The sequence below is a fragment of the Bactrocera tryoni genome, chromosome 1 (genome assembly GCF_016617805.1).
Source record: "Bactrocera tryoni isolate S06 chromosome 1, CSIRO_BtryS06_freeze2, whole genome shotgun sequence".
Classification (NCBI taxonomy): Eukaryota; Metazoa; Arthropoda; class Insecta; order Diptera; family Tephritidae; genus Bactrocera; species Bactrocera tryoni.
In genome coordinates this window covers 14708528-14780616 of record NC_052499.1, presented here as the reverse complement: position 1 = coordinate 14780616, position 72089 = coordinate 14708528, and the positions used below count along the sequence as shown (strand labels likewise).

Genomic DNA, 72089 nt, shown 5'->3' with positions numbered 1-72089 from the left:
GCAAATCAAAAACGCATCAAATCGAACAAAAGCCATAGCAATGGCTGCTACTGTGTGCATATCCAAGGTATGTGTGCATGTGTGTAAGCCTTTAGCAGCGAATATGCAAATTTGCATCAAACCAATTACAAATGTTGCATTTTCGTGGCGGCAAATATTTTGTCCGCTTGTAACTGAGCACGGAAAACGTCAACTGAAAACTCGCGCAACTGTCACAGACGAGGGCACAATGGCCATTGTATGTCGCTATTTTTATGCTGATTTCTGGCATTATTGCGATTTTGTAGCGCTGCATAATGGCGAAAATATACCGAGAACACGGGGAAATGAAATGATGGCTATGCAAGGAAGTTGGCAGGAAAATAAACTCAAAGTGGATATGCTAATATTATTAAACATGTGTGTAAATGTGTGTGCGTGTGTTTTGAACGGGCATACGTTAGTCTTTTGGTCTAGTGAAATCAATACTTATCCGCACGACTGTTGATGAGAAATAAACATTGATTTTGGGCTGAGTTGTATAAAGTCAAAAAGGCACACATTAGGGCAGTCCGTTGTATTTGTCTTTATATAACATTTCACATAGTTTTAAGAACGTGTAAATTTAGATAAAACATGCTATTCGAAAACTTTTTTGAAAAACTTGGGAGAACTCAATATATCGCAACCTCATTTTGCTCTGAGAAGCATTATTTGTATAAATCATAAACCAAACTTTATCTTACTTGAACTTTCAAAAAAAAAAAATGGATGAACAGCCTTATATCTGAGAGGAATGTTCTTGAAATGGGCACAGAAATTGCTCATTAAAACTCTTTAGGATGGAGCAAAGTACTTATTATTTTGGTACTACACTCTCTAAGTTGTTATTTTTGGAAGCACTATTAAGTTATGGGCCAGATATATGTAGCTTCCAGCTCACTCCGGTTACATTGACATGACTGCCATGCGAGTATGCTCTATAGCACTAGCTTTTAGCTCATTTTTTTCAATCAAAAATCCAACTTTCTTTGCGTTTACCACAATTAGTTCCTCGAAAAGTTTAAGTGGCGCTTTCATCCAACTATCTTTTTAAGCCTTGGGATCTTCTTTTACAGGACATTCAAGTTCAAACTTTTACAAGAATGATGTCACAACATTCAGTTTTTAATCTACTTGAACAGCTCACTACTATATTAAGTATCTATGTATGTATATTCGATAGCGAAGACCAGAGTCTGAAATGGACTAGGTTCTTTAGATGTTGAAAAAACCACCTTTCCGCTTGAACTCAGCTGGCTATTCAGAATTTTTCTGTACTCTACGAGACTATATGGAACAATTCAAGTTGTCTACTTGATCAGAATATTGATTTTATTTTTTTTATAAAGCCTTAAGACATCAGTCAGCGAAGTCTAAAAAAGTAAGATATACAAAAAATGTATATGCCTCTTCTCTATTTGTACTCTTTTCATTACTAATACCGACTACATGACCCCACTTTTCAACTGGGTAAGAAGGTTCAAAGTAAACATAGAAAAATATGGCTGGCATAAAGGTGTGTTAGCTACGCGCAACACTCTAAACGTCTTTGCAGATGGCTCGAAAACGGACGATGGAGTTGGTGCGGTAATAAACTGTCCAGAGTTAGGCATAAGGCAACCTTTTAAGTTGCCGGATCACTGTCGTATATTTCAAGCTTAGGTCTTTGCTATTGCGAAAGTCGCAGAACTGGCCTCTATTGCACCGGCAGGCAATTCCAGAGTGAATATCTCCGTAGACAGCCAAGTAGGAATCAAGGCAGTAACGTCGTATCGCATATCAGCCACAAATGTCTTGGGAAGCAGGACAGTAGTGGAAAGTGTTGCTAGAAGTAAGCATCACGCCTACTGGGTGCCAGTCCACAAAGGCATCGAAGGTAATACTGGGAAACCCATGCATTGTCTATACAACTATCTTGACAGAAGCATGGTAAAGAAAATCAAAAACCCGATGGAACGAGCTACCTGGGTGCAAAACTGTAAAAGTCACGTGCAAAACGGTAGATCGGAAGTGCACAAAATTCCGATTAGCTCTCGATAGAAGAGACTGTAGGAACATGATGGAAATCATTGTCAGGTGGCGATACATGCCCGTAGAACGGGGCTGACAGATCGAGAAGACTGCAGGAAATGTCAGAGAAATAATGGAGCATCTCTTGTGCACTTGTCCCTCATTGGCAAGACTAAGCTGTAAGCATCTGACGTCCCCACGGTATGATACACTGGAGGAGGTATCACTAGTGAGGTCACAGAGTCTGTTAAAACTCGCGTCAAGCGAAGGCATCCCAAAGGATGACTACTCCTCTTGCACCTAGCAACTGAACTTTATCAGGTATCGCAAAGAACCAAAACAGGTCTATGGGTGGCTTATTGGGCTACCAGATAAACCTAACTTAAACTAATACTCGATTTTTCGGTGAAAAGAGATACACCCTACTAAGCGCAGTATGTAGTTGAGCTTTTGCTCCAACTCTTTGACATCTTTTGTCTGCGGTGTTTTGCTTAATTAAGCCAACAATTGCAGAGTATATTTAACAATGCCGCCTTGAGCTGGGTTAAACTAAGCAATACACTCACTTGTTGTTGTTGTGCTTGCGATCGGCATTCCGTAAATATATACATATGTATGTGCGCTTTTCTAAACTCGAAATATTTGTTAAAGCATATATGTAAATATGCACATATGTATATGCTGGTAATAGACCCTGTATATAAGTTATATATACATAGATGTATGTATGTACACTTACCAAAATCAGAAATCAGCTCTGCTTGCAGAACGATTGCTTTAATAATATTAAAGTTGGGAGGGTGTCCTGTAGCCACAATAACGTTCCTACAAATCAAACTGCCGTATCGAACCGAATCGAATATATTGACTGCTCGCGCTTCATAATCTCTTACGCTCGATATACAAACCTATATAAATATGTATGTATATACATATAACCTTACATAGTTTACAGCTTGTACACATACTACTATTTCATTCATTTGTTAATTTGCATAAATTTCTATTAGTTTTGAAAAAAACGTAGCACACGTTCGCTGAAAATTGTGCGCATGCGCCATTCAATTGCTGGCACAGAGACACACATACATACATACATACATACAACAAACGATGTAGAGAAGACTTTTGCAATAGTGAATGGTGAAAGACTCTTCAATCGAACCGTTCGACAGGTCATTTGCATAACACTATGCGCATGCGCGCCCCGACCGAATTTCGTTCTGGTTGAAATGCGTAAGGTGAGCAGCGCGCTGGCTTCCGGCGCGATTGCCAAAATTATGCTACCCTTTGCACGCATATACAGCTACATATGTATGTGTATGTGTTTGTGCGTGCAAATCGACAGCGATCAGGTCCTTTGCAATAATTTATGCAAATGATATCGGCAACCGATCGGCAAGGCAACACTGCCGCGCTCGCACCGTCTCGCTCGTCCTACAACATCCTGGCTTCGGCGCTGTTTGCCTTTTAATCCTGCGCGCACACTTTTCCAATGTGTTTTCTCATCTTGTTGTTGTACTTCTTAATAGCTTTTTATGACAAACCTTTTTTGCCGCTGCCTCCCTCTGCTGGCAGCGCTCTTCAATGTTTGCGCCTCAATGAATTATGCAAATTCGTGTTTTTCCCTAAACCTCATTCACTTCATTTGCGTTAATATAATTTCGGTGCATATTTTTCGCAAATTCGTTTGCGCCATTTTTCCTCCACATTCACCGATTCTTTGTAATGCAGATTTTTTGTGCCGATTTCGCATTATTTGTAATTGTAAAGGAAATCATAATTTTGTTGTGCCATATTTTATGCGCGCATTCGGCGTTTTTCCCGAAATCAAGCGCGTTTTTTGCAGCTGCGCTCATTCAATTCGACTTAGTTTTCTCGCTCGACGCTTTTTTATTTTGCCATTTTCCGCGTGCGATTTGCCAGAAGGTGCGCCAAGTTTTCCAGATTAATGGAGCAAGGAAACTATTGTAAATAAAAATCTGCATTTGTAAATGTAAGCGGCATAAAAAGTGGCGCAATCGTAAAACTAAAATTACATATTCCCATTGGGAAGGACCAACGTAAAATCGTTGTTATTATTGCCATCTTGATTATCCTTTGAATACGAACATTAAATTTCAGAAAAACAGCAGAGCTCATTAATTCAGTAGGTCTCACATCACTGTTTCGCAATCAGACTTCAATACCTAGATCAGTTCTATAAGCCAAAAGTGGAATACTATATGTCATACCAAAAATTTTCTCTTCCTTAAATAAAACATCCTCGTTGAAACTCTATAAAAATATTAGTCAGACAAAAATTTTATACGTGTTTTAGAGCAATACTTAGAAGGTTAATAATAACTTTCATAAGTTAATGTTATTCTTTTTTGATGACTATATTGAGAAGACAGAATATAAAAGCATACAGGACATCATTTAAGCCCTCAGGCTTTAAATTTTATTGGAACTGAAGTAAAGAAACCAAAAATGCACTAATATTTTAACAAAGTATTGTGGGAAAGTGGTTATCCATCCATAGCTTAAGGACTCAGCTTCGAAGACTTTAGGCTTTATAGTAATTGGAGTAAAGAATCCGTAAAATAACCAATATTTTAACAAAGTCTTGTGAGGGTGTGGTTCTCTTTTGGATCTGGGGGTCTCTCATTGGAGGCTGTTTTCGACTGTTTATTGGGGGCGTTTTTTACGTGGTGGGTTCCAAAACCAGCGCACAACCCTATGGAGGAATGTTTCGCCTTCTCACTTTAGCTCGCCTTCAAGCGGGTGTTCTTAGGCTACCCAGAGGATACTTGGTCAAAGGCCGGAGGTCGTGAGCTGCTTGAGCCATATGTAAAAGAATCGTTTCTGGCCACTCCCAAGTGAATGGCGATCAGAGAACTTTCCTCACACAAGACTCTATTCTCTCAACTAAGTAATTAGACAAGAGTTTTTCCCGTCCGTTTCCAACCTATGCACATCAAAAAAGTTTGCTAAAAGCAGTCACTCCTCGGCGAAATTCCAAGTCTATTTCAGGAATTAAGAAATGTTTCAGTAAAGAATCTATAAAAAGTCCTGATTAAAAATATATCGGCTGTTAGCAGGTGGTTTATAACTTGTAGACTGTTCGATTTGTCCAAGATCGTCAAGGCAGACAGCAAATATTTGTGGAGAAGTACTATATGTTCAAGCATCTAGTAATAAGGTCCATGTTTACTCAGCCAATAACGTAACGTTTTATTTCTTTTCACAGTGTTCAGATTTTTGTAAAAAGGATTCCATATTCAATTTCGTTCAAAAATGTTTAAAATTAAAAACTAAAATGCCGATATTTTATTTTTTCGGGCTTAAATTGTTCACTAGAGTACTTACTGTTTAGGATATGCGAAAACTTTGTGGTCTAATTTATCTAGTCGCTTACAAGTATTATTTCTCATATCAAGAAACTTTGCTAAACCAGATATAATACCATTTCCGATTTTCAAATGATTGCACGGATGTGAGATTAATTCATATCGTTATAGATTAACTAGCCGATACTAAAGTATTTGAAGGTCCTGGATCTCTTTAGTCTTTGCAAAGTTCGAACTTATATTACTAAAACTACTGGTTCGAGAAAACGTTTTAGAAAATTAATGATCTTACTTATTATACATACACATATGTATAGTATGTATAATATGTAAGATCACACATAACATATTCATCGACCTCTCTCCGGTAGCTATTGCGCTAAAAATATTGAATTTGGATTAATTTTTCGAATTAATTTTTATAAATAAATAATTAAAAATCCCTAAAGTCTTATTGAAATATTTTAATTATTAAATTCAAAAATTATGTATTATTTACAAATGTATCTACGTACATATGTATATACACACCTATGTGTATCCGAAACATCCATATCCAGTCGCATTCGCTCGCCCATATGCCATTTTTTCGCACCAAAGGAATTTTTTGCACAGCTGTCCGAATCCAATAGAAAGCAACAATTACAACGTAGAAAAAACTCAAACAAGAGCGCAGCAGGAAAGAACGAATTCCTCGACTTGCCGTTGGTTGTTGGATTTTCATTTTTTATCTAAAAAACACCACTTTCCGCATGCGATTAGCATTTTGCTGGCATTTTATTGGTGGAAGAAATTGCAAAATTTGGGAAAAAACTTACGCAAAAACAACAACACCAAGTAAATGTAGCAGAGATTTTCAAAAAATGTTTTTTACCGAACAAAATCATTTTTCCCGAGCGTCAAAAGAGCACAATCAAGTAGTATAAGAGTTTGAGTGTGGCTGCGAATGAGAGAATATGTAGCTGAAACGCTAAAAAATAGCTGAGCTCAGCAACCCTTGGCTTAAAAAGTGAAAATTGGCTCTATTAAGCCGACTACTACATACAAATGTATGTGTGTTGGTGCAAATAATGAGCAGAGCAACGGATCGGAGCGGATTGCTATGGATTTATGGGTGTGCGCTTGTACATATGTGGAAGATATTTTTTAGCAGAGAATGCTAGGTGAGCACGTTATTTGCTGTTAATGCTAGAGTTGCTGATCACTTTTTACCGGCAAGGAGAGGGTTGAAAGTGTGGCGATGCTGCAATTTGGACTATTTTTGGTATTAGAAGAATTTTTTAAGGACAGTCACGTATATTAGACGCCTGCTGTGGAAGAGTTGAATCAGTTTGAGCCTTGATGCCAAGCTAGCGAGACAATTTATTAAATCTATCGCTACTATTTCTTTAAGACTTTATGCGAACGAAAGAGTTGTAGACGAAAACACAGCTACGTCGCTGCAAAGAAATAAATAACGAATTGATAATTGGAAGATTTCCAAATAAAAAAAAAAAAAAAAATAGTGTGGTTTTGTGAATTTTTTGCGAACTAAGAATTATTGTAGAAATATTGTGCTGTTCTTGGATGTTATTAAGTTGGAAAAATATTGAGAAATTATTTATTGAAAATATAATAATAAAATTAATGAAAAAAAAATTAAAAAATAAATGGTTAAACGATTAAAAATAATTAATTCAAAATTTTTGTTTATAATTTTTGTAAAATATATTGTGCAAGGAAAGAAGCTAAGAAATCAAAAAAATAAATAAATGAAATTATTGAAATTTAAATTAAATACTTAAAAGTACAATATTTTTACTTCAAAAGAATTATTGCTGTGAAAAGTGCCGCTGTTGACTGTGAATACCCTTATCGTCAGCTTGTGCGTGAGTGTGCTCGTAGATTTTAAAACAATTTTACAATAACAAAAACGTAAACAATAAAATCAACGTCAAAATGTCTACACAACTGGAGTTTATCATGCAACTGTATATGATGAATTTGTTGCAACAACAACAGCAACAACAACAACAGCAATTGCAGCAGCAGCAACAACAACAGCAGCAAATGCATAATCTTCCCTCACCCAGTAAGCGTGAAATGGAGATGGACATCAGCAGCAGCACAATGACAACAGCAACAACATTCGTCGATGCGACACAACAAACACAGCAACAGCAACAACACCAGCAGCAGCAGCAGCAGCAGCCGCACAATCCAAGAACGCATTCACGCAAAAATTCGCAAACCACAACCACCACCATCACCAACTGTAGTAGTAGCAGTAGTTGTACCACCCGTAGTCCTAATAGTAATTCCAACTCCTCAATAGCCATACAACAACAGCAACTACACAATACACAACACAACAAACTCTCCCCCCTACAACAGTTACTGTTCGGCCAATTGTCAGCACCACCGCCACCAATGCTAGCGACCACACCGCCCGCACTTACCGCGCCGTCGAATTTATTGTTAACACCAACAACACCGAATTCGGGCATGTCTGCGGCGGCGGCGCTATCATTGGCAGCGGCTGCTTACAATGTTTCTGCCGCCAGTCAATTTCCCGTTCAAACACACATTTTCCCCACAAACGATTTAGCTTCTGATGTAGGCCATATTACAGCTGCTAATTCTCTTCAATCTTCTACAGTGACATCTACGCCCACCGAAGATGAAGAGCGGGTGGAAGAAGGAGCTGAGGTGGCGGCGGCGTCAACGCAGCTGGACGAGGACGATTGCAGTCCATTGGACAATGCTTCGACCACATCCAACGACGTTGAAGATGTCAGTGACACCGTTACGGTGGAGGAGGAGAAGTATCGTGCACAAGCGCAGGATTTATCCGATAGACGGACAGATCGTTGGCATGAGTGTAGGCAAGCAGATGCAGAAGAATGTGGGATAAAGGCGCAGCAACAACACCAAAGCGATGATGTAGTCGAAGCTGTAGAGGTGCTTGATGACGATGAGGAGGACGAAAAGCCATTGGCTAGTCTGCGGCATAGCAGCGCTGAGACACGTTGCCTGAGGACAAGAAGTAATGTGGATGCGCGAAACTCTTCGAACTCTTTGGACGGTTCTACGAGTGTGGTAAGTTAAATCATGTTTGTGATCAATGTATTAACCGTTATATGAAGTTAAAGTTTTGACCCGTTTGAAGAAAGCGAGTTCCGTATGAAATTGCGAATTTAAATCCGACGCATTCTAATTAAACTGCGTTTCCTATGTTATATTTATAACCCGAACAGGGTATCTTAAGTGTATCACGTAGTTTGCATTCGAAAGGAAATAAAATATACATACATACATATATATAAATGATCACTGTGACGAGCTGAGTCGATTTAATTATGTCCGACTGTCTGCCTGTATATATGCGAACTAGTCCCTCAGTTATAGAGTTATCGAGCTGAAGTTTTGAACACGTCCTTTTCCCCCAAAGAAGCTGCTCACTTGTCGGAATATCTAGCGACAGAACTCTGACGCTACAACAACAAAAACCATTATAGAATTTATGTAGCTGTCATGCAAACTGAAGTCTTGAAATCAAGTTTTTATATAGAAAACTTTTATATTTGACAAGATGCCTTCCGGAAATTTGACATAGATTATTGTACAAGGGAAGATTTCAATTTCGACTTCGTCCTTTAGCTCGCCTTCAAACGGATGTTTTCTGGCTACCCAGAGGATACTTGGTTAAAGACCGGAAATCGTGAGCTGCTTAAGCCATATGTAAAAGAATCGTTTCTGGCCTCTCCCAAGTGAATGGCAATGGTGAAGAAAAAGAAGAAGGTCTCAATTTACCGAACGTATTATTCAAATCGGAACACTATAGCATATAGCTGCCATAAAATCTGATCGATCTAAATTAAGATCTTGGAAGGAAAACCTGAACGTGAGAATAATCTGGAAGGAAAACATGGAACTGGGAAGGGCTTCGATGCAATCGAATTGAACGTAGTGAAATATTTTAATTTTAAAGTCGGTTTTGGTATATAGAGTACCAAAGGAATAATTTCGATCTTCAGCTCAATCTTCAAATACATCGACCGAAGTATGAAATTCCACTTAATTCTGACTAAATATGATATACTACATACATACACACATATATAATTATTAAAAGGGTGTGGAGTAGACGCAGAGCAGATGTTGTTGTATCGGCAGAAAACATTACTGAAGTAATTTCGAGGAATGATGCCAATTAACAGCACTTGTTCGGATAAAAACCCGGATCTATTCCAGTTACTTAGGCCCGACGGTCGTGGAAACGACATAGCAGAGTTGTTGTTGTAGCGGCAGAAAACATTCCTAAAGTAATTTCAAGGACTGATGCCAGCGACAGTTCTTGGCCGGACAAAAATCCGGTTCAGTTCCGGTTACTGAGACCCAACTCTCGTGGGAACGAGTGCAGAGTCGCTGATCTTAACCGCTGGCTAGTCTTAAAATTGAATAAGACACTTAAACGGTTATTTTAGCTTAATTGCTAACAGTATTTACTTTTCTTTTGCGAACTGTCTTTTTGTTTATGTTATTTTGACATCACTGCCAATGATTACGGACTTTTATTCGGAATTCGAAAAATCAATGCAGATTTTGAAAGAATATCCCACTTAAGGTTAATTGAAAAAGCGGTACGTGTATACATACATATGTATGTACATATATATGTATTTATAAGTGGAAAAATATATACATATCTCAAAGTGATGTATGTACGTACAAATGTTCGAACGCTATGTTTATATGTACATGGTATCAATTACCAGTCTGCTGACTTACAGCTGGGCAAGATCAACAACAAATTCGGCAACAATGTTGCAGCCGATTTTAAATAACAAAAAAAAAAATGAAATAAGTAAACAAAAGTTAAACGACAACTTCATTTCTAATGAAAATACGAGCGTTTTGAGCAAATAAACTTTATAATGATGTGCAAAGATTTCCAAGAGGAGAGCTCGCGTGGGCTGATTGAACGTGCTCGCCTTCTCATATGTATATGTATGTATGCACATTATACATACATACATGTTTGTAGTTGGTAATTCACAGCACAATTTGTTTCTGATTGAGTAGTATGTCGCTGAAATGTCGAGTGATGAAAAAAATGCTGCTGATATCAATAAGAAAACTCTACAGGCGTTCCAGAAATCAGTAAACAGAAGATGTTGATTCGAATCTTAATTCCGAAAATGAAACCTACCACTACTAGATGAAACACTCTCCATAGATTAGTAATTTTCCGCAGACCGATTAGAATGCTACATCAACGTTATTGTTTTATTGTACAAAATTAAAATTTTAGTTTTATATAACCAAACTAAAACACAAATTTAAATCTCTTTTTAGCCTTACATAACACCCACGAAGCAACCGGCCGATTCCACGCATTACCTTTCACAACAGAGCACTACAGAGCTCGCTCAAGATGTAGCCGGGCCGTTTACACAACTCACAGAAAACGAGAGTGCCAACATGACACCAATGTCGCTTGCGAAAACCTTACTTACACCACCCTCTAGTGACCAGTTGCCCACAGCGATTCACAAAAAACATAGTCTACATCCAAGCACACAGACGCACAATACTGAGCTAATACAGCAAGCGGTTGGGGTAGCTGGTCTAACTGGCGCATCAGGCATAATGAGTCTGAACACCGTTAGCAGTTTAGATGCATTCCTGCAAAACGAAGAAAATCTCAAGAATCTGCGTAAAGTCTCGTCTTATTTGGAGTGTGAGAATGTGCTCTGTCGACAGGAGAATCTACGCGAACATTTCCATTGTTTCGATGAGCCTTGTCAGGGTAAGATATTGAGCAAGAAAGATGATATTATTCGACATTTGAAATGGCATAAGAAACGTAAGGAGAGTTTGTTGCTCGGTTTTGCACGTTTCTCTGCCTCGGATGACTGTGAGCCTGCTTATGGCGCCGGTTGCACGTATTGTTGGAAGCAAACGCATTATCATTGTGTCTACGAGGATTGCCCGAAGGTTTATGTGAGCACGAGCGATGTGCAGATGCATGCGAATTTCCATCGCAAGAACTCGGAAATCGTACAGGAAGGCTTCCGACGCTTTCGCGCACATGAAAATTGCAAAATCGAAGACTGTCCATTCTATGGCAAGAAGACGTCGCATTATCACTGCTGTCGTGAGGGTTGCAATCACACGTTCAAGAACAAGGCTGATATGGGTAAGTGTTGGACGGAGCGCAATAATTAGTTGGCGCTGTCTGTCAGATGTTTGAAGTCTAATTCTAATTATTTATGCAGATAAACACAAGTCATATCATCTGCGCGACTATCAGCTCACACAGGATGGTTTCAAGAAAATACTTAAGACCGAGGCTTGCCCTTTCGATGGTTGCAAGTTCTCCACCGTCTGCAATCACATCCATTGTGTGCGCGAGGGCTGTACTTACATTCTGCACTCAAGCAGTCAAATGATCAGCCATAAGCGCAAGCATGAACGCCTCGATGGCGAGCAGGCCTATCAGAATTTCAAGAAACAGAAGGACTCCAGCGGTGAGGATTCACCAGCATCGATTGCCACGACAACCGCAGCGGCCAGTACCGTTGTTGCTACTAATGTGACCACGCACACCACCACACCATTGTCTTCGCTCAGCGCTGATCGCTTTTTGGCGCGCAAACGTGGGCGTCCACCAAAGAAAATCGTAAGTGAAGTAATATAAAAAGTTTTGCGAATTTATTTTTAGTTGTTTTCTCTATTTATAGGAATTGCCCGCTAAGGCTGAGTCAGCCAAGCGCATTAAGTTGGAGCCCACCACTGACCAAGTGGCTGGCACTGCTGATGCTACCGCACAACTTGCCAACAGCGCACAAATACCCAGCGCTGCTGCGAGTCTCTTCCCACCACCCTTCCTGCCCAACTTCAATGCTGCCACTGCAGCCGCAGCTGCGGCAGCTGCTGCACAGAGCATGCAAATGCAGGATCCCAATACACCAAATATGCAGTTGACCCATCTGATGGCGCTCTTCCAGCTACAGAACCCACTTTTCTACCAAAATCTCTATCCGGGTGGTATGCCAGCGAATATGGCGAGCATGTTGGGTGCTGCGGCGGTAGCTGGTGTAATGCCACCCGCAACGGGTCTGTATGGTAACATGTCGACTTTTGGTGGCTCGGCGGGTGCGACCATCAAATCGGAATACGGTGAGAAGCAGCAACAGTACAAGGAGTGAATGTGAGCCGCTGACAAAGCAGTTTGTTGAATAGGTTATGGTGACAGGGGTCGCCAAGTAGTTTGAAATATTGCAATTAAATTTGCATGCCGTGGTTTGGACATCGCAGGTCCTCAAAGGGTTATCTGTTAGTTGTTTTGACAGTCTGAGGACTTTCACTGTACCGTTTGAGTTGACGGTTTAAAAGCTTCAGTGCAAATTATTGCAATAGCTTTAAGAGCACTTTGGTCCCTTAGGAGGGATAATAGGTCGGTGCGAGTTCTTCGACTCAACGCGTTTGTATCGGAACTTTATAACGGCATTCATAAGATAAAAGCTTAATGGAACATACCTGCATCGTTTTCTGAGTCTATAAAATTTGTTTCATCTTCTAACAAAATTTTATTGTAAATGGCTCTCTAGTGAAACCAGGAATATGTGAATACAAGTAGGAAGTAAAATATATATATTTTTTATTTGATAGCTTAAATTCATTTCGATCCCATAATACTTTAGTAAAAATTCTCTAGACCCCATATATTTCTAGATCTAACTCTCAAACAATTAATGCGCTTCATAACTTTACTTAGGAAAAAGCTTCTTTGGCAACTTTTCAAAAATTGTGCAAGCTCATTGTTTAAAGCTTTAAGCTTTTTTCAATGGTAGTTGTTACACAAGTAGGAAAGCTGGCAAAAAACCTTTTTGGGTGTCTTTAGTGTCTTCCGGAATAAAATTGACAGTATGTGAAAGTATAAACTTTTATATAGGATTTTGTTGTACCTTATATAATAAATGTTTAGCGGGTTGTGTGTCTTAAATTATTAAAAAAAAAATTATCATAATAAGGATAAATGAAATAAAAATATTCGCGGTTTATATATATTTTTTTTTCATTATTAATAAAAAAAATATTTTTAATAAAAAATTTAACGAACAAATTATAACTGTGATTTCCTTAAAATAATTGTAAATAAATGCGAATAATTTAAATTGTTAATTGATTGGTGTGTATTCATATGTAATTTATATTATTAAAAATAATTCAATGTGTTTCAAAATTAAACTTAAATACAGTTAAAAATAGTAGACAATAAATTTTAAATAAAATATTTCCATTAAAATCATTTTTTTTTTCTTACTTATTTAATGAGGTTTTTTGTAGAAAATATCTACCTTAACAGTAATATATAAGTTGAAATAAAGGTCATTGAACTTGCTGAGGGTCTTTGACAACGCAAAGGTCAGGCGACGATTCAAGAGCTTTCATGTGACCAGTGTTTACGTCGATAGCCAGGCGGCGAGTAAAGCAATAATCTCACATGGCATTGTAGTATAGTAGGTATAGTGGCAGCCGGAAAGCGGCGGCATACATATATAGTATACCGGATTCCAGGTGACAAAGGAATTGTAGTAGAAGAGATTGCCAAAAGTGTTATCCGTCTGGCTACCGAACCAGTACAGGAAATACGGAGTTACTAAAAACAATACACGAAGAAATTTCCGAAAAGGCTGACAGACGGATCAAGGAGAGATGGAATGACCTAAGGACATGCAAGGTCATCAAAATCATGTACATGAGCGCAGGCATTATCTAGAACTCGAATGAAATATCTATGACGATGGAGCGGACGTTCTGTTGCCCGACCATGAAGAAGCTCGAATAGCATATATCCGTTTGAAGAACAACAAAGCGACGGTGGCCGATGGATTGCCGGCCGAGTTATTCAAATACGGCAGCAAAGAACTGATAAGGAGGATGTAGAATATGGTTGGACGAAAGCATGTCCGACGATTGGAATTTAAGTGTGCTCTGCCCAATCCACAAAAAGGGAGATCCCACAATCTGCTTCAACTACCGTGGGACAAGTCTCCTCATCATGACATATAAGGTTCTATCGGGCGTCACCAACAAACTGATCGGACCTTATCAGTGTGGCTTTAGGCCTGGAAAATCAACAACTGATTATATATTTACCATATGCCAAATTTTGGAAAAGACCCTTGAAAAGAGAATCGACACATACCACCGCTTCGTCGGTTTCAAAGCTGCTTTTGACAGCACGAAAAGCAATTGCCTTTTTGTTTTTATGTCTGAGTTTGGCATCTCCGCAAAACTAATACGGCTGTGTAAATTGACGTTGTACAGCACCAAAAGCTCCAACAGGATCGGGAAGGACTTCCCTATCGTACGACTTTTTTCAACCTACTGGTGGAGAAAATAACTCGAGGTGCAGAACTGAATTGAGAAGGCAGAATCTTTTACAAGAGTGTACAGCTGCTGACGTACTTTGATGATATTGATATCATTGAGCTCAACAACCGCGCTGCTAGCTAAACTTTCTCCAGACTGGATAGAGTAGCGAAGCAAATGTGTCTGTTAGTGAACTAGGGCAAGACGAAATGTCTCCTGTCATCAAACAGACAGTAGTCGCACTTGCGTCTTGGCTCCCACGTCACTGTTTACAGTCATAAATTCAAAGTCATACAGAATTTCATCTATTTTGGAACCAACAACAATACAGCCTTTAAAATCCTACGCAGAATCGTTCTGGCCAACAGGTGCTACTTCGGACTGAGTAAGCAACTGAGAAGTAAAATCCTCTCTCGACGAACAAAAACTCTGTAAGTCACACATTATTCCCATCCTGTTATTTGATGCAGAGGCCTGGACGATGACCACATCAGATGAGTCGGCGTTACGAGTTTTTGAGTCAAAGGTTTTGCGGAAGTCCTTTGCGCAGCGCGAGTATCGCATTGGAACGATGAACTGTACAAGATATACAAGGACATAGTTCAGCGAATTAAGAGACAGCGGGTACGCTGGCTAGGTCATGTCGTCTGTATCGATGAAAACATTCCAGCTCTGAAAGTATTCGACGCAGTACACGCAAGGGGAAGCAGAGGAAGAGAAAAACCTCCACTCCATTGGAAAGGCCAGGTGGAGAAAGATACTTGGAATCTCCAATTGGCGTCAAACAGCGAAAAGAAATAACGACTGGCGCTCCGTTGTAATATCGGCTATAACAGCGGTGTTTACGGCAATAGAGAAGAAGAATAAGACTGAAATGTCTAGGAGCTACGCAGATCAGGGACTTGGGAAAATAAAGTATCGAAATTAGTTGTCAAGTTGCTCTTAAGATTCGCAAATTAAACTGCAACGCGAGGAATTAGAATGCGAAGCGACGAAAGCCAAGGCTATGCTAGAATGAGCGCTTTGCTTTCTCACTAAAAAAATGGCGACTGTTGCTTGGCAAGCGATTTGCTACGTTTGTGAATGAATAAATAAGTACACATCCATCCAACTTTTCGGTCAAACCAAATGTCTAACGCAAAGCGAAGCAGAAGTTCTATGTGGATCAGCCATTAATGTCTTTTTATGTCTAATTACAGATATTATATAATTTTGTGGCAAAACCAAACATTAATAAACCTCATTTATTAATGTTTTTTTTTTCAAATCTAAAAATCATATATCCCTTTTTTTTCAATAAAAGAGTTTGAAAATATTTTTTTTATACATTTTTATTTAATAGCTGCAATTGCTTTTAGTGAACTACATAATAAATTGTATTTATTTGTTTTTTGTTTTTGTTTTTGTATTTGTTTAATCAAATAAATATGCTGCTCCGCAATCAAAGACATATAGCAATTTAAATTTTACTGAGACATTTCCATAATATAACTGTTTATGTTTATGTATTTATGTATGTATATTTGTGTAAGCATATAAATTCAACAATTTGAAGCATTTTATAAAACCTTGAAAAGTAGGTTAGGTATTCGAAAGTCGGATACAAATATACGAGTACTAGCATCTATAAATACATATTTGCGAAGAATTGCAGCAGAGCGCATACTAGGGCACTACACTTCCACACCACTACACACTATGCAAGCATATACACACACATACATATATGTATATATATTTGTGGGTATGTGTGGTTACACTTATGTACATTTAAGTCACGGCTATGCTTTTGGTCCTTGCAAATTACATTACTAAGCTAGAAATTACAATATATTTTACTTTTGATTACATGTGTGATTACATTTGATTTTAATAAATTATAACACGCACTAGTAAATAACAAAAAAAATAGATATACTTAAACATATGCATGTGATTATACAAATTTATGCACCAGCTTATGCTAAGAGAGATTATACATAAACATTTTATGTACTTTTGTAGGTATTTGTAGGTAATTAAGCGAGTAATTTGCAACTAGCACTTTTTCAAATATAAGTTTTTAAATAGTTTCCTTTTTTGGTTTTCTTTTTTAATCACAACATAACACATATAGTACATATAAGCAAACATACATATTTATCTTTATTTTTTTTATGCTTTTAATTTTTACTTAAGTACTTATGTAAATATTTACTGTTTGTATAAACGAGTATATGAGTGGTATCAACGTTCGAACTATTTTTTCAAACAAAAACAAAGAAAAAATTGGAAATGGAAATGAAAAAAGAAAATTTTGTAAAATTTCGCAATATAATCACATATATGTACATAGACATAAATATGTTTTTAGCTTTGAATAAGAATCTATATAAGTATTTGTAACTTTCTAACAATCTACTTACACTTAAGTATTCTTATAAACTAAAAACAATGCTAAATGATTTACTTTCTTTATAAGAATTTAAACATTTTAAAATAATATTTTTAAATTTATTCGCCCAAAACTAATTACGAAAAATTATAACAAAGGTTAGCTTCCTCTTCATACATATTTACCAAAGCCTAGGCGCGAGATCTATCACTTTCAACTTGGTGAACTTCAATTCTGATGTTCTAGAGGCATAAAATGTACCCAAAATGAGTGCTGCCAGAGTAACAATTCACAATGAAAAATTTAAATAAAAAATAAAATAAAATAAAAAAATAAAAATGAAATTAAAAGAATAAAAAATATAATAAAAAAAAAAAATAAAATAAAAATTAAAATAAAAAAAAAAAAATAAAATAAAAAAATAAAATAAAAAAATAAAAAAATAAAAATAAAATAAAAAAAAAAAAAAATAAAATAAAATAAAAAATAAAATAAAATAATAAGTAAAAAAATAAAAAAAATTGTTTACTGATATAATATTGGTTTTAGAAAAATATTTAAATTTTTACTTCGTGTGCTGCAGTGTAACAATTCACAATAAAAAAAATTAAATAAAAAATAAAATAACATAAAAAAATAAAAATAATATAAAAAATATAAAAAATAAAACAAATGAAATTAAAAGAATAAAAAATATAATAATAAAAAACAAAATAAAAAATAAATCAAATAAAATAAAAAAATAAATCAAATAAAAAAAAAATAAAATTAAATTAAATGAAAAATTGTTTACTGATATAATATTGGTTTTAGAAAAATATTTAAATTTTTACTTCGTGTTTTTTATTTTTATTTTTGGCCTAAACTAACTAAGAGAATAATTAAAGTTAACTTTACCTGCATGAATTGGGATTTAGTGAAGCAAATTTTTAAATATTTTTAATTTTTTATTTACAAGTGCTTAAATTATATATAACTAGCATTTCAATTATATTATATTAAGCGATTTTGTTTGTAATAATTTTTTATATGAAACAAAATCAGAAAAAAAATTTTATAAAAAAAAAGAAAAAGAATATATAAACCATACAACAGTTGTAAGGAACTTATATCTTAATTTTATTCAAAACAGTAATTTATTTCCGTTATGCTTACACAGGGTCAATTGACTCGTGACTAGTCTCAAAAATATGTTAAAACATGCGAAATATAACAATATATAAATGTTCGTAAATATTTATAGCTTTCAGACTAAAATCTACATAAATTTGTTAGAATATATTAACAAATCAAACAAAAACAATTTTAATAATAATTAAGAGGAGAAAAATAAAAAACGATTTATAATGGTTTCTAAATTTCACTTAAAGTTAATAGTAATATGTATGTATTTATAATAACAGTTGACATTGCAAGGGCAACTTTTGCAAAATAATTATTAACTGAAATAATATATAATTATCACTATAATTATCATCAAGTGTTTAGCGGTTACATTTCAACGCTGACATTCATATACGTACATATATTTATCTAAATACATAATTCACCTTATAATTTTAGAGATATTGCATAGCGATCGTGTTGGCGTAGGTGCTCTTATTAAAGTTATCAATTCTGTTAGCGGCATTTGAAAGCAGTTCTTCATTCAGAAACTGTAGAATTTTTGCTAGATTTCTTTTAAGCGCATAAAGCTTAAAGATTTTTTTGGTTGCTCCAACTGCGATCAGTTTCAGTTCGAAAGCGAAATACATACATATATATTTATTGTAATTGGAAAAATTGCTGTAACATCCACAGCTTAGAAATCTTATGGAGGTCATAATTTTCTTGTATAATATCAAATTGTAAATAGAACTCAGATGTTCTCAGACTTTTAACTTTTTATTTCAGTAGAACCTTTATGTCAAGAAGGTATGAATTTATATAATTTTTAAGAAGCGGTATTTTTTATAAAACTTTGTCAATTGCGTTAACCACTTTATTTTGCAGCCCGCTTTCAAACTGGAAAATTATCGCAGTTTTCACTTTATTTTCTATTTTGCTCTATTTTTTTGTATCTTTCATGTGTTATATTGTTGCTTTAATAGAAGCTACGCAAAATTTTCGCTATGAATCAAAACCGTTAGCTGCGACCATTAGCCGCATCAGTATTTATTGCCTCATTGCTGCTGCTGATCTCGCTGGCCGTCTTTGACGGTTGCTCTTGCAGCGCCGTTGCAGCCGCTGCCGCGACACCCGCTGCCACAGTGGCCATCGGACGCATATGATGTACGGGTCGTATCGATTTGAGCTGTGTGGTACCGTTAAAACGCACATTCACCTCACCAACCATACTTAGCGGATGCATTTCTGCACCGGTTTGTGATTGCTCGGCGGGTGCAATAATCGCGACAGCTGGCACGACTTTGCCACCAGGTGTTGTTGTTGCCGGCACACTGCCGGCGCCATACAAAGTCTGCCGACTACTTAACGGTGACAGTGCCGTTGGTGTATTTCTGTAACCCATACGACTGAAGAGACTGCCACCACTGCTGGAGCCTGTACTGAGGCCGCTGCTACTACTGTTGCTGCTCGTGCTGGGCGGGCTAAGTGGTGTGCCCACGCCGCTGTCCACCTCAAGTGGGCTGCGAATGTTGGCGCTATCGAATGGCTGCTCCGACTGATCGGGCAACTTGAGTTCTGTGGGCTTCGTTTGTATGTCTGCTGAGTCAAGTAGGCGATTTGGCCGTTGCTGTTGCGTTTGTGTTTGGTATTGGTTGTCGTCCAGCGAATTGCTGGCGCTATTTAATAACTTTCGTGGCTGTTGTGTTGTTGGTGAAGTTTGAGCGTTTTGTTGCTGTTGTGCATAGCGTTGTTGTCGCAATTGTTCGTAGGTGTGCTCAAAAAAAGGTGTCTTCTCCTTCTTCTTTTGTGGCGAACCATGTTCTTCTCTTTCGTTCAACTCTTCTAACACTTTTAGTGGAAACCCCAAATGACTATTGACCGACACGGATTTGCCAATTTTGCGTTCAGTGAAGTGTGGTCGGCGCCGCTGACGCTCCAAATCGTCCAGCTGTTGCAGTATGCGTCGCACATCACCGGGCAATTCGAGCTCGACATTTTGTTCGGCCAATTGAGTGACAAAGTGACCCAGCGTTTGTATGGTCAACTCCAGCGATTGTACTTGTGTTTGCAGCGAGGTGATTTGCGTTTGCTGAGAGGAGCGTGTCTTCTCCAACTGGGCGATCGACGATTGAGCAAACTGTGTAGGGAAAATCCGAGGATTAGAAATAGGTTTTATACAGGAAAAATGTATTTGTTTTTATTCGAGAGTCGTCTCACCTGTAGTTGCTGTTCGAGATGCATATTACGTGTTTTCTCTCTGTTCAACATCTCCAAGTGGTGATTTGCTGTTGAGATCTCTTCTTGTAATACATTGTATTCCACATTATATTCGGTCAGCTGCTTGCTGACGTCCAAAGTGAATACCTGCAATGTTTGGAAATATAATGAAAGTTTCAGTTATTATAAAGATCTCCATCATAAAAAAAAAATGGCCACCACAGAATTTGATAGACCTTTGCCTAAATTTTGCACAAACTTACCAATTTCATTATTTTCTCCATTGTGTGAGCTTCCATTTTCGGCACAACCGTTTTTAGATAATCCATAATTTCCTCAAAGTTGTCGCGGGCCAGCAACTCGTCCTTGTGCACCGTCAGCAGAGCGATGGCGAATTTGAAAATCACCTCCGATGACTCGAGGAAAAGCAAATCGAAAACGCGTGCCACGAAACCCAGCGGAAATTGTGAGCTGAATACAGTTAGAATCCAGGGTGCGGCATACAGAGTGGGCGACACGTCATTCTGATCGAGCCAAATGTATAATTCAGGCAAGTGATCTTTGACGAGTCGTGATAGTTGATACAACTGCAACTGGAATTTCTTCATATCCGGCAAATATTTCGTGCGCATCTGACGACGAAACATGAGATGTTTGAGCAATTGAAAAGCGTCCGCCTCATCGCACTAAAGAAAATAAATTCTTTGAGTATTTTGTGAAATAACGGTAAATGCAATACTTACATGCAACAACAATATGCCGCATATGAAACCCAAACCTTGACAGTAGCCCAGCTCTGGATCGAGTATGGAGTAGGCTTTCAGCAAATTGAACAGCGACAATTGTCCTACACCTAATGGATCTTTGTAGAATTTATGATTAGGGAAGGTGCGTCCCAGATCAATAAAGATGGCATGCTGATGTTCGGTGAGATTTTTCAGCAAAGTATGATAGGGCGTATTGAAATTGGGGAATTTCTTTGTATCCACTGGTGCTGTATTCATGGAATGCTGATCGGCGAGGAAGGTCCAAACATCACCACGTTTCGAACGTGGCACACCACATTTAATGGCTTGTGCTAGCACTTTGGGATCCTTCTTATTGGCGATTTTCATGGAGTCACGTTCAATGATCTGCTCCCAACGCTCGATCAGCTGTTTGTCGCATGGCACGATTTCTTCATAGTCGAGTTTGATGCGTTTGAGCTCATTTTCATTTTGACGAGCCTGTAACATAGCATTCTCGGTTTCCATGCGATTCAACAGTATGGTCTGACGTATGGCGGTCTTCCAGAGATCGCGAAGCTCCTCACGCGACCGTTTGCCGCGTATGCGTTCTACGGATAAATTAATTATAATAAAATAAAATGCATTTTAAACGTGAAGACTCACTTGTAATTCTCATTGGTGACATAAATTCATTCTGCGCATCGCCATCCATACCCTTTGATGGTGTTACCACGCTGTTTAAAATGGCGTGACGCCATGAAGCTTTATGTGCTTCAGATTCCTTGGGACTGTTGCCAACTTTAATGAAACTGTACGAAAAAAATCGCACAATCAACAATAAATTTTATGACTAAAAAAATTAATATCTCTTACATATCCATCATGGGACTCTTCAAGTGCTCTGCATTGGGTTTGCTCGGACTTGCGCTACCAATCGTGTTCGAACGGGAGCGGAAACCCTCCGGTGGTGTCTCATTGCCACTACGACTAACCGGATGCGGCTCGGCCGATTTCTCACGTATCTGATGATCGCGCAAATCATGCGCTATGCCAATGTCATCCTTGGATGCTTTACGTTTCAACAGATGATCAAATGAATTGGTGAGCGAACGTTTGGCTTTCATGAAAATCGTACTACCACCCAAGTATTGATTCAAGAACTCTGAACGATTCTCAGCAGTGTCGTGCACATGCCTTTGCTGACGTGACTCACAATGCGCACGTAAGAGCATCATCAAGAATTGATTTTGCTCCGACAGCGGTGAGCTGGTCTTCTCCGAACCATAGTACTTGGCCCAAATCATGTCCTGCTCATCGTCGGTAAGCGACTCTATGCGACGGAATATCATCGCTTGTGTTTTCTTCTCACTCAAACCTTCAACGTCGCTACAGAGTTTGTGATACCACAACATGGGACAGTGTTCACACGAGAAGATCTGTGTGGCTTCCTTTTTCTTTTGTTCTGCGCAAGTGACGAAAGCTTGCGAAATGGCCGCCACTATATCGTCGCACACATGATCCGACTGACATTTAAAGACATAACCTATGTAGCCATCATTATGCACCTCACGACAGATGATGCCGAAATGATCGGGATTCTTTTGTCCCTGCGCGCAGCTGGCCACATCCTTGAAGTCCTTGTATAGCAACACTTGCTTGCGATCTGGCGAGATGAGCCGCAAATCAGACCGGCCCACCAGAAAGACCATGGTACGATTCTGCTCTACAAATGGAGGAATACAACCGTACGAGGCGGAGCGATCGCGTTGCTTGGGTATGCTGTTGGATGGGAGAGAATGTGGATAATTATTATGCGTGCAAATAAGTTGAGGGTTTGCGATTGTAATATTACTGAAAACCGAAAATTAAGGGTTTAACTCAAGCAACTAAAGAATCATGCAAGACAAAAGCTTTTGAAAAAAATACTATAAACGCTTCTAAGCAAATATACAACAAAAACATATAACTAAATACACATTTTCTTCAATCAGTTTGGAGCCTTGAACAGGCAACAAAATGCGTTTAGGTAGAATGCAACAAGAAGCTACAACTTTTCAAAGTACACGGTCGTTCTAAAGCATGCCGCTGGTGAAAAGCCAGAAAACGCTACAACATCCTACTCACGTGTCGAGCGTTGCGTAGGTTGGTTGTTGTGGTATCTTGAGCATTTGCTGTTGACTTTCATCAGATGCTGTTGTTGTTGTGGTCGTTTTTTCTTGTTGCTTCGCTTGCTGTTTGGAAGCCTCCTCCTCCTGCGCTTGACGTGGCGGTGATGGATGTTTGTTGATTATAACATTCGGTGCAAGTGACACATCTGCCCTTGGACCTGCTACTTTTTCTTCTTCTGTGGTTGCACTGTTATTCCGTTTTTGTTATTGTTATTATTTTAGAAAAAGAGGAATACGCGTTTTAAATTAGACACAATGCTTATGGAACCTTCAACTTTTTAATAATTGAAATAAATTTATTTTTTTTAGAAATTTTTCATTGCGGTCCTGTAATAATTCTCAAGTTCGTAACTGAAAATAAAAACTCAATGCGGATTCGAAAAACTTATTTGTATGTTGGAATTAAATTTATGCGCAGAGATGTATTGTAACTAAGAGCGTTTTCTTTTCTCGATGAAAATTGTGTCTCATTAAATAGCAACATTGTGCAAATGTTCCATGAGACCCTGCAAAAATTCTCAATTTTTTTAATGATAAAAGTACAAAAAAAAAAAATGGCACCCTATTATAAACCAGCTGTTGCATTGTTTGTTATTATAATAAACTTGTTGAACTGCAATTTGCGAAAATAATGAAAATAAGATTGGCATTTCACACTATTTTTTACCTCCGAGTCTGAGTAAGCATTCAGAACGAATTTTACGAATCCTTTTAGTGGGGTAGTGATTTTTTTTTTCAACAACTAACATCCTCATTTCCTTCTCTGAAGTTGATGAGGATAAATCGACCAACTCATTTGCAATTTCCAATAATGATTTTAATAAAACTGACCGAATCATGTCACTTTGTGCAAAAACTTGATTCAAATACTTTGCAATTTGAAAACATGTAGAGGCAAGAACATGCAATTTTGACAGTTCGAGCATAGAGCACTGAATATAAAATACAGTGAAGCCTTGATATAACGAACTGTGATATAATATAAAACAAAAATTAGGCCGACTTTCTTGTAAAAAGGGAATGTTTGTATATATTTAACTTGATTTTAATCGATCAGTTTCTACAGCAGCTATGTGTATATAGTGGACCGATTTGAACAATATGTTCGGAGATTGTAGCGCTGTTTTGGCCAGTTATTTATAACAAATTTCGAGAAGATACATACATATATGGTCAAATAACAAGTTTTCCATACAAGAACTTGATTTTGATCGGTCAGTTTGTATGGCAACTATATGCTACAGTAGTCCGATATCAGATCGATTCCGAGCAATGTGCAATTTCTTGCGGATAAAAGAACAAAGATAAAAAGCTGGTCACACTTATGATTTATATTCTTATGCAATCAACAGAAAAATTTAAATTTCTCACACCATTTCAATTTAACATTTTTGAATTCGTAGCGTATAAAATTTTGGTGTCTGTTTAAGCTTATATCCACATACACGCATACTACAAACATATGTCCTTAAAAAAATGTACTCATAGACACTTACTCTTTTTTCACAGGAAGTTCAGTCTGACTAATGCCGCGCAATAATCGCTTTGGTAATTTATTCGATTTATTTGATGTGTTCTGCTCATCCCCAACGATTTGTGTAACGCCTTCCTCTGCAATGCTTTCTCTCATCGACTTGCGTGGCATCGCATCCTGCTGCTCAGCTTCCGTTTCTGTCTCCGTCGATGTTTCGGCTTCTGTTTCTGCGCTCGCGCCCTCAACCATTTCTGCCGCTGACTCTTCAGCATCACTCTCTTTGAGCGAAATGGCTTTCAGATCGAACGTTACGGTACTACTATTGGCGTGCGCATTGACATTGCTGGACTCAACATTCAAGGAGAGTTTGCGATTAGACGCTGCTGCCGTTGTTGCAGCGCTGGCCGTGGCGGTGGCGGTCAACTGCATGAGACGTGTACGTTGCGCGTCGTACGCCTTGAACTTGGGCAGGGCGTCATCGATGAATGAGAAGGGCACGCGCTTGTGTGAGACGCGTATTTTGCCCACATACATGACTTCGAAGAAGTGTGTGTGATTGGGTGAGATATCGGCGAGCAATGACAGATTACTCTGCGCGGAGGTAGATGTCGGAATGTGCACCTGTGTATGAGTGTGGAAAGTTGGCTTAGTATGCGTGTTTATAGATATTAACGTTGAATTTGTAGTGAATAAGTAGTTGTACTTACGGTGCCCGCTGAGTTGCTCAAGCCATGCGTATACGATTTAGACGATTTCATCTTAGACGAAATAATATTGGGACTAGCATCGTGTTGAGCATTGCGTACGGCTTCGCTGAGCTTGAGATTGGTGGCCGGTGTGGCGTGTATGCCGTTGCCGGTGAGTGCGCGTTGCATGGACAAGTCATTGCTGGAGCCGTTGGCGACAAAGGTCTGCGGTATGCTGCCCACAGAGCCGCCAAGTGTGTGCGCAGGATCACGCATTTGATGCATGAGCTCGGCCATCTGCAAAACGTTTAACAAAAACAAAATAAAATAATTAGTGTAAAGAAATTACGGTAAATAATCTTGTTATTTTGTCAAAAAAGCGTCAAGTTGCGATTAATTGCAGTTAATATAAAGCAGTTGTTATTGAAATAATTAAATTTTTGTTAGACAACCTCCTACGAATTGTTACCGCTCGGCAGCGCTTCACTTTGATTAATAAAAACGGCAACGATTTCAAGAAAAAAGTGCATCATTAGCGTCACACGTGATTCAAACGTGATTCACACTTCGTCAAACGGTAATTTTAGTGTAGTTGTATAGAATTTGAATACAAAAGTGCATGCAAATCAAACATTTATTTGCTTTTCGGCAAAATGTTGCAACAGTCGGGGGTATATAGCGTCGCATTAGTATATTATTTACTGCAAATCGGTTTTAAGTATTTAGTAATGATGAGCGCCAAGTCCACTGCGTTCATGTCGCACGTCGCAGACGTTGACATTTTGCCAAAGCGCGCGTGTTTTTTTTTTTTACAAAAGAGTAATATACAAAATATTTAAAAATAGAAACAAAATAGCGACAAATTGTAATTAGTATACATACATTGTGACAAAAAAGCAGCCGGAAATTGTAATTAAATTCGCCAGGTAAATGGTATTTCAAAAAAATGTATTTTGCTAAGTTGGTAGGATTGTCATTAATTATTGTGCCAAATATGAGCGCGATCTGTCAAACAGTTTGCTTACAGCAGCTGCTTAAGTCGGTACACACCAGTAGTGCATTGCGATTTTTACAATGGATACAAATATCAAACAAAGAATTGGTCTCAAATTTTGTATTTCTAACCAAATTTTCGTGTGCGGAATCATTGCGAATGTTGGAAAAGGCTTATGGTGATTTAGTTTTACCAAAAACACAAGCCCACGAGTGGTATAAAGCCTTCAAAGATGAGAGATGGACGACCTTCGACCTCTTCAACTGTTGAAAACATTAAAAAAGTGAAGGTTATGGTGCTTGAAAATTGTCAGACAAGTACTAGAGAGATGGCAAAAGAGCTCTACATCTCTCGCGAATACATTGGAATGATTTTGTGGATATTTTGGGTATGCAACGTGTTCTTGCTTGACTCGTTCCGATAAGGCTGAATTATTTTCAAAAAGAAAAACAGGTCTCTTTGGACATGCTTGATCGTGCGAATTCCGATCCCACATTCATAGAATTATAATTGCCGATGAGGGCAATAATCATCGGAATGGAGGAAAAAAACGCCAAAGTTGATCAAAAATCCTGGTGATGCTCATTCTTTTTCGTTATTCGTTGTTTGGTGCATAATGAATTTGCTCCGGAGGTACAGACGGTTAATAAGGAGTTCTATTTGGCCGTATTGAGGCGTTTGCGTGAGAACATCCGTCGAAAACGGCAGAAATTGTGGAAGAATAACTTATAGATTTTACACGATGATAAAGCCAAAAACGTGTGATTTTTTCTTGTTCCCCAAACCGAAATTACCGCTCCGTGGAACTCGTTTTCAGTCGATCGAAGTGATAAAACGAAATTCGTGAAGGAGCTGAGGGCCATCACAAGAAGTGCTTATGAAAAGTGTTTGGAGGACTGGAGAAATCGATGACATAAGTGTATTACATCTGCTGGAGATTACTTTGAAGGCGACAAAACAAATATGGATTAATAATTAAAAATATTTTGCGTTTTATTTAGAACTTCTGGGTACTTTTTTGTCACAATTTCTATGTGTATAGGAAGCTTCTAAGTGTGGCAAAAGCATGCAAATAAATAAATATATCTTATACATACATATGTACATACGTATATTTGACTTAAGTTGGGCGCTTATGAGTCTACGTTGATCAAGACGAAATTTTACGAAAAATCCATTAGGGATTGCAAAGCATTAAACTTCAAACAGAAAATTGCATTGTGATATATGTATATATGTAGTACATACATACATACAATACAATATGCATATATGTAGATGTATAGCATATTTGTATGAAAAAAAACAAACATTTGCGGCTATATATGTATGTATGAAAATATACATATGTAGATAGAAGCGCAGCAACAAAGAAAATGTGCTGCCAAATACCATAAATCAACAAAAGAAAGTGTGATGAACTTGTGTACTTTTTTATATACATAAAATATATAAAAATGCTGTTACAATTTTTTTCTGAAATTATTATTATTTTCTTTTTCATTTTAAAAATTTCACCGCACACCTAAATTTCATACAAAACTTCATACACGCTTTCTATTAGCAGTGAAGAATTCACTTTTGGATTTATTGTGGGCTGTTTTTGATTTTTTCGAACATATACAAGCGCAAAAATATACATATGTATGTATGTATATGTCTACTTTTTTAAGCTTGTAGTTTTTGAAAACAACGAAAAATAGAATTATGTATGTATCTTTACAAACGATTTCAGCCTAGAGTGTGATCTACAAACTGACTGATAGACAGTAATAAATTATAAATAGATGTAGTTCTTTATGTATGTACATATGTATGTATGTACATATTTATCTACATATATATCTATGTTTTGGTATATATTAACAAAATAAATACTTTCAACCTTAGAAACTGGAAATGTTTTGATTTTTTGAAAAGCTTAACATTAAATGTCATTGTAGTCCTGAAATTATTTTTTCTGTTTTTCTTTCATGCGACAAAAAATGTATGCATATTTGTTAGTATTATCACCGAAAACTAAAATTGTTCTACTGAAACATACTGAAATGAAGACTTAAAAGTATTTAGGTTATAATCGCTCAGAGCACTACTTTTAAAAGTTTCAAGGCGAATAATGAAAAAATACTAAAATTTGTGTATTATTCTCATATTTTCTTCGAAAGCATTATAAAAATCGTAAAAAAATATATTCCTATGAGTCCCATATTCTTAAGCGCAATAACATTGAATCGAAAAAGTAAAAGAATTATAGAATTTATAGAATATTATTTATTTATTATTTATTTTTTTATAGAATTATATAATTTTAAAGATATTTAAGGCGGTAAATACAGGAACTTTAATTTTTCACACAATACGCTCGGTAGGAGCTTATATGGGATGTTGAGGAGGCTTGTACCACGGTAGTTGGTGCAGATTGTGGAGTCTTCCTTATTGTGGATTGGGCAGAACATATTCCGCTCATATTCTACAAAAAAGCTGATGATTCACGTACATATATATATTATAGTGTCTTCAACGTTTCCTTCTTGGTATTACAAGTTTTGTGGCAAACTTAATATACGCTGTTCAGGGAATAAAAAACATTACTAATCAAATCCGTATCAAATTCATAAAAATATTTAACAAAAACTTATCAAAAGCTTATAAAGCTACCACTTAACTAGTGAATAATCCAACAGGCAACTGTCATGCTCATTGTAATCATTTTGTATTGTATTAATTCGCATATATTGAACAAGAGGGCAGTGCTCAAGTAGTGCATAAGTAGCAGAAGTGGGGATTCGATATAATAAAAAAGCTGTTTAAGTGCTTTAAGTTTCAAACAAAAGATAACTTTATATACATATAGTATATACAATTATATGCATATTTAAGAAAAAATATATACATATATCCACATTGTAGTTTATCTAAATGCTTTAATTAATAATTCCCGGAATAGCCTAGCCACAAATCGTGTGAAAATCAAAATTCCGTGTGCGCTCTATGCTTGAGTGGAACAAGACAATGAGTATCTGTGCGCTTGAATGCATATACATACTAATACTAGTATGTACATATGTATATAATGTATGTAAGTAAATATATTTATTAAGTGCTTGTTTGTAATAATTCAAAAAGCACAGATGTCTCTTGTGTGTACGTATGTTTGTGTGGAAAACCGCAACCGAACGTGTTAACAGCCAAGTATTTGCATTTGAATTTGCCGTGAATTCCTTAAAACTGTTGTGCAAACTTCTATCTTTTCTGTCTAGTGAGAAGTGTTTGGTTAATTACATATTTAAATAAGCGCCAAGTCACGTAAATAATGAACTTCACTGTCTAACTGATTGTATGTACATATGTATATATGTAAATTGTGACAAAAATGAATTATTTAAAAACATTTAGCATAAATAAAAAAATGTGAAAAAGTTATTTTGTTGGCCTACTGTGCCACCGCTGTGCTTATTTCTACCGAAAATATGCATTACGAGCACTTTGCTGGTGGTGGACGCCATGGCGTATGAGCAATCTGCAATGACGTCGCACTGAGTGATCATGAAGACAGAACGCCGCTGATCACACATGGCTGGGATGATGTGCAACCATGTACTTGGTGCGCGACATATTACCTATATATAGGTACATAAATGTATATTTGTATGTAATTATGTCTACATACATATGTATATACAGACAGATTATATATTATAAATGCATGAGTAACAGAAGCCCACAAAAATGCATATGAAGAAGCAATTTTCTTTTTGATTATGGTGATGACCAAATATACAAGTATTTTTAATTACATACATATTTTAAGTATACTATACACATGTATATACATATATTTGTGCTTGTTTTAAATATATTTTAATATTTTAGGCAGATATACAAATATTTGTAGCACAATAATGCACCTCTTTTCGAAACAAAGCTGGGTTGTCGAAAATAATTTACATTAAAAATAAGAATTTAAATTTTACAACAATAAATGCAAAATAAATTCGCTTATATTGTACGTATGTATGTATATTACTTGTAAATTTAATTGAAATTTTATGACTTTATTTGTGTACTTTCTTTTGATGTTTCCAAACATAAATTTTATACAGCTAGTAGAACAATTGTATGCGATGTTATATAAGCAGGAATAAAAATAAAATGGCACTAACAACAATAACAAATTGTTTCCTTTATTTCTGTACCTTAGAGAACGCTGTGTGGGGGAGAATATTGTGTGGGCACAAACAAAAGCCAAAAATGGAAAAACTTTCTTTGAAAGGTATGAATTATTTTTGTAGCAGCGTTATATTTGAGCTTTACACAAAAAAAAACAAAAAAAAAAAACATTTGAATTATTTAAATGATTTTCAACGAAAGCAAAGAAGAATAGGGGCAAATGAAAATATGTGGATGTAATTAGTAATTTCAATTAATTCTGTGTGATAAACATAGTGTTTTATGTAAGCATATACATATTTACAAAAATTTTCCTTTTACAGATCTGTTAAAAACTACCTTTTTTGTAAGCTTTAACTATAACACCACGAGTTCTTAATACTAATTATAAGCATACAAACATATACATACATACATACATATATGTGTGTACATACATATGTACGATAAACAATGTACTCAACTGAAGCTAGACTTTGTGACCCCAATTATTAACTTACAAGTAACAAGCACAGTTGCATAAAGTATACATTGGGACAAAAAAGTACCCAGAAATTGTAATTGCATTCTTCGGGTAAATTATATTTCAAACAAAATTCGCTAAGTTGATAGGTCTGTCCTTAATTACTAAATAAGAGCGCAATCTGTCAACCAGTTTGTTCACAGCAGCTGCTTAAATCCGTACACTTCAGTGGTGCGTTGCGATTTTTACAATGGATAAAAATATCGAACAAAGAATTGGTCTCAAATTTTGTATTTCTAACCAAATTTCGTGTGCGGAAGCGTTGCGAATGTTGGTAAAGGCTTATGGTGATTCAATTTTAACAAAAACACAAACCTATGAGTGGTACAAAGCCTTTAAAGACGGTCGAGAGATCGTTGAAGACATATGTATCTCATATTTGACGACCTTCCAGCTCTTCAACTGATGAAAATATTACAAAATGAAGAAAATGGTACTTCAAAGTTATCAGGTAAGTGTTAGAGAGCTGGCAAGAGAGCTCGTCGACATCTTTCGCCAATCCATTCGAATGATTTTGGTGGATATTTTGGCTTTGAAACGCGTTCTTGTTCGACTCGTTCCGATAAAGCTGAATGTATTTCAAAAAGAGTACCGCAAACAGGTTCTTTGGGCACTCTTGATCGTGTGATATCCGATCCCACATTCATGGAAAGCAGTAAACTGCCGATGAGTCTTAGATTTATGAATTTGACATGCAAACAAGTCAACAATCATCGGAATGGAGGAGAAAAAAACGGCCCGTAACCAAAAAACCACGTCAAAGTCGCTCAAAAATCAAGGTGATGCTCATTGTGCTTTCGATATTCGTGGTTTGGTGCATCATGAATTTGTGCCGCAGGTACAGACGATCAATGAGGAGTTCTATTTGACCGTATTAAAGCGTTTGCGTGAGAACATCCGTCGAAAACGGCAGGAATTGCGAAAGAACAATTCATGCATTTTACACGATGATAATGCATCAACGCATCGAGCCACGATTGTGACCGAATTTAGAGTCAAAAATGCAATGAATGCCATCGATCAACCACTGTATTCACCAGATTTGGTTCCGTGTGATTTTTTCATGTTCCACAAACTGAAATTGCCGCTCCGTGGAGCCCGTTTTCAGTCAATCGAAGAGATAAAGCGATAGTCTCTGCAGGAGCTGAAGGCCATCCCAAGCGAAGTGCTTATGAAAAGGAGGACTGTTTCGAGGACTGAAAAATCGTTGGCATACGTGTATTACATCTGGTGGGGATTACTTTGAAGGAGACAGAAAAAATATTCATGAATAACAAAATATTTTCGTTTTATTTACAAATTCCGGGTACTCTTCCGTCACAATGTATGTATGTTTGTATGTACATATATGTATATGGACACATGTAAATATGCAAAACTATCTATTTGTAAATGTACATCGAGGAGTGCGTAATTATTCGCAATAAATTAAACAACTCTATAAATAGTCGAGGAAATATGTTTTTAACTGATCAGGTAATTAAGCTCATGTGTACGCAGATGTATACACACATATGAACATAAAAGCATACAGTAGATACATTTTATATACCATATGTATGTGTGTTTAAGATAAGGACCCTTGATCGTAGAATTCTATTTCTCTCAAGCAGCTCATACTTTAAGCAACGCGTTTCAAGAGTATAAAAAGAAAATAAATGACAGTTTGCTAATTTTCTACAAATTTTCCATCAGAAATTCAACTTTTCCTCAATTTGAAAAATAATTTGGTTCTTTTTTAATAATTTTCTTCTAAGTTTTAGAAATCGAATTTATATATTCTCCACTTATGCATTTTCTGCTAAAAATAAGAATCTGTGTAAATTGCGATAACGTGAACACAATCCAAAATATTTTTCGAAAAATTGCATTTTAACTACTCAATGTTGTAATGCCCAAACGAATCAATTTACACAAGTGAGTAAAAACACTTGTCGGCTAAGCATTAAACTAGTGTACATATGTATGTAATTAATAGTAAATATTTAAACTACTTATTTACATATTCGCATTAATGTTTGTATGTATGTAAACCAAGGCGACGTGACTGTTTATTTGACGGCGAAGGCAACTAAACAACAAACAAAAAGCAGAGAAAATATATTGAAATCGAAAAAGAAAAACAAAATAGTGGACTGATTGGCTGACCAATAAGTGAAGTACATACTTGTAAATAGCTCGCGGCTTCTACAGATAACTTGTGCTTAGTAAATCCACGAATATTTATATAACATGTTTGTAAATATTTATGGAATTTAGAAATATTTAATGAAAGAATGATTTAAATAAAATGAAACCGACTACATAACTTGCAAAGAAAAACAACTAAATCATGTTAAGATAATGATGAATGAATGATTATTTTATCAAATATATTCGAAGTCGACAGAGAAGTAAAGAGAAATATGTAGACTGAAAATTATAAAAAAATAATAATAATAATGAAATTATCTGTGAACTTTAAGTGTTTATTCTTCAAAGTTTTTGTTCTCATTTACATTTTTACCGTTTACACAGATCTAAAGAAGTTTGGTTGCCCTAGATATGAGACCGATTTTAGAAATAACTTGGGCGTGCATTTTTCCCCCTAGCTTTCCTTTCCATTGATATATTGTACCGATTTCTGATTTCCCTTTTTGAAACGCAAAGGAAGATATTTCATGAGTAAAACTGGGCATTTCAGTATGTGGGTCTGGTAGTGAACGAGGGCAAGATGGAATATCTCTTGTGATCAAACAAACAGGTGCGACTTGCTTCCCACGTCACTGTTGACAGTCATAACTTCAACCATACCGGATAGTATTCGACGCAGTACCCGCCGGAGGAAGCAGAGGTAGCGGAAGACCTCTACTCCGCAGGAAATACCTGGTTAAGAAGGACCTGTCTACACTTGAAATCTCCAATTGGTGCCAAACACCGAAAAGGAAAAACGACTGACGACGATATTGTAAACTCGGCTATAACCGTGTAAGCGGTGTCTACTCCAATAAAGAAGAAAAAGAAGAAAACTGGACATTTAGTAGACTGCAGACATCTCTAAGTTTATTTTTATTAAACTTTCCGTATATTTTACGCATATTTTCGGTAAAGAAAAGGTAAAAAAAAAGATGCGCAGAACCCTAATCATGACCGGAAAAATAAATTTTGTTACGTAGGCTTATAAGTCAAAATACATATAAAACATATCATAAAAGTAAGAGCACATTGAATACTTTGACGAATAAATTTATAATCTTGGTATTTGAAACCATCGAAATGTGCTAGATAAGTCCAATTTTTCACAACTTTTTCCATTATCTTCTTCTTTACTGGCGTTGACACCGCTTTCATGATTATAGCCTGGTTAACAATCGAGCGACAGTCGTTTCTTCTATTTGGCGCCAATTCGAAATACCAAGTTCAGCCGGGTCCTGCTCCACCTGATCTCTTCAACGGAGTGGAGGTCTTTCTCTTCCTCTGCAGTACGGGAATAATGAGTTGAGGGCTTTAATTTTTCCGAATATGATTTCTAATTGATCAGTTATTGCCTTCTCCAAACGCTGCTTGCCATGATTCGGATACCAAGCTGGAGCCACTTAAACGAATAATATTGGCATTGCCTAAAAGTTGCGAATCAATTGCCTGTTGTGCTCATTCCTGGCAGTAATTAATGAAGGACAGCCTGGAGATTCATTCCAGAATGTTTAGTGTTATTTACGTATCCTTAAAGTCAGAAATGGACCACATCTCCAAAGATGATGTCACAGCAAGAATGTAAATAATATGTACATAAGTAAGTCGCAAATAATTTTGAAAGATTTTTAAACTATTTTCGGAGCAAGATATGATTGCATGTTAGTTTACGAAAGTTACTGAGCATAAATGTCAAAATGTGTTTACTTTGACTGTTCTGACAGCTATGACCTATCACAAACATATTGTTATAGGTCTAATACCATGTTCAGACCGAGAATGAAAATCGGCTTGCCAAATGAAAAAATGCGTCCGTTATATGGAAAATATTTAAAATAAGACTGCTTATACTTCAAAACACTATATGACAATGTTTTCTTTTGATGAATTTTAAGTGATGTGAATTCTTGAATGGCAAAAACAGCTGTTTTTTCATCTTTCCAACGGCAGTGAGAGCGGACTGATTAGTGAGGGGCTTGAATGTAATCTAATCCCTTCAAGTTTTCGGTCTGAACATGGTATAAAAGCCAATATACATATGTAAGTACATACTCAGGTGTGCAAGTGCCTATGCTTAAATATGTAAATAGAATTATAGGTACATACAAACATATGTAGTATATACATATGTATCTGCATAAATGTGTTTTAACATAAATATTTTTTCATTGTTTTGTCAGCATTTTATGCTCAACTCAGACGCGTTCGTCCAAACGCCAATGAAAGCGATTTGTTTATTTTTATAAATTAATTTATGACGTTGTTTTTGTATGTGTGGATACGCATACATGCAATTGTACATGCATACATACATATGTAAACCAATTTAAAATGTGTTGTGGTTCCCTACCGAATTTCAATCAATTTATCTTTTTATTAAAATAACACAAACATTGTGGGGGAAAGAGATGATTTTGTCTACAATAAAGAAACGTGTTTGCGCGCATATTTATTTATCTTTAATTCTGTGCGTGTGTCTTTGCATACAATGTACATATGTATGTAGATATGCATACACAGGCATTTACGCACTTGCTTTTAATACAATTTTAATTGAATTAATATTAAGCTTTTTATACCAAAACAACCGTCAGCGACTGCTTATCACATGGTCGACCAGTTATGTGGGCAGTCGGTGGCCGAATGTTATTAACGGTACGCATACGCTGATTTCATTGTAAATATTTATTGCCAATTATTAACGTTTGCATTGTTTATAAATACTGCATAAAGCACATACATTTATACATACTATGTATGTACATACATACCTATACATAACTGTTTGAAAGTGCAATGAGCTTGTGAGAAACCGAGCGTCGCCGGTACGCTGTTAATTGAATATCATTGCACCTTATTATGCGGAAATTGACGGTAGCGCGTTGCAATCAGGCAGAAAAGACTTGTAACAATACTTACTATGTAAATGTTTTCAGGAAATTATGATAAACTTTTTATTTACTGATGGTTTAAACACACAGTTTTTGAGGTGCGGAGTTGTAATCTGTCAGTTCTCAAATCCAGCTATCAAGTTGAACAAATTGTTTTGAAATTTCATTTTCATCAACCATTATATTAAGGAGTTATATACAGTTAGAATTAAAAAAAAAATATTTTTTTATTTTATTTTCTTTATGTACATACTTATACATACATATTTAGGAATACACACAGAAAATTTCATACCGTTGCGGTTAATATTCTCGAAGTTACACGCAAATTTGACCTCACTATGAAATTCGGGTCTTTAATATTACCAATATCATTTGTACGATAGTGGAGGCTACGTAAGCGATATGTGACTGGATTTATATCCAATCGAGAACTTGCCAACATACGATTCAACATATGTACATACATATGTAAATTGGAAATCCCACTACAACAACGACAATGACTATACTACTACGTATAGCATGAATGGATGGTTGGAAAAAATAACGAGATGAGTTTTATTGTATGCGGCCCCACTTTGGATCCAGGCTAAGTGCTTTCCAAACCATATCAAGTGACCATGCTAAAATTTTAACTACTGTAAAGCCTACTTAAATGCTTCATGAAAAATTCCAGCTTTTTGAGATACTTAGGCGGCTTAAGTGCTTAAAAGACTTAAGTCCTTCGATACGAGGACTAAGCCAAAAATGTTTGTTATTTAAACGGGTTAGGTACTTAGCGAGCTTTACTGTAGTTCGGCGTCCATTGAAATCCAGGGAAACGAATTTCCGAATTCCCGTGTTTATTCCAGCTATGAGAGTCGCCTACATCAGCAAACAAAGAGAAGAGAATCTAAAGCATCACAATGTGACAAAACCTCATGCAAAGGACATTGGACTAACATATTGATACCAGAGATCTAAACGTGGATAGACAGACCTGGATTTCCACATGACCTAACATCATGTTCATGGATGCTTTCGAAGCAACCTTTAGTATGTCATCGCTAGAACCTTTGTCCGATCTGTGCGCAGTGTCTAAAAGACTCTGAACATGTATAATATCTTTGCCATCAGGTTTCAGGTTTAAGAGAAAAGCTGAAAACCACAGTTGACGATAATTTCACAGTGGAAAATTTTACAGCATCTATACAAGTAAGTGTGAGTCTTCTGTCAAATGGACAGCTGTCAGCGAAGCGTCACAACTAATAATGACAAGACTTAAATGTCTTCTTCTCTCCCATGAAGTAATACTTAGTGCAGTGGTTCTGTGCGAGAGATATGAAATTTGAGTAACGAATTAAATTCCGCACTCTGGCTTTCGATGCGATAAAAGAGAACGTTTATGGTCCTGAAAACATTAAACATTTGGTAGAATTCTGAAAAAAGATTACAGTCAAATTTCCTGTGATGTCAAATGCGATGTGGGTTAGTCAACAGACATTTCGGATACAAATTGTAATTATAGCTTTAAACTACTCGAAAGTAGGACTTCTTTATCTCTTAAAACTGCCAAAACTAACGAAAAGGAATCGCAATTAGTGGTCGGAATATTCCAAAGTTTGTTTATGGGCTCTTGAAAATTTCCAAGAAGATCCGACGTTTTCGAGACAAATTTCCTTCAGCGATGATTAAATATCACTTCAAACAAAGCAAAATTGCCGCATTTGGGACGAAAAGCAACCTGAAGAGATTCAAAAGTTGCCATTTTATCCAGAAAAACAACGGTTTGGTGTGGTTTGTGGTCGGGTGGAATCATCGGTCCATATTTCTTCAAACATGATGCCGGTGAGAACATAACTGTCCATGGCGACCGGCATGACAATTTGATGCTTGAAAATGAAACTCGCGATCTCGGCGACATTAGATTTCAACAAGACGGCGCCACTTCCCACACGTCGCATCAATCAAAGAATTTATTAAGAACACACTTGGCCACAAAGATCGTGTGACCGTTACACATTTTCCTGTGGGGATATGTAAATTCTAAAGTCTATGCGAACAATCTCGCTCCGATTCAGGCCTTGAGCGAAACATCATGCGTGTGATTCGCCAATTACCAGTAGAAATGGTTGAACAAGTCAACGAAAATTGGACTCAACGGTTGGATCATCTGAGACGTAGCCGTCATTTGAATAAGATAATCTTCAAAAAATAAATGAAAAAGCATTTTCTTTCGAATGATAATAAACATTCACCATAAAGTTAAAAGTTTCTGTGTTTTTTCAAAAAGTAGGGAACCTCGAAATGGATCAGCCTTTATTGACCAAAGCTTTTATCAAAAATATTCTCTTTTTAGGTTGTCAGAATTCGAAAGAGGCTGAGTGTAAAAAAGCGATCTATTGTTACTGAGATAGTATAAAGGTCACAAGGGCTTCGCACACTAAACAGAAAATCAAAATTTTCTGCTCAAATTTTATTTATTAGTAAAAGTAAATATTTTTGCTATAACTTGCAACCGCGAACATACAATTTTCAATCCATTAGCTCTGGCGCAAGTGCAGCATTCCGAAAAGTTAGCACATATGTATGTATGTATGTAAATAAATTCTCTTATATTGGAGATTTACTATTCAAAGAATAGTTGGAAATTCTATAATAAATCGAAGCAGATTAATTTGCATACAAGTTTAATTAGTACACACGATCAGCCGAAAGGCACATGCACATGCAAAGTTGTTTGTTTGTTTGTTAGAAAAAATACTGCCGTTTTGAGGAAGAAGAGGATATTTATTAGTGTTTTGCTTGCTTTCTTTACGCGGTAATGCTCAAACACAGACAACTTTCAATGTCATTCGCAAATGCGGTCAGCAACAAAGCAAAACAAATTTTAGTTATTTTAATTTTTTTTTAAATTTTTTTTAATTTGTTTTACATATACTCAATTTATTTACGTACTGTACGGCTCTTGTTCAATGTTGAGGCATCGCTAAGCGATGTGGTGAGAATCGTGTCACGATGAAATGGCACCGTGAACATTTTGTTTTCTGCAATTTCTTACACTTACTAGAGGAATTCAAGGGGGAAGCTCTGCGTCGATGAGCCGGAACAGCTATTAGGGGGCAATTTCTAGTTGTATAAATATTTATATATATATGTATATAGCACTTCCTATATTTTATGATAATATGGCAACCACTTGATTTCTAATTCAATTTACCATTGAATTTTCAAAACTGCAGCTGGGCACTTTCTCGGCAGATCGGCGTTTTTGGCACAGATTTTGTTAGCTTTTGCTACAGATGCTATATTTTTTTATTTTTATTTTTATTTTTTATTATAGGTTAATTGCTTGCGATTGACCCTAGCGGACACAGCTAAGGACAAATAGTGCTTTAATTTTTTTTAATTGCTTCCTTGATCACTTTTTGAGCGCATTTTTAACAAATTTCTTTGCATTTATTTAATTAATATCACAATAGTATAATCACAATTTTTGTGCGCTGCTTGAATGCTCAAAAGGCTTGCATTTTTCACATTGCTTTTATAATTAGTTTATTAATTTTAATGTAGATCGATCGTTTGTGCGATCAATGACGATCGATTGCATCACACACAGGGGCACAGCTGGGTTGCATGCCACAAGCACGACTATACTATATGCTTATATGTTCACTTATGGATATCGGTTTATTTTTTGTTGTTGTTTGAGACACATACAAACATATGTAGCGTTTTGGCGTTCAACCAAGATCACACCACCATTAATGAAGTGTGGCGTGCGATCCTTTAAATAAATCACCAAGTGGAATCTTTTTTGAATCAATTAATTCTTTGTGTTATTTGTAGGTCACTAGCATTTCAATGAACTATTTTTATTGGTTTATGCGGCGAATTGAAATTTTGCGAATTTTTATAAAATCATTATTATTTTCATTTCAAAATAAAATTATAAATTAATATTTATAATTGTTAGCAGATATTTTCTTAAAAAAACTTAGTATAAATCACATTTTCACAGCGGCTCATTTAAACTTTGTAACGCCCGTTAAACCGTCAAAACTGTTTTGCATAAGTAATCACTGTAAACATACGATCACCAAACGCACGGTGAGTTTTAACGTTGACACAAAAAATCACACATACGATATGCACTTTCAGGCGTTCAATAATATTTTATTCAAATTTAATTAATATTTTCTACTCCCTGCCTAATCATTATACACGAGGGAGCGTTCTGGACTAGCATGTTAACGGCAAATTGTTAATTTTTCAACTGACGAGAGACGTAAAATCGTGAATTGTTCGATGTGATCGCGGCGACGGCTGTTCAACAGCTGTTGGGCGGCGGACGATTGCTCCGCTTGGTGGCACGAACTTATTGTTTGCGAATACATAGATATATACAGCAAACGTATGTTCATTTGTATTCACTAGTGATGACAATAGAATCGGCAGTTATCAATCCCGGAGTCTACAGGTAATTACATTTGTAAACGAAAGCGAAGTATTTTTTAAGCGAAACTAAGATCAAAAAATATAAAATAAGATATGAAATATAAATATGACATAAATATCACTGCATGAACTGTCTCTAAAGATGACTCAGTCTACCAGAAACTTTACCGCGACGAAAAAGAAGCATTAACTCTGTTACAAACTCTTAATTCGATATATGTAAATGAATTCAAAATGTTTAGAAATATAAAAACATTATGGCATACTCGGATTCAATTAAGACTGAATCATTTTTAGCCGCATGTATTACTTTCTACTTAAAAAGCCACTGATTACTCAAAAACTCGCTGTTCACCTTTCGGGATTGCTGTGTGTAAAGCGCTCACTCTCTCAGTTTATTTACATATGTTCATGTTTAGCTATCTCTCATTTCACACACATACATATGTATGTAGTACAAACGCACTCGTTTAGACCAAGTGATCGTACCATTCAGTGGCTAGAAGTGACAAGATGAGTCGTCAATGACTTGTCCCCCGCAACAATGAGCAACAATGAGTGATTTGTTACCGTTGGTAAAACTAAAGCAACACGAATTTAATGCATGTTATGTAAACACAGCTGAGACATAAGGAATTCTAAACAAATTTAATACAAAAAAACAACTTTAAGGAAGTTTAAAAAGGCAAAATAAATAACAAATCCATAAATTAAAAGCATGGTGGCCAATGCATAATTCAAATTAATTAAAGGGATTGGAAACTAGTGGATATTGAAATCGATTTCTTTTGGAACATACAAGCATGATTTTGAATCAAGCATGCAGATGGCTTGTAATTCATTACTTTTTAAAGAAACCAGCGAGCGACATGTCCAGAGCAAGCGCAATGTGTTAATATCTCTCCCGCAAGTTAAGGGAGTTTAGACTCGAGTTAATATGACTTCAACCCATGGAACTTCTCATTTTTTGGTTTTCGGATTTCACTGCAAATAATTCCAAATTTTATCACCAAAATTTGTGTGACTTTGACACGTCGAATATAAATGAGGCGTTACTAAGTGGGTAGACCTTAGTCTACTCTCTAATTAATCACCCTTGTTTTAAAAGAAATGATGTTTTTAAAACCACTCCTTTCTGACTGAAATTCGTAGTTACAAAGTAAGCAATAATTTCCCTGATGGCCTTAATATTATCGTTTTCTTCCCTGTTGATGGCCAAAGTTCAGTTGGCACGACCACACGAAAACAATATTAAGGGAAGACATAAAATAGGTATCCACGTAAATCACTTATTTCGAATTGTACAATGTACATACTTATGTATGTATTCTGATCACAAAAAAGAGCAGAGACAGCAATGGACTTTGACTAAGGTCACTGAAAGTAAAATTCGATTTTTGGCAAATATTTTCACATTAATTTTCTTTTACAATGATACAAATGCAAGAGACAAACGGGACTGATCGTGCGGCTAACGCATGAACGTCAAAAAAGCTGAAGAAGAAAATAAATAAAATCTTAATAGAATTACATATATGCATTTGCATAAATATTATATTATACACATACTTAAGTATGTATGTATGTATGTGTACATATATACAATATCGTAATTGCCCGGAATTAGAAAATTGGTGAAGTAATGTTTGAAATTCTACTATGACTCCCGCCTGTCTGACTTTTCTGTAATATGTAAATATAAATATGTAGTATATAAATATATATATACATATATATATATATATATATATATATATGTTTATGTATATATGTATTATATATACATATGTATTTATATATATACACGATATATTATATACATGCATGATTTTATTAATTTGCATTTATAAACATACGTACATACATACATATATACTATGTAATTGCGCATATGTTTATACGCTGTTTGTATATTCTGAGTCTCAATTGAAGTGCATTGACGATCGCCAGCGTTTGAATTCAACTTTTCGTGATCGCAACCAATTTAAATTGAACAAATTGATTTGTTATGCACAATTTTCATTTTAATTTTCCTTTAAATTTGTAAACCAACTAAAATCTATAGTGTACTACACAAGCTATGAACTTACAATATTTATACATATACATACATACATACATACATACATATATGTATCATATATGTTTATAAAATATACATAGGTACATTAGTAAAACCTTGAATGCTGAGAGAAAAAAGAAGGTAGTTTCGATAGAAAACCGATGGCAGATAGAAATTTACTATAAGTATTCTATTTAGAAAATAAAAGTATTATTGCTTGATGCATTTCTAAGAAATATCTGAATATCATGATCTAAATACGGTTGACAATCCGCTAAAAATTTAATAGACTATATCGTCATTGCTGAATCATGATATGGAGCAACATGAATTCATTCAATTTTTTATATAGGAATATTCATTTTTTATGTCGATATGTAAATTTTTATAAGCGGGGAAACTACCAAGTATACTAAGTTCACAATGTCTGAAAGCGATAATAATAAAAATCACCATATTTGGCCGATAAGCAAATGGCTAAAGACGGTTTTCTCAATGTGTGTTTTAGTTATGATTAACTTAAACAAGATTCCTTCGTTCGGTAAAGAATCCTTTTTTTTAATCAGAACTTAACTGTCATATGGCTGCTAACCAAACATTGAGAAAAATTTGAAAAAAAAAGTTGCTGAAAGCATTGTTAAAGTACCATTTTAAATTCGGAGAAGTTGAAAAAAGTTACAGCTGTTCAAAAATGAGTGAACATAATGAAGACATTCGCTATATTTTGAAATTTTTGTATAAAACAGGGAAAAATGCCACGCAAGCCACCAATGAAAGTTATGAAGTTTACGAAGACGTTGCTGTATCAGTTCGTGTAGCACAACAATGGTTCGCTCGCTTCCGTTCTGGAAATTTCGATACGAAAGATGAACCTTGCTCTAGTCGACCTGTCGTTGAAAAAGTCGATGAAATTATGGAGAAGATTGATCAGGACTGTCACTTAAGCAGCCATGACATCGCTAAAGAACTTAACATTCATCATCAAACGGTTTAGAACCATTTAAAAAAGCCTGGCTATAAAAAGAAACTCCATTTTTGGGTATCACATAAATTGTTTGTGAAAAATTTAATGGACCAAATTAACATCTGCGATTCTTTGCTAAAAAGAAATAAAATCGAACCATTTCTGAAGCGAATGCTAACAGGAAACGAAAAATTTACCAAATACGACAATAATATGCAAAAAAGATAATTATCCAAACTTGGTGAAGCTCAACAAATGGTCGCAAAGACAGGATTGACGTCTCGAAAGGTTATGCTGACTATTTGGTGGGATTGGGAAGGAATCATTCATTATGAGCTGCTCGAAGGATTGATTTTACATTTTACTGGCAACAACAGATGAGATTGAAGCAAACAATCGAAAAAAACGGTAGAACTGTTTAACAGAAAGGGCTTCGGCTTCCATCAGGACAACGCTAGATCATACACATCTTTGATGACTCGGCAGAAACTAGGAGAGCTTGGCTGGGAAGGTTTGATGCATCCACAATATAGCCCAGACCTTGCACCATCGGACTACCATTTGTTTCGGTGAATGTAGAACTCCCTTAATGGAGTAAAGTTGGCTTTAAGAGAAGGCTGTAAAAATTAGTTGTCGCAGTTTTTCGCCGAGAAACTAGAAAAGTTTTACACTTATGGAATAATGTCTCTAGCGGAAAAATGGCAAAAAGTAGTAGACCAAAATGGTACATATTTGGTTCATTATAAATATAAAAAATAAGTTAAAGTTTGATTAGAAATACGAAAACAGCGTTTCGACAAAAAGTTTTGCGAGCCGATTACACTAGTAACAAAATATTATTACATCTACGTACTTACGCTCCTATCTCCGAAACTATTTGCTAGATCAAGTTCAGTTTTTCTGAGAATATTTTCAAATATACATAGTATGTACATACGTATGTACATTCGATCCATAAGAAAAACAAAATCGATTGTTTGAAATTCACTAGAGGTTATCCCTTCAACGAAAAAATCTTTATTTAAACATCATGTAAATTTCGGCATAAATATGCCCATTCTGCTGGGTTCGCCAAAAATTAGTATATCTTCATAGTCCTAGGATTGATGTAGACTGGCTAGAATCAGGAGATCACAAGCATAGCGAAACGTAAACTATTGCAATTGGATGAGCTTTGGAAACGCAATGAACGGTAGTCTCAATAAATCTTAAGGATGCTCATCCAATCAAAAATGCCATTCCCCACTAACTTATGAAATATTTTTTTGCCACACAATTTTCATTAAAAGCTTAAGCCATGGTATGGTTGGAACAGGCGCCAATGGATATCCAAAGACTAGGAGAGAAAAGTTGCTAACAGCAGCGTAAATTTTGTACTAAAGTTTCATTTCAAACTTTTTTAAGTTAATTCGGAAATTGACTTTTTAGAGTATCGAACGAAAAAGGATACACACAAACGCATATAAAAGTTTTTATTATGTACATACATATGTTGTTTTTATTGTTGCACGAGCAAACTGTAAACTGAATTTCCCACCACCCAGCAGACATGGTCGGGTGTTTACAACTTGATTTCGAGGGCGTTAACGAGCCTGGCGCCACTGCAAGCAGTTCGCAGCAGTTTTTTTTGCTTATGCAAATATAACTGTTGCCAACGGTGCATAAAGGATTTGCATAGCGTTTTGTGTCGGGTCACAGAAAAAGTGACACATACATACATATACTGTTATTTGCATACATATGTATATTTATATATGCAAATTACAGTGAATACCTGTCTAACCATGGTTGTGTGGCTCTATGAAAATTGGTTTGGATATTTATTCCTCATAAAATAGTGATTATAGCTGGTATCGCTGTCGTAAGCTCCTGCCTTACAAATGTAAATTCACAAAAAAATTTGATGAATATTGTACATTTAACCTTTGGTCACTTGAGTGATTTTTATTAACAACATACATACATAAATACTAATGTATTTTACTCTAAACTTGACAATTTTGTTAAAAGTAAAATTTTAAAAATTGTTGACCGATGTATATAAACAAATAGGAATATGTATAAGTGGTGATCCAAGTAGAGGTACTTTTTTCAATAGCATTTTTGACAGGCCACGTGTGAGTCCTGTCAAGCTGACATGTTACTTTTTGTTCGAGCGCTTCACTCAACTTTTGGTCAATATAATCGGCCTACTAAAAGTACTATTTTTAACACCATCGCCCATCTTGAGACCCAGCATTCATTATTGAGCAACATTCAACTGAATAGACTACGTCCAGCACGCAGTGAAGAAAATATAGGAGCCGTAGCCGAGAGTGTACACGAAGACATCGCTTCGCTCTATGGGCTCTTGAAAAGATCCGACGACTTTGAAATAAATTTTGTTCAGCGATGAAATTCCTTTCTGAATCCATGGGTATATAAAAAAGCAAAATTGCCACATTTGGGACGAAGTGCAACCTGAAGATATTCAAAAGCTGTGAGTTGATAAAAAAAAAACATCGGTTTGCTGTGGTTTGTGGCCGGTGGAGTAATCGGTCCATATTTTTTCAAAAACGATGCCGGTGATAACGTTATCATCAGTGGCGACCACTATCGCGCCATGATAACCGACATTTGATGCCTGAAATTGAAGCTCGTGATCTCGACGACATTTGGTTTCAACAAGACGGCGCCAGTTCCCACACATCGCATCAATGGATTTATTGAGAGAGCACTTCGGTGAGTAGATAATTTTGGGCCGGTCGATTGGCCGCCAAGACCGTGTGATATCACACCGTTAGACTTTTCCTGTGAGGTTTTGTGAAGTCTAAAGTCTATGCGGACAATCCCGCTTTGACTCAGGACTTGGATCAAAAGATCACGCGTGTCATTCGCCAGTTAGCAGTCGACATGCTCGAACCAGTCATAGAAAATTGGCTTCAATGGATTGACTGTGACCAACATTTGAAAGAGATAATCTTCAAAAAATAAATTACAAAGAATTTTTTTTTCGAATGATAATAAACATTTCCCATTAAATATGAAGTTTCTGTGTTTTTTCTTTAAGAAAGTAGGGAACCTCGAAATGGATCATCCTTTCTATCGTCACTTAAAATGCAAAATAACGTAATATCACTTTCATAAGTTTACAGGCGGAAGAAAAATAATGTAACAGAAGCATCTCATATTGAAACAAAATATAGGTTTTGGTTATAAAATGGTTATATCTAAAAGCGGAAGCTCGAAATTTCACGATATGACACATACAATATGATGTAGTGAATCGTAACCAACAAAAACATATTTTCGATATTTTGATGATACGTTGATTTGCATTTCAGGTGACGATATGTGCATATGTCGACTCTGATATTATTACATTTCTCATACTTACAAACATGGATACAAATTATAACAAAAGCATGTGATTTACGCCAGTTGTTTATTCGATTCGCCATTGAAAGTAAGATTATATTCCATACGGAGAGAATGAATGGAAGAATAAATATACGTGAATGTGAGGCTAAGCCGTCTGCGACTCATCACTTCCCAGCTAACCTAATATAAGCACTTCTCTCTTGGCAAAAACTTTCATGCGAAAGGGACAATCAAATTAGAGAGTTACGTGTGATACAGCTTTCTTACTTTTGTGAATGGCTCAATTGGCGAATGGCGTAAGATTTCATTGTAAGCTCTGTGTGTATTTTCAAAAGGTTGACATAATTTGTACGAATCATTGCTATCTAACATTTGGAAGCTTGTATTTCTATTTGACCAGTCTATCGCATTTTGGCTAGTTGTTCATTGGCGATTTGCCACTCTTCAAGGTCTGGTGGTACGGATACGGAAATTCACTCATATTCGCTTCACTTAAAATATTTTTTTCACTTGCATTTCAAATTCACACGACAAATTTGTATGTATGTATATAAAACTACAAACATTCATATGTATTTGCTGAAAAGAGGTCATTTCAAATAGAACTAACAACCGCTTTTCGAATACCATTAAATACTATAATTCAAGCAATTTTCATTTATTTCATATGGATTTGCATTTCTACACTCGCATGCAAATATTTGCATGTCCTTTTAATGGGTTAAATTGCTTTTTAAATACGGGGTCGTAGTCCCTTTCTTCCACTAGGCACATTTGACCTCTCTGCAGTAAATATGGGCATATATTCCTTTTTTATAGTAATGAAAAGTAGACTGATCGAGTAATGCAACATTATTTTGGACCGAACGAAAACAAATTTGAAAAAAAGGTCGAATAAAGAGAGAGGATTAGGCAAAATTGTATAAGAGGGGCATCTTTTGGAGTCATTATAATACAAATACAAGAACCAAAATGTATGTAGTTATATATAATGCAGGCTAAAGCGTTTGTAATAATTTAGATTTGAATTTAAAAGTCATTAAGGGAGGGAATATTTGATTCTTCTAGCTTAAGAAACTTTGAAACGTCAAACCTTTTAGTTTTTTGTAAAATCGTAAATCAAAATATGAAGATCACTTGTCAAAGTCATCATTAAAAAACAAGACAATACAAAAGAGTAAAACAAAATATCGACTTCAAAATTAAAAAAAAAACTCCCAAAATAAAAGCTTTTGAGAGCTTTATTTGATTATACGAAAAAGAAAAGAAATGTAGTGTGACATTAATTTTGGAGCTTTAGTAGTAAAGAGAAGAAATATCAATAATTTAAACCAATTTTATGGCAAATCACTTGACACAAAAAGTTTGAGTAACGTTCTCTACCATGCAATTTAAGTGACTTAATGCCTCTTTGAATATTTCATATTTTTCTTAGTATTAATAATGTTGACTACTTAATGGTTCATAAGAAATTCTTTCACTTACCTCCTCAACCGCTTCACATTCGAATAGATAAATATGCAATAACGGGTCACGCGGATCCTTCATCAAGTACACGAGGCCTGTGATGGGACCGAGAAATTCCATGAAATTATTCGCATTTCCGCCATTAACTGGCTCATTAGCACCACCATCCACGCCATTTGCAGCGGCCAATGCCGCCTGTTCACGTTCACGCTCGCGCTCCCGTTCGCGCAGTGCTGCGCTCGAGGACAGCGAACCATACGAAGTGGAGGTGGTTAAGGCACCACCTGTGCCGTTCGATTTCAAACCATTCGCATTACTACCTGCGCTGCCGCTGCTGGTGAAGGCTTTCAACTGGAGGAAACCGTTGCCGGCGCTTTTCGTGTTGCTCTGCTTGTGTACGATGCGGCACATGCCGACAATATGCTTGAGCGGATGACTGAATTGTAATTCGAAATCGGAATTATATGACTCGAGCACACCATTTTCGATGCCAACGGATAGCTGGAAGAACGAAAAAGTTGTTTAGATGCTTGAAAATAAGCGTGGGTGGCAATAGCAAGAACAAATTTAAATTCAAATGCGAATTTAAAGAAAATTATGCGCGGTGATGTTGAGTGAGTTGTCAGTGCAGTGTGTTGGAAAATATTTTCATAACACGCACGCGTCGGCATTGCAGCCATTTACCTATGCGATTTCCACATCGCTTACCGCATTGCTGCAAGCCGAGTGCATATTATGTTGGCTTAGCGAACTATAAAATAATAAAAAGCGCAGGAATGAGTAAGTATATAAGAAAGCAGTGAGCCATGCGGCACACACCGTTACGCACGGTGCCATTGTAACAACAAGTCCCTAAATGGCCTCTGCCTAGTTAAGACACAGGCTGTGGCCTCCTTCCTGCCGTCAGCCTGTCTCCTCTCTCCAAAATGGCTGTCAGACAACCCCATTTCTCATGGAATATACATACATATATACACATACAGTTAGATAGCATCACAACAACCCATTTTGTTGTTTGCCTTTGAGAGGCAAAACTTTTCCATTGTCGCATTATTCAATAATCTCATTTTCTTGTGAAAAATAATTTTTACCCCTTCGTCCTTCGTGCTGTCATAATTTAATGCGTCTTTGCTTTTAAAGTTTTTTTCTTAAATTAATTGAAACAAAAGTCCTGCGGAAAAAGTAGGAAAAACTTTCATAATCAGTAAAGTGCAAGTCTGCCACGAAATTGCGCGCAATTAACAAGCGGAAATACGCTGCCAGTGTTGGGTAGTATGAGTGGCTTTCCGCTTAATAAGTTGCTGAATTTTTTGTGCCAACGCGTTGTTTGCCAACTTTTTTCCAGGATATGTGCCAGTGCTTAATTTCCTTGCTCGCTTTTACAGCTTTTAAGTTTTTTCCTTTCATTTCGATTCGTTAAATGTCAATTTAGCATCAATTAGTATTGAACGGCAGTTTGCTTTTTTACAAACTAAATTGGCAAAGATATGCTTGTTAAAGTTTTATGATGCAGGCGTTACTTTTCGCACAACTTTTTGAATTGAGAAACTCAAAATATAAAAAAAAAATTGATAGCGTCGAGCGTATAAACAATGAAATGTTAAAGAAAACAAGAAAAAACGTTTACTTCGGCTGCACCGAAGCTAATATAACCTTCACAGGTGCATTTCTTTTAGCAACTATGTGTCCAGTTTGTATGGAAGCTATATGCTATAGTAATCCGATCTGAACAGTTTTTTCGAAGATTATGTTATTACCTTAAGCAGTAATCCATGTCAAATTTCGTGAAGATACCAACTCAAATGCGAAAATTTTGCATACAAGTCCTTGATTCCGATCGTTCGGTTTGTATGGCAGCTATATGCTATAGTGAGCCGATCTGAATAATTTCTTCGGAGATTATATTGTTGCTTTAGGAAATAATATATACCAAATTTCGTGAATATATCTTTTCAAATGTGAAAGTTTTCCATACAAGCCCTTGATTCCGATCGTTCGGTTTGTATGGCAGCTATATGCTATAGTAAGCCGATCTGAATAATTTCTTCCGATATTACATTATTTCTATGAACATTAACTCATACCAAATTTCGTGAATATATCTTTTAAAATGTGAAAGTTTTCCATACAAGAACTTGATTCCGATCGTTTAGTTTGTATGTCAGCCATATGCTATAGTAAGCCGATCTGAACAATTTCTTCGCATATTACGCTATTATCTTAGAAAATAACAGGTGCCAACTTTTGTGAAGATACATTGTCAAATGTGAAAGTTTTCCATACAAGAACGTCAAGAAGTATCGACGGTTTAAACTTTAGTAAGTAAGATGTAAAGTTAAACTTCAGCACCAATATTTATTGAATTTAAAATCAGGATTAAGTCATATACAGGGTTTGTCCGGAAAGTAATAGGACTGTGTCGATTTAAAAAAATTTATTGGACCAATCGTTACGATTCTTTAAAGACTTTTCAAATAGGCTCCTTTTGTCTCGATGCAGCGCTGCCAGCGCGATTTACAAGCATTGAAGGCGTCACGCAAGGCATTCTCCGGAAGAGCCTTGAGAGCCGAGGTTCATACTGCTTGTATCCCTCCCTGTCATCTCAAAATGCTTGCCGTTCATCGGCCTTTTCAGGTAAGGAAACAAAAAAAGTCTAGGGGGTCACATCTGGGCTGTAGGGCGGCTGTGGAAGCGTTGAGATGCCGGTTTTGGTTAGATAGCTGTTCACATGAAAGGCGGTGTTAGCCGAGGCGTTGTCGTGGTGCCACTTCGTATCTGTCGCAGATTTGCCGAGTTTCACACAGAATTTAATTACGTACCTCTGCTCTAGCGAACGCTTCATTTTCGTCTTGCACCACTCACAGAAACAAGTCGCGAGAAAATGTTTATCCTGACTCTCCAGGTGCTCGGAGCCAACTGACCAGCCGTTCATACGTCAGCTAAATACGCCCTCTACCGAATCCAGTTGGCGCGCTTATGAAAGAAAATCAGTCATATTACTCTCCGGACAATCCCTGTAAGTACAGGGATAGCTCTAGTTACATACTTGTTGTTTAACTCACAGTACTCCCTTTAAAACATACGATTTTCTATCAATAAAATATGAGTAGTCAAACAATTTTTATATATTACTCATAAGAGTAATAATATCGATACCTTTCTGCAAAGTGGCCCTTTTCGATTACCTGACGATCCCAACATAAAAGCATAAGCATCTCGACCACGTGAAAAACTCTAACAAATCATTAATAAAGGTTGATCCATTTCGATGTTCCCTACTTTTTAAAAGAAAAAACTCGGAAGCTTTAAATTTAATGGGTAACGTTTATTATCATCCCAAATAAAATTCTTTGGAACTTATTTTTTGAAGATTATCTTATTCAAATGTTGGCCGCGGCTACGTTTTAGATGGTCCATCCATTGAGTCCAATTTGCGATGACTCGTTCAAGCATTTTGAGTGGTTGCTGGCGAATGACACCCGTGATGTTGTGCTACAAGGCCCAAGTCGAAGTGGGATTGTTCGCATAGACTTTAGACTTTCCATATCCCTACAGGAAAAAGTTTAACGGTGTGATATCACACGATCTTTGTGGGCAATCGAACAAACCAAAACGCGAAATTATCTGCTCACCAAAGTGTTCTCTCAATAAGTCCATTGATTGATGCGATGTGTGGGAAGTGGCGATGTCTTGTTGAAACCAAACGGTCGTCATTGACAGTTACGTTCTCACCGTCATATGTGTATTTTGAAGAAATATGGACCGATGATTACATCGGCCCACAACCCACATCAAACCGTTGTTTTTTCTGGATGAAATGACAGCTCTTGAATTTCTTCAGTTTGCTCTTCGCCCCAAATGCGGCAACTTTGTTTACATAGCCATTGAGCCACAAATGGACCTCATCGCTGAACAAAATTTGGCTCGAAAACGTCGGATCTTCTTGGAACTTTTCAAGAGCCCAGCGAAGTGATGTCGCATGGGAAGGTCGAGTGACTTCAGTTCTTGCACAAGCGGTATTTTGTACGCTTTTAATTTAAGATCTCGACGTAAAATGCGCCAAGTCGTTCCACACGTCAGTCCGCGTTGCAGTGAGTCGCACCGAATCCACTCTCCACGGTCTTCTGATCTATAAACATTGTTCAGGCGTAAGTCTTTCCATGATGACTTGCCCAGTAATACTGAACAAAAATAACATGGCGGCTTGACACGGCTCGCACGTGATATGTCAAAAAAAAGACTATTGAAAAAAGTTCGTCTACTTGGATCACACGTGATTATAAAAAATATTTAAAATAAAAAAAAAATATTTAAAATAAAAAAAAATATTTAAAATAAAAAAAAATATTTAAAATAAAAAAAATATTTAAAAAAAAAAAAAAATATTTAAAATAAAAAAAAATATTTAAAATAAAAAAAAATATTTAAAATAAAAAAAATATTTAAAAAAAATATTTAGAAAACAGGGCAATTAAGTTCGGAGACCCTATAAAATATGTATATATCAATTTAGCCATCTCCGTCTGTTCGGCTGTCCGTCCTTCTGTCTGTATATACGCCAACGAGCCGGTTTTTGAGATATCGATTTGAAATTTTATACAGTCTCTTTTTCTCCAGGAAGCTGCTCATTTGTCAGAACCGTTTATATCGGATCATTATAGCAAAGAGCTGCCATACAAACTGAACGATCAAAACCATGACCCGGTATAAGTTTTCCATATTCATTAGTTTACGAGATATCTTCACAAAATTTGGCTGGATTATTGTCCAAGGCTACGGGACAGTTCTCGAACAAATATGTCAGATTGGACAACATATAGCTGTCATATGAACTGACTCCAATTCTTACAGGAACCTTTGTGTTTGTGGCGGAACCGTCAACTGAAGTTTTGTTTGTTTCATTTCTTTTTTTATAATGTAAGCGATATGTTTATAGAAGTGGGCGATATAAGTACATCGAATTTTATCGAAATCAGCTAGTCAAATAGATTTTCATAAAATTTAGAGGTTTCAAAAATATTGTTAGAATTGATCTTTACGAAATGTACCGCTATTTGCGAGGTTGAATCTATACCAACCGTCGGATATGCACTTTAAGGGGGTATTCTACGCTAGAAGCATGAATTTCAGGTAATTTTTAAAGTGTCGTAAAAAAAGGCAATTAATATTTTTACTATCCATTTTTTATGGTGTTTTTATTGATATCTTAAGAATACAGAAAAAAAATTTACAAAAAAATATTAGAAATTAAAATAATTAGAGGGGGGAGAGACAGGTGTAAAAAAAATGGCGCATCCTGGTGACATTGATCCTGACTCTCCTGTATCAAAAGAAATTCTTAATCAGTAAGGATGCTGCTATAGTCCCTATTTCAGGGAGCACGAAAAAAATTTTTTTTTTTGAAAAATGGCGACTGCCTGAAAATAAAAATCATTTTTTATGCTTTTTAAATATTAAAAACAAAAAATTTGACACGATGCTGGTAGGAACGATAAAGTATTATATAAAGAAGGTTCACACAAAATTTCAAGTAAATCGGTTGTATAGAACTTGAGATAATGCCGGTACCGTGTGGAAAAAAGTAGTTTCGAGAAAAACGCGTTTAAAAAATTCGATACGGCCGAGCCGGGCTAGGTACTGCGTCACTAAAGTAACTGTAGCTCTTAAAATAATTTTAATTTTTAAAAATCCTTTGGAGGATATGTTCTTAAGGATCTAAACTTTAAATATAAAAATCTATTTTTTCAAAATTCTAGAGTAGAATACCCCCCTTAACTTGAGTGATAGGGAATGTTGCAACAGATGTTGACTGAGACAACTCTGTAGTATTAGTATAGGTACATTTTCAAATGAGTGACGCTAACTTCTTGAATTTTATATGCCATAAATAGCTGATATATGTAATATTATATAACAATTTTAAATCAATAATATTACAAAAATCAATAAAATACTTTATTACAGCAACAACTCAAGCTACACACCATTTAAATAGATATCCTCACAATTTTTACACAGTAAATTCATAAATATATCTACAATGTACATACATTTACCTATTATACATACATATGGTAAATAGGTAAAATGATATATATGTATGTATGTATGTTTATTGTTATATAAAAGTATTATATTTATGCATGTAAATTGAACTCGCTATCATAGTATAAAGTAATTTAGTTAATTATTTGAAAAGTGTAGTCTTGTATTAGAGAAAAAATGATAGCCACGACAAATTGTGACGCAAATTGCTAATGAGAAATGGGATGTTGCCACAACAGTGTTGAATGCGATTATAACGAGCACAACAAATACGTACAATAAAAGGCAATAATTACGGCTGGAACAATACGAGAAGAAAAACCTTCACGTAAAGTACAGTTATTGTGCAATCGACAATCATTATTAGACCACCGGTTGTATGGAACATGCAAAAAAATGTGTGAGTATGTATGTACATATGACAATAAATATGTGTGATATAAACCGGTACGAGCTTAGATTTCTTTTGAAATTATATGTATATGTATATTTGTTTCTAAAAGGTTTGGGGTCAAATATGCAGCTCGTAAAGGCAGTGCCGGAAGATTACTACACTGATTAGTCGTATTAAATGATGAAAGTTGAAAAATTATTCTACGCATGAGGCGCATTATTTAATGGACTTTAATTATCGACAATTCATTGTGACAAATTTTGGTTTCCATTGATCCCCTAGCCGATCTCCAGGAAGACCTCCGAAATATACACATGTCTGTCGGAGAAAAATATTTATTCACTTAAAATCTCAAAACCAAACAAGTAGGAAAGAAGCATCCAAGGGATCGGAATCCAAGCAATTTTATATATACATATATGATATACATATAACACTGACCGACATATTCGGCATACAATTTGTTAGAAAAACGAAAATCATTATATGTATGTAGTACAGGGCTTGTTTGGAATGTAATAGGACTGAGTTGACTTAAAAAAATTTATTGAACCAATGGTTACAATTCTTTAAAAACTTTCAAAATAGGCTCCTTCTGCGTCGATGCAGTGCAGCCAGCGCGATTTCCAAGCATTGAAGGCGTCACGGAAAGCATTCTCTAGAATAGCCTTGAGAGCCGAGGTGTATGCAGCTTGGATCCCTTCTGTCGTCTCAAAATGCTGTATTTGTCTCGGGATCATACTCAAAGATCCACCTGTGATTACGTTATTCAAAAATTGGGGGTCACTCTCACACATGTTCAAATTACCTTGGCACACTTTCACTCGCCGCAATTTCTGGACGTCAGTGAACACTTTTGGGACCATCTTCGCGCACACCTTGCGTATGTTCAAGTGCTCCGTCACAATGTCATGAACCACATACATATTTTGATAAATTTAACATCTGGGCAATTACACGAATACTTAGTCGACGGTCTGAGCTCAAAACTTTGCGCAAACGAGTCACATTGTCGGTGTTTGTCGAAGTCACAGGTCTCCCGGTCTTAACCAGCGACTTCTTTCCGGTCCTCCAAGGAGGACTGGTGCCACCGAAACACAACACTTCTTGCTAAAGTAATATTTGGATAAGCCTGCTTGATCATATCCAACATCTCTGTCGCAGATTAAACTAGTTTCACACAGAATTTAATCGCGAAACTCTGCTCCAACGAACGCTGCATTTTCGCCTTGCACCACTCACAGAAACACGTCGCGCGAAAATGTTTGTCCTGACTCTCCAGGTGCTCGAAGACATGTGACCAGCCGCTCGGTCATTAGCTAGGAACGCCCTCTACCGAATCCAGTCGGTGCGCGCACGCTCCGAAGTACAGTCGCGGCGGAAGAAAATCAGTCCTATTACTTTCCGGACAAACCCTGTAACTTTGAAGTCCTAGATAATTTCGTCCGTCTTGGAATATGTATTAATACCAACTACAATGTAAGCTTCGAAATCCAACGCAGAATAACTCTTGCCGACAGGTGCTACTTTGGATTGAGTAGGCAATTGAGACGTAAAGTCCTTTCTCGAAGAACAAAGACCAAACTTCATAAGACACTCATCATCCCCGTCCTGTAATATAGTGCAGAGGCATGCACGACGACAACATCTGATGAGTCGGCCTTAGGAGTGTTCGAGAGAAAGGTTTTGTCGAGGATTTATAGTCCTTTGCGCATTGGCTACGTCGAATATCGCATTCGATGGAACGATGAGATATATGACGACATTGACATAGTTTAGCATATTAAAAGACAGCGGCTACGTATGGATGAAAACACCCCAGCTCTGAAAGTATTCGACGCAGTACCCACTGGGGGAAGCAGAGAAAGAGAAAGACCTTCACTCCTGGACCTGGATGCACTTGGTATCCTGAATTGGCACTAAATTGCGAGAAGAAGAAACGACTGGCACGCTGTTGTTAACTCGACTATAACCGTGTAAGCGGTGTCTACGTCAGTAATGAAGACGAAGCACAGGTAGCACCATGGTTGCGGGATAGTTGTTACAGAAAAACTCCAATTAAAAATTATTAATTAATCAATTTGTGTGTTTGTCGATAATTATCGGGTCAAGGGTCACTTTAGTTGGCAAACTACCAATTTTATAACAAACATTATAATAACAAATAATAACTGGTGAATGAATATAGTAAAACAGGTTCAGAGCTACCTTTGCCTGCAATGTGTAACATAAAAGTACTTCCAATTGTTTTCACACGGTTCAATCGCATTACATTTTATTTATTTTTAATTTGAATCTAACTCCACAAGAGTAGGACTTTATATTCTGAACTGGCTGAAAAGTAAAAGTTTAATGAAAAGTATCACACTGAACTTCGGACCACTTCTTGTAAACCGACAATTGGGTGTCCTAAAACCTTTTTGTAGCGCTCCCCAAAAACTTCTGAATTTTATGAGAGATTTTTTGTGTATAAAATACTCTGAGAGGAGCAAGTGTCAACTCTCTCTATGCTTTTGGATTTTATTTTAGCTGGATTTTCGTAATTAATGAGACATTGATTCATACTGTTTCGAAAGCAGCACTGTTAGAATAGTCGCTTGCAACAAATAAACAGCGATACAGAATTTATATACCATACTTTTTTCTCCTTGCTATTTTGTAAGGAATTCTTTCCTGAATACTTTATATGTGCTTACTTACATCGGCATTAAATTAATTTGTGCAACCGTAATTGATTGTGGAGAGAAGAATTTAAATATTTTTATTATCAACTAATGAATAAGTGAGCTATAAAAGTTGCGACATTAAAAAGCACTTCAATCAATTTTATTACAAAAGAGGGCAACTACGGTGTTACTATGTAAGGCAAATAAATCCAATTTACGATGTCTGCGTAATGAAATTACGAAGATCTGTGGTTTTCACATGCACTCACACATATTTAATTAAAGTTCTATAGTTAGTACTTTTTTTTGGTTTGAGACAATGTATTAACTGTAAATCCGAACGGAATGTGATGTAAAATGTGCGATAGTTAGGATTCGGCGAGTGGTCGGAGATGAACAGCGGAGCGAGGATGCTGTAACTGGAAAAAGAATAATGTATTTGTGTACAGTTATTGTATTGAACAACAACACAAAAGTTGGCTTTCATTTCGAGATGAGTTTTGTTCCACTTTTTTTGTTTTTGATTTTCCATCAATGCCAATGCGGTAAAATGTCCTGCATGGAACACATAGATATCTGTAGCTGTGGTGACAATGTTTTAATGAGAGAATGGAGACACATCCATGTACATACATATGTATGCATGTATGTGAACTATGGATGTTTTGAAACAAAGGCAATGAGCAATGGAAAAGTTTACGTACTCTTATTGCAACAACGTTGTCATTCATAACGGCAGCGAGCGCATGAGAAACAAGCCACAAACCAGTAGAGTCGGCGAAAGGACACAATTTCTATTCTTGTTTCGTTATTTTTGTTGTAGCCACTGTTTGCTCAAATAATTCATCGCGCGCTGATGATGTGCAGACAGACTTTTCCTGAACACAAATGTCGGCGCGTCTGAAAGGCATCAGCAAATGAAAAGCGAGTGGTCCGCTGATATCTATGAAAGCTGGAGAATACGTTGAAGATGTGCCTGTGCCTCTGCATGATAATGAAAATGTCACAACTATGTATTATGTGGTCACACAATGAAGTCTTAGTTAGGTAAACAAAATCATTCAAACTGTAATAGAGAGCATAGCAATAAGTCCGTACTTGGTAGACCGCTATAGTCTTTGTAATGTTTTTTGAATAACGAATTTTGACTTTTCTCTTTTAAAATAAAATTATCTGTGCAATAAAATAATAAGTCCAAAAACAGTGTTGAACATCGCCATAACGGTTTATTGAAATAAAATTTAGTCCCTTATATTAAATATTTTCAGATATATTTATGCGCTGAACAGTGTTGCCATGAAGCTTGTAACACCTAAAAGGAAACTTCGGAAACCCCAAAGTTTACCATGTAGATAATTGATCAGTGTGACTTGCTGAGTCGATTTAGCCATGTTCGTCTGTGTGTCTGTCTGTCTGTATATATACGAACTAGTGCTTCAGTGTTTGAGATATCGTCTAGAAATTTTGCACATGGTTCTTTTCTCACCAAAATTTATCTACTCTTAACAAGTAACATTTAATAATTATAAACTTTAATCTAATTCTTAATTTCGGCTGTTGAAATTTGTGTTTCTGTAGCTGAGCAGCTTAAGATCGCAACGCTTAAAACTCTCTTGCCTTTTATGACTCGGCTAATTCCGCTCGTTCGCGGATTGCGCCCCTCGCGTCGGTTGGGCGGGAGGAGGGTAATCGTTGGGTATTATTATTAAAAAAAAAACGCTCTTGATTTGTTGAAACTGCCGATATCGGACCACTACAGCATATAGCTGCCATATACATATGTAGTAAACGGAATCGCACGACCGAGATGGCCAATTGCCCGAATCACTTCTTGAGATAACACGTTCAACAAACTTGGTTTTCAATAAATCGATTGTGACATTCGCTGTGTGGCTTATGGCGAAGTCCTGTTGAAACCACATATTGTCCTAGCCCATATCATCCAATTCGGACCAAAAAAATTCGGTTATCGATGAGCGGTAACGCCGCCGGCCCATTAACCGTAAGAAACCGTATTTTTTCGGGATGCAATGTTGTCTCACGGAGTACGTGTGGATTGCTGTCTGACCAATAACGCATATTTTGCTTATTGACGAAGCCATTCAGCCAGAAAGGACGAGGACTTCTTCGTCTCACTGGCACAAGACAATTTTGTACTGTATCAGTGGATTAATATTTTTAAGACGCTCAATTGTTGATCTGACAGAACGATTTTGACGACCATAAATTGGACGCTCTTTAACTTGAGGCTACTGATTTCGGTAGTATATACATATACATATGTATATGTATATATATATATATATGTTGTATATATACTCTAGGTGTTCACTGGATTTACATTTCATTTTAATATTTTCTCTACAATTCATAAAACAAAAACAACTGAGAAGCACGTGCCCAAAAGTGACATTATTTTGAATGCCCATGTAAACGGGCCAAAGCAGGGAGACAGAAATGATACGTTCAGGAACGTTGACTAAACACACCCACACGCCAACCGGCAGCCTAAACGTAGCATTCAATTCACCTGCCGCCATCCACCCACTCACAAACACTGGCCACCCAACCAATCAACCGAAAACAAATAAACCACCAGCCATACAAACAATTCATCTGCTGCCACCGGAGTAATGCTGCGCATTTTAATGAAATCCAACAACAGTAAATGCGGCAAAAATGCAAGCCAAGCGCTTTGAGCGGCTCATAGTCCCAATGGCAGTTATATTCGTTATTTACACTCGTTCGTCCGCACAGCTGTGCTCTGTGACAGCAGCGGCGAGGACGGACGGATGACGTTGCAAATGTATTGAATTCATGACGCGTTGCAATGGAATAATTGCTGGGAACCGCTGGGAACTGAATGGTGGAGTTCAGATTTTTAGTTGAAATTGAAATTGAGCTGCCATATTTAATGAAAGAAAACAAACACAAAGATAAAAAGTTTAAAGTTTACAGTTTCTGTTGAAGTAATTTCTGAATTTTATTAAACTTTTAAAAGTATTCAAAATTAAAAGTTTTTTTTTAGTATTTCACCATAAAAATTTAATAAAACAAATTTAATATTAAGTTATGCGCCGAAATGTAGGCCACATTTTTATTTCATTATTTCTCAAAGTATACATTTAGGCTAAGCATATTAGCTAAAACCTGTGTGAATTTTTATTTATATCACTTCATTAGAACTACTACATATATAATTAAAATACTCCTTACTACTGTGGGCAAAAAATAGTACGACTTTCTAATTTAAATTTCGCCTGAAAACCGATTCGTCGAAGTATTTATTTCTATGTTGGTATAACTGTCAGTGATAAATGTGCCAAATATCACATCAATATAATTATTAGTGTATGTTATACGCTTGTCTTTCTGAAGTACATAAAGTTCATTTGGCGATCAACAAAGAAGTTCCGTTAAATTTCGAGTGCGGAATCAAATTTCTGCTGCCGAAATGTTCAGAATGTTCGAAAAAGCTTTCGGTGATAATTGTTTGTCACGAATACGTTTTTTTGATTGGTACAAATTATTCAAAGAGAGTTGAGAACGCGTATGACGACGAACCACGTGCCGGACGGCCATCAATGTAAACTGATGATCAACACGTCAATAAAGTAAAGGAATTGGTGCTTTATAATCGATGATTAACAGTCAGAGATCTTACTTGCATCGTAGACATATCGATGGGATCATTGAAAACCATATTTAAAGATCGTTTGGGCCTAAAAAAATTTAAATCACGATTAGTTCCGAAATCACTAAATTTTTTCGAAAAACAGTCTGTGAAACAATGCTTTCCGACTACCAGGATGCCATGAAACGTATTATTACTGGCGACGTGTCTTGAATCCATGCTTACGACACAGAAACAAATGATCAATCGGAATATCGAATATCGTGACAAAGGTGAGTTGCAGCCGAAAAAGGCACGTCAAAGCAAGTCAAAAATCAAAGCTTTGTTGACAGTTTTCTTCAATTATCGAAGTGTGGTGCAATCCGAATGCCTTCCAACCGGCCAAACTGTCAACAAAGAATACGATTTGAGTGTTATGCGTCGTTTGTGCGAAGAAATTCGTAAAAATATGCCGGAGTTATGGGCCGATAACTCTTGGTTTTTGCACCACGATAATGCTCCGTCGCCTACTGCATTGCTTCTTCGTGAGTTTTTCAACCAATATCGTGTCGTAACCACCGTATTCGCCTGGCTTAGCTCTGTGTAACTTCTGGCTATTCAGTAAACTCAAACGAACCCTCCGGGGAAACCGTTTTAAGTCCATTGAAGACATTCAACGTGAATCCCTAACGCGCATTTAAGCCTATTCCGGAAAATGACTTTAACAACTGTTTTGATGATTGGAAAAAATGTTGGCACAAGTGTATTGGGGCCAAGGGGGATTACTTTAAGGAGGTGGACTTAGACTTTGATGAATAAATTAAGAAAATTTAAAACTATGAACAAAGTCTTACTATTTTTTGCTCACAGTAGTGTATAGCAAGCTGTTGAAAGAGATTTGTCCATTTTTATATACATACATATGTATATATTTTTCTATAAAGCACACAACTTGTTCGAGTGATATAAGGGTGTATGTACTACACCACCGAAAAGGAGAAATCACTGTTTACATAAATGTATGGTTATAGCAAAATTTTTCTAATTCCACTTCCTTTAAATCCCCCAAACGACATTGAAATGACAGCAAAAAAGAGGCCACACAGCCTTTTATTTTTATGCAGCCAAAATCGCAAATAAATATAACGCCGACAAGCTAAAAACACGCAACGATACGAGTTCTAAACTAGTGTCCAACACTTGAGAGTGCATAAAAAGCGGAAATTGTTTTTGCGGAACTTTAACAAGGCGGCACATAAGGACACCTAAGGGCCAGGCTACAGTATAAAGTCAATGGCACTTTGGTAAGCGCCAACTGTAATATGAAACTTTTACGCAAAGTTTGAGTGTCATGCATAGTAAGTGTGTTGCAGCGTCACAAGTCAAAAGTTGTTGCGCGCCTTAAAGTATGCTAAGTCAATACTAAAACAACGAAATATTTGTTTGTTTGTTGTCAAAAAAGTCTTGCGGTATTTTCGCTAGTTGGTGCTGAAAGCGCGTAGTTCTAGTTTTCTAGTCGTCGCATCGGGTCATGCTATACCTTTTTGGAAAGCTCATTTCACGCGCTAACATGTGTTTGATTGATTGTCGTTTCTTTTAAGTCGTTCGTGAGTTATAGCGTCGCAAACATGGAGCAAAATAAAGAGAAAATACGGCATATTTTACAGTACTACTACGATAAAGGCAAAAATGCATCTCAAGCCACCAATCAAATTTGTTTAGTTTATGGACCCGATACAGTTTCCATTTCCACCGCACAACGATGGTTTCAACGTTTTCGTTCTGGTGTAGAGGTGGTCGAAGATGCGCCACGCTCCGGAAGGCCTGTCGTCGAAAATTGCGATAAAATCGCTGAATTGGTCGAAAGAGACCGGCATAGTAGCAGCCGTAGCATCGGTCAAGAGTTGGGCATGAGTCATCAAAAATTCATTTCAATTTCAATATAAAAAAAAATTCAATAAAAACCGCAACCGCAAGACTTTTTTGACAACCCATTATATGAAAATTTCAGCAAAATATTGTTTAGTGAATAGCGTAAAAACTATATACATATATACAAATATCACAAAAAGTGTTTTTTAGTCCTTTTTGTTGGAATTAACATCCATTTGCAAATAAACAACAACTTTTTCTAAAAAGTATCCACTCATAAAACGCCACAAATAAAGTAATATTTTAATATAGTTCTTCAAATTTCGGATTACAAAAGTTCTTCGAATTCATTTACATTTGTTTGTGCATCACACACATCGTTTGCAAATGTGTCATAAAAAGTTTTGTTGGTTATTATTTTTATATCTCAATAAGTCCTTGTGTAGATTTGTACGCACATTAGCATAAACATGGCAAGTGGTTGCCACCTTCGGCGCTGACAAAAAATGCGCCACGAAAATACGCCTGTGAAGAGTTTCCACTTCAATTACATTACGAAGACATCGTTTTGTGGGCGACCATTCAGTTTTTTTTTTTTTGGCTCCTAGTTTGTATGTTCTCTTTTCTTTGTATTTTTTGTAAACGACAGCTTTTGTGGTATTTCTACTCTTATTCATTTTATAGCTTTTTTTATTAACCTCACGGCATATTTCGCCTCTTTTTCAACTCCTTTCTTTATGTATTAATGCAAAATTTGTGTTTTTAGGCCGCTATGCTGTCAAAACGCAAACTCTACAATCATAAGAATACCCAGTAGCTTAAAGGAAATATCCCAAAACACAGTATTGTTGGTGTGTGGAATGAGACTAGTATATTTTTCAGCAATTTCATTCTATATAGCAGAAGTTACTGGTTAAATCCTATATATTGTTGTTGTAACGGGTACCCAATCCCCGTTAGGATAGTAAGGATTAGCTAAGTTGTCGTCGACGCCATCCAACGGAAGGTCTAAGAAACGTGCCGTTTCGACGGATTCGGGCCAAAAGGAGAGGGGTGTCAGATGAGTGGGGTTTGTGGGGCATGCACAAAGAGATGGCCAGTGTTATACGAAGACCTAATCCACGCAGGATATATGTATATTAGATATGTATGTCGGGGTCTATTCTGGATAGGTAGAAGTTTAACCTGCTACAGTGTCCGAACGAAGCTGCGCAATGGTCACTCTCGTTTCTCGCGGCAACTCTGCAATATGTGGTGGTTTGACTCGGTGAAGGTGTTGATGGTTCCACTGTGAATGGCAGTCAGTGCATGTCGGAAGTTAGTTGCATCCGAAGTCTGCGTATTGTTTGATGCCGTCGATGTAGTTGATGACCTCCGCACAAGTAGGTGACTGCAGGGTTGATTTCTCCGAGAGCACTACAGCAGAAATTGGCATAAACCTTTATTTTAACCTACCCCCAAAGAAAATAATCCAGAGGCGTTAAATCGCAGGAACATTTGTCTGGGCCATTTCTAGAAATTGACGGGTCGCCAAACTCTGCACGCAATGTTCCCATGTTTAGACGGGTAACATCAGGCAGCGCATCGTCTTGTTGGAAGTAGGGATCGTCCTGGTCGTTTTTTTTATCAAATTCCGAGAAAAGCCGGTGTTATATACATAGCTCGCTATTGATGGTAACGACATTGCCTTCCTCATTTTGAAAGAAATAAAGACCGATGTAGGCGCCATACCAACAAGAAACGGGAAAATTTCAATTCCGACAACAGCCGGTTCTACACACCGGAATTGACCCGGATTTTATCCGGTCAAGGGCTGTTATTTCGGAGAGGAAGATAAATTCTTGGGGAAGAAGTAGCGTTTCCTGAACCACACGAGAATTTGACATACAATTTTGTTCGTTGACGAAACCGCTAAGCCAGAAATGGGCCTCATCTGAGATGATTTTTCGTTGAACGTGAATTTGCGTAATAATCTTGGACAATTTTCAAGCGTTGTACCGGAGTGAAACGTGACATGATGAAAAGGCTGAAATCACTGAAAAAATTTAACACAAACCCATAAACAAACATGGCATGGCATGTGATCTCTTTTTGTAGACGGTGTATATTGAATAATTTATTCAGAACAGCAATGAAAAACATATTTTTTATTGACATTTCATGAACTAATTTTCTTGTCACTTGAAAGCAGTGACGTTTCGTACCGTTATATACCAGTTTACCACTGCTTTTTATGCTTGGCAATTGTTACTACAGTTTATTTATGAGCCATGCATTAAAGGCCATAGCAACAACACCTTCCGACTTGTTTTATGCAAATTTTATGTTCAATTTCGGCGTAATGTATGAATTTTTGCCGGTGGCATATTTGATAGGCACTTGGCGACGACGTTTTATGTTCCTGCCGAGGACAATCGGATTATGCCAATAGTATGAGTGCCACTGGAGTATGACAAGTCTTGTTAAAAAAATTGTGAGCATTGGCAGGCGAAAATGTTGTGTGAAAGGAGGAGACAATTGGACTTAATGTAGTGACGTCAACTTCCCTCGCTAGAAAGGATCGATAATTTTGTTTTGACACAGAAGAAATTTTTCACATATATATGTACATGTTACTGTAATGTACTTCCTTATATACCAATTTATTTTCATAAAAATGTGGTTATATGTGTGGTTAAGTGTGTAAGTATATCTGTTGGCAAACATTTGTGGTCAAAAGCATAAAATAACATAATAATTGGATAGTCAAAAGAAGCCGCAATTCCGCATGCGGTATGTATATATGATACATATGTACATATACTTGTACACATATTGTATAATATTTCTTTATACATACATACATATCTATGTATGTATGTATACTGGTATACCCAAATACCTACCGTATTAGTTGACGAGTGCAGTAAATTGAGCAAACTTTGTGAGTGGTCTATTTTTAGATTATTTATACAAATTTATGGTATGAGTCCCTTTCTTTATATTATATTTAAGTAGTAAAACTTTGTGTGATACATATGAAAGGCTGGTGAATAGAGTAATTTGTTGTCTACCAAATTACATATGTAGATAAATTGATTATATGTAAAAGTATTTTGTAGATTTAAATATGCATATAGGGATAATTATTAAGGAATGTGAGATGGGAATTGCTCAAGCAATAAATATTTGGACAGCAAATTATATATTTTACGATTTTCATTAGTATGGCATATGACTATGATTAGTGAGGTATGAGCTCCTGAATAGGGACGAATATCATTCATAACCGATATATGTATATATATCACTACTTACATACAAACTAAGAAAAAAACGTTAACTTCGACTTCACCTTATCTAGATTTTGATTGGCCAGTTTGTATGGCAGTTATATGCTATAGTAGCCCGATCTGAAGAAGCTCTCCAAATATTGTATCTTTGCCTTAGACAATAATCCATACTAAATTTCCTCAACATATCTTGTAAAATAGGATATTTTTCTTACAGGAACTTAATTTCAATTGTTCAGTTTGTATGGTAACTATATGCGTTTTCGACGATTCTGGCAAATGGGCAGCTTCTTGGAGAGAAAAGGACAAGTGCTAAATTTCAGATCGATATCTTAAAAACTGAGAGACTAATTAGCGTATATGGTATAGAGAGGGATAGACAGACGGATGTGGCCTAATTGATTTAGCTTTTCAGGCTAATCATTTATGTATATAAACATTTCCTAGGATCTGCGACGTTTTACTCTGGGTGTTACAAATTTCGTGACAAACTTTATATGTATATCTTGTTCAGGGTATGAATATATGTATATTTGTAAATTTGTATGCACAAAACTAAACATGTTATTCTGAGCTCTAGTTCCTTTCACAACAAACTGTCACTTCTAATGCGCTTTATTGTAGTTATAACACTTCTAAGTTTTCCCTACAGCACATATCCTACACATCCGCTTTGGCTTAAGCCTGCACTACACCCCCGTCTAACTGTTAAGCCCTCGACACATTCTATTACTACTACTCACTTTCATTGAAAGACAAAGCAGAAATACATAAATGGAAATAATAGCTACAACAATAACATCAAAAGTGTTTATGTTTGTTTTTGTTATTGCTTTGTCGCACACTAATGACTACAGATTTTCTCAACAGCGCAAATTGAATTGGTTCTTAGTGATTATATCCTGTGGCGCGTGTATTTATTCATTTATTCCACAACACCTAGTTTATATATAGAACGCTTATACCGGCTCCGACGATGAACTAGCAGGTTGTCACAAAAGGCAATGTACATGGTGTCAATGTCAGTGTTAGGTGATAGGCGTTGTTGTTGGTGGTGCTGGTATTGTGAAGCATTCAACTTAACTAATCATTTTATGGTCAACTCGGAGTGCTGGAGACAGAAAGTGTGGAACCCGCCAAGGAGTGACCATTGCGACTTTGTGGTTGATGGGTACTTTTATATGTATCATATATACATATATATTTATAAAGATGCTAATGAAGAGATAAAAACTATGGTAGAATTTACATAAATGTTTAGAATTATAATCTCTAATATAGTTTATCCTTGAATGGAAAATTTTTTTGAAGTAACATAGTAGTATATTTTTGTTGGTATTATAATCACTTGCAACATTCCCCAACATTACGTTTCTTTCTTTCCTCTTTCCGACCGTACATTGCCTGTTAATGGTTTTGAATGTAATTTTTAATATTTTATCCTCCTTTCCAATCGGTTTAAATTCATGTATTATTTTTTTTCTTAAACAAATTTTACCTTGTTCTATGAATAGTAGGTTCTCAATTATTTTCATTCATAAAGCAATAAAAAAATAACAATTACCTTCGAGTAGCTTTCTGTGGAGCGAATATCATTTATGGTCCATGGCAACATTGCGGCGGAGTAGCGCGGATCCACAGAGGCGCTGCCGCGGTATGTTAACGAAACAAGACGTGTCTTCATTTTGTTTCCAAACGTAGTCTCAAGTCAATAATTATAATTGTAATAATAACCGAAAGGACTTTAAATCTCGTCAGCACACATTCACATTTATTTATCTATACGTTTTTCAATACGGCACTAAATAGAGTTTGATTTACGATCCGCACAAATCACTGTTATTTTAAAGTTCTTTAAAGTATTCGAACAGTTTTGGACGCACATGACTCATCTGTAGCAATGAGTGAAGGAATTGAGGACGTTTTGTAAAAAAATGCATACACAGAAGTAGGCAGTTTAAGTAGACAATGAATTTACAAAATTTTCAGGCTAATCAGAAAACTGGTGGTACGTGGTAGCTTCTACGTTGATGGCAGTGAGGATAATGGATTAATACATATGTACACTTAAATATGAGAATATGCGTAAGTATGCGAGTTAATAGTCTAAAATATATAATTGAGCATGCGACTAATGGAATTTAGGACAAACGACAACAACACGAGTGGCATATAAATCTCAACATTTGCTTGTTAGTGTTGATTCCAGCGAGATTTTTTGGTTTTTTAGTTTACCTAAATATGTTATGTACTGTTTAAGTAATTATTTCTGGTAAATTTGCTTTGACAACGCTTTTGTTTTTGCGTCTGTACCAAATGGAGGCGTACTTATAGCCACTATACCTAAAACGCGGCTGACCGTTTCCTTTTTGGCGAATATCGATTTTTCATGAATTTCGCTTCTATAGCAATGGGTGTCACTTGGATTTCACATGCACACATACAGTAGCAATATAAAAGATTTCCTTTCATTCCATTAGGAAACGCACTCGCTTGTTTAGACAAACCGCGAAAAGTAAGTTACTTTATACACAAGAGACACTTTTCTGCACTATATATGTATGAACATAACACTACTTCGAAATTTTTTACAATTTAGGGGATTTTCCAGCGTTTGCGTTATATAAAACGTTTTTTTTACATATGTATATAATACAGATATATGCTTTATGAGTTACTCCTTCCAAAGGATATCAAATATTTTTTTCATCAAATTCCAACGCTATTCATTCATCCGCACCATTTGTACACAACGAGAATCCACTGAAAACTGCACTTGACCAAATATGACACCACAGTGAATTGTATGTCTATGCCATTTTCTCTACATCCTTGCGCACTAAACTACTTTGCGAATATTTCGCCTTTCACATTATCCTTTGTCAGTTAGCACCACATTCCTTTCTATAAGGTTTAGATTTATGTTCCCTAAATCGCTTGAATTTCGCGGTTATCGGCGCAGTCGCGGTTAATATTGTTTTATTTTGCTTATTATTTTGCACCTGGTTGACATTTGAATTTGACGTTTTACTCAAACAATTGTCAAAAAGTATTCAATAGCAAAGACATAAACCATCGCACTAAAAGGTGATTCATAATGCAAAAAGTGAGGAAGAAATTAATTTAAAATTTTCAGAAATGTTTAGGAACGGAAAAATGCACGCTGTGGTACAAGTAATGATAAATTTAAAAATAAATATTCTGATCGGGTTAAGTTTAGGGTGTTAATATTATTTATTTTCGTGATAATAAATTCTATGTTCAACAAAATTGAAATTTTGTTTTAAAAATTCACATCCACTGAATAATGCTGCCTAAAAGTATGCAATGATGTTCATGAATGAGTTCGTACTCAATCAATTTGTTTATTGAAACATTGAGTCAACAAATATTGCGAATGAGGCATCTTTTTTATAGCTAGCTGTATACTTATATTAGCAATATACTATATCTAATGAACCGAAAACCTTTTATAACTTCCAAGAAATTTAAGAATTCAAGAAAAACGATAATTTGATCTCAATGCAAGCCCGCCGCTTTATTCACACAATTTTTGTCTTAAAATTTCCCATCCGGGTCACCCTGTGTATATGACGTTAACAACGTCAACGTGCATCTATGCAAAAATGGAAACGGCAGCAATCAGTTTTTATTTTGAATTCTCGCGTCCGCCCTTCATTTTCGCCAAAAATAGACATCAAACATTTTAATTTGTTTTTACTCAGTTTCGCATTTAAAATTTTTGGTATTTGACTGGGCGAATATGGCATGAAGTCGAGTATCTCATGCAAGGCATCTACTGTTGCATTGGCAGCCGGCAAAAGTGCTTGCACACAAACACATACAAATGTGCATATGTATATTAAAGCACGTATGCTACGCATATAAGTATGGCTAATTAATTTGCCCACAATTCCAAGCAAATAAACGTTGTAGCTTCTAAAAGGATTGCGTTCACATGTGGAGAGGAATGAATTGTTTGACTGAAATGAGTATGCAACACAAAAATACATACATATGTAGATATACATATACGAAATAACATTTGTACAGCTCATTTTGCACTCATATGCCTGGCAATTTGTAATTATATGATATTATGGCAAACAAAAACAAAAAAGCAATAGCGAACGACTGATAAGATATCGCTCTTGGCTAGTATTTACAAATGGATTTGTGAACATACATATGAACACACACTTATACACATTTACATAAGTACATACATTTGTATATGCGAGCAGTTTTATTTGTTGAGGAATGTTAAGCACATATGTTTGTAAATGCTTGATTATAAAAGTTAAGTATCTAAAAGTGCAGTTGTGAGCACATTCCTACATATTCATATCACTGTGCGTCCATATGGCAGCCGCTTGAAATTTAATCACTGCCAACGATAGCGAACTGGAAACGAGGAAGTAGAAATAAAAGACATACCTAGTAATAAAAAGGAGTGCAAGCCATATTCGAACACACAAGCACATACATACAATGTATGTATGTATGTGCATAAGTGTATATATTATTAGATAAGAATGTCATGAAAGGGGAAATTTGTTCCTGTTAATAGAACTAGCTTCATATTGTGAATGATTTCTTTTATTACTCATAAAATATTGTGCCCTTCAATATTGTTAAATTCGTATCGCATTTAGGTTTTTGAAATCAAAATGTTTATACATAGTAAATATTAAGTACTTATTTGTGCTTGCAGCCCTGTAGGAAATATTTTACGAATGAGAGGAAATTTGTTAAATGTAAAAGATAAGTTAGCAAAAATTTTTTTTTTTTTTAATGGAGATGAAAATCGTTTTTTAATATTTCTCTAGGTTATGCATACCTTTAAAAATTATGTATATTCGATTATTATCAAAGTTTAAAATCTTCTGTTCTATGTACATACTTGTGTATATAAGTAGCTCTCCTAAAAATGACCAAAATCGACGAAAATTTTGGCTAAAATTAGACTTTTTTAAAAAGCGTCACCATTTTGTCAATTTTTGATTTTCTTCCGACCCTAGGATAATATCTGCAAGTAGAGAATTGTTTTCAGGTTTCATCCAAGGAAAAGGCCGGAATTACTGCAGCAGTGGAGAACCGCTGTGTAGCGCCATCGGAGATCACGTCTAACCAGAAATACATATATTTAATGTTTTTTCTTTAAAAATTTCACTGAGTACACTTAAAATATCTGTAAATATACCTTTAGATTTTAAAGCAATTAAAGCAGTGTTTTTTCTCAAAGGCTTATATACAGTTAGATGGCCGAGCTTCTCTCAAAAAGACGTTTTGCGGTGACCACTATATCTCTGAACTGGATCCTCTGAAATTAAAAAACCAAACAGATTTCGTTAAAGTAATGTCAAGTCTAGTAGAACAAATCGAAGGAATAAGCAGAATAAAACTTTTTGACAAAATGGCGGTTTCTAAAAAAAAATCGATTTTTGAGCAAAATGTCGATCTTAAACTGTTTATAAAAAAATATTTATCTGTGAGAAAAAATCTTCAAGTTATACATTCCTAAAAATCTGTATCTTTTGGTATACACCTACTTATATGTAACCGGTCAAAGCACTTTTTTACAGTATGTCTCAAGCCCTTTTACATGACTGCCACAAACAAATTTTCACAAAATGTTCGTAACTTTGCAGATAGTATTTCCGGCAGGGTATGCACATACACAATTTCCTACACTTAAACTAGT

General features: G+C 36.1%; 2 protein-coding genes across 6 annotated transcripts; one reads left to right on the top strand and one right to left on the bottom strand.

Annotated features, from left to right (window-relative positions):
- Positions 1-7301: 7301 nt before the first annotated feature.
- LOC120782500 (transcription factor castor) lies at positions 7302-12659 on the top strand. Its single transcript, XM_040114807.1, has 4 exons — positions 7302-8441; positions 10701-11544; positions 11624-12027; positions 12089-12659. The coding sequence occupies exons 1-4, from the start codon at positions 7302-7304 to the stop codon at positions 12554-12556; spliced, it is 2856 nt and encodes a 951-aa protein (XP_039970741.1). The 3' UTR covers positions 12557-12659.
- Positions 12660-18161: 5502 nt separating this feature from the next.
- On the bottom strand, positions 18162-69335 carry LOC120773768 (TBC1 domain family member 4). 5 transcript variants are annotated; one of them, XM_040102848.1, is made up of 11 exons: positions 67950-68069; positions 48542-49024; positions 25502-25777; positions 24817-25415; positions 23277-23507; positions 22026-22931; positions 21816-21961; positions 21168-21760; positions 20688-21110; positions 20425-20571; positions 18162-20344 (listed from the first exon to the last, which is right to left on the bottom strand). In XM_040102848.1, exons 1-11 carry the CDS (start codon positions 68067-68069, stop codon positions 19226-19228), a joined length of 5043 nt encoding a protein of 1680 aa, XP_039958782.1. In that variant the 3' UTR covers positions 18162-19225. The 5 variants fall into 5 exon arrangements, with proteins under 5 accessions (XP_039958782.1, XP_039958792.1, XP_039958813.1 ...); XM_040102858.1 differs by lacking the exon at positions 23277-23507 and having other exon boundaries at positions 67950-69335; XM_040102866.1 differs by lacking the exons at positions 48542-49024; positions 67950-68069 and adding an exon at positions 39171-40111 and having other exon boundaries at positions 19226-20344.
- Positions 69336-72089: the final 2754 nt, after the last annotated feature.

Bases quoted from the DNA above. Each gene is read 5' to 3' on its own strand.
- LOC120773768 (XM_040102848.1), bottom strand. From the start codon at position 68,069: ATGAAGACACGTCTTGTTTCGTTAACATACCGCGGCAGCGCCTCTGTG. The intron at 25,778-48,541 runs GTAAGTGAAAGA...AACGTTTTGCAG, and splicing joins AATGTGAAGCGGTTGAGGAG to ATGGCCGAGCTCATGCATCA. The intron at 20,572-20,687 runs GTAAGTTTGTGC...CAAACATTGCAG, and splicing joins TGGAGAAAATAATGAAATTG to GTATTCACTTTGGACGTCAG.
- LOC120782500 (XM_040114807.1), top strand. From the start codon at position 7,302: ATGTCTACACAACTGGAGTTTATCATGCAACTGTATATGATGAATTTG. The intron at 8,442-10,700 runs GTAAGTTAAATC...ATCTCTTTTTAG, and splicing joins TGGACGGTTCTACGAGTGTG to CCTTACATAACACCCACGAA. The intron at 12,028-12,088 runs GTAAGTGAAGTA...CTCTATTTATAG, and splicing joins GGCGTCCACCAAAGAAAATC to GAATTGCCCGCTAAGGCTGA.